At 36.2% G+C, this 72,089-nt stretch overlaps 1 long non-coding RNA gene across 1 annotated transcript; it reads right to left on the reverse strand.

The window, feature by feature from the left end:
* Nucleotides 1-13,724: 13,724 nt before the first annotated feature.
* On the reverse strand, nt 13,725-57,323 carry LOC145684273 (uncharacterized). Its single transcript, XR_014131267.1, has 2 exons — nt 56,907-57,323; nt 13,725-14,159 (listed from the first exon to the last, which is right to left on the reverse strand). It is a non-coding gene; the product is annotated as an uncharacterized LOC145684273 (long non-coding RNA).
* Between the last annotated feature and the right edge of the window lie 14,766 nt (nt 57,324-72,089).

Consider the following 72,089-nt stretch of genomic DNA (forward strand, 5'->3'; position numbering starts at 1 on the left):
TTCCGGTGTTTTGCCCTAAGCTAGTAGCTACGAGGAAGATTTATCTGTAAACCTCAGATTAATTACTAACTATTAGCTACGAAGAAGATTTCTCTTTAAGCCTGAAACTAGTTTCCACTATATTATTTATAACTGTTACCGACGAGGAAAATTTATATCTAAATCTGATACTAGTTTTAGCTAATTTCATTACTAACTATTAGCCACGAGGAAGATTTACCCCTAAACTTGAGGCTAATTGCTACTATTAGCGACGAGGAAGATTTACCTCTAAACCTTTCAAGGCGTAAAAAAATATTATCTGAGACAACTTTTCATTTCAGTCTCATAGGAAAATGTAACCGCGCAAGACAAGCTTACTTCTTATTTCTCAAATGGAAAAATCTCTTCTAAGCGTGTTGATTGAATTCATATCTACATAAGTAACCTAGGCAAAGATATCTAGCGATGAATTTGCAATGAATATGTAACCATAGCTGCTATGACATCACTTCGACTGACAGATTGTTTGCAAGCTTCCGTTGACAGACAATGATAAGAGTGCCAGCTGTTTGTCTAAAAGCAGAACAGTCAGCTTCACAACAAATTGCTATTGCAGCGTCAAGCACAATAATAGCTCGTATCAGTATTTTTTGTTTGTTTCTTTGTTAATTTGATAATATTTGTTTGTCTATCCACGACCTATTGATAACCTAGATAACCCTAATTAATCCAAAACAAGATCAAGAACACTAAAATTAAAATTATATAAAATTCTATGGTATATTGTGATCAGAATATGTGGCAGACCTTGAACCGCATAGTAAGTAGAGTAATAACATCGAAATGTCACTGTTTCTTAAAATAATAATAATAATAATAATAATAATAATAATAATAATAATAATAATAATAATAATAATAATAATAATAATAATAATAATAATAATAATAATAATAATAATAAACCATGGCACAGTTGTGAGGCGCAAACTTGTAGAAGTGAGCCACTAAAATATGATCGCTTTGCCGAAAAAATAACCGCGAAAAGGTAAAATGAGGCACAAGATGAGTGACAATATTATTATTATTATTTTCAAATTGTAGAGTATATATTTTCTAAGTCTCTTTTGAAAGATGCCTTAAAGGCTTTTAAAAGAGGCACTCGAACCAGCGGCGCCGATTTCTATATAATTTTAGAATGGGGGAGCTATGCAAGGGCGCCGATCCTGGGGGCCGGGGGGTCGGGCCCCCCAAATCTCATGTGGGCCCCCCTATTGTATTTATGAATATACTATATTTGATATAATTTGATGCAATTTGTCTTAAAATCCTCATATATATACCTTCTTCATCTGAATGCCCCCCCCAAATTTACGGAGAAATAGGCGCCCTTAGAGCTATGTATGTTTTGTTGTGAAATACCCAAGCAAAGATACCCAGGTCCTGGAAGTGCAAACATATTTATGGGGATGGGGACATACAAAAGTAACAAATCAGAGAACTTAAATCACTAGAACTTCAAGATAAGATGTACTTTGTAATGCACAGTGCAGGCTCTATCCAGTAGAGTTGATCTTCTTAGCAATCTCCCTCATCAATCGGGAATGGATTACAACTTCCTAATTGTAGAGCAGAAAAATAAAACGTTGTCATTAGATTCTGTCCTGTGTTACGTCAATCGCATCAGAACTAAGCACTTTCCTAAGATCTTCCACTGATACATTATTATCCTCTCACTAGCTGCTTAGTCTATTCAAGGGTTTTCGCGGCTGGTAGCGTGGATCTATTATGTAGCCGTTTTGGAGGAGAGATAGTGTGGTATGTAACGACCTCTAGTGTGAGGGTTGATCTTACATGATTATCTGTATATCAACCAACTGACCCAGTCTTCGGTCAGTTGGCGCTTGTTTGGCTTTTGGCTTTCTACGCTTCACCTTTCAACATGTGTTTTCACACAATCTGCCTTTTGTTATACTTGCAAGCGATACTTTAGATCCTTCGCAGAGCATCATAGCATCATTGTCTATTGACTTGTCGCCAGCGTAAAACGCTTGCGTCAAGCTTAAATGAAACACTAAATGCAAATTTGTCCGCATGTAACTTCGTTACTGGAATCCAGCTTGCGGCATGCTTGTACGCTTTCCAATCAAGCCAAATACAAGCTTGCCGACTTCCAATGCAAGCTTACAGCAAGCGATTTGCAAGTTGTCTCTGCTGCTGGGGAAGTTTCTATCCTTTATATCCTCGGCGAACGTTATATAAACTACCGTGCAGGAGTGCTCTAAGGTGGGTTTAAGGGTGTAGCTTGCGCCAATGACCTTTTTTGGGGGAAGACTAATTTTTCATAGAAAATGGCACAATCAATCTTTACTTATACCATGATGATGTTTCCAAGAACAGCAAAAAGTTTCGAAATTGAATAAAATTTATTGTACAAAGCAAGTTATCTGGTTTTTGTCACAAATAATCTTGTCTCATCTAGGGAGAATTGTAAATGTGGAGGGTTGTGTCCAAGCACTTGGAGAGGATAAGCACCGCTGCTACCGTGTATTAGTTAGATGATAGCCACACAACGTCGTTAACGTCTGTAACATTTGCAGGGACCCTTATTAAAATAGTATAAGTTAGGAGTTGGCAGGCATGTGGCTTTGTGTATTACAATACCACTTGAACTTAGGGGGTCTAATGAAAAAAAAAAGTAACTTTTGGGGAGGGCGGACACCTTCGCCACTGGTCAAAACTTTTAATTTCGAACACTCCCAGTCATTGTTATCTACAAAGATCCTACTTATAGAGGGAAAAAGGCCTGTTTGTAACACTATTATACAAACTGCAAAACATATAAGAGTTAAGAGTTGCATAAACACCTAGGCGAAAATGTTTAGACATTCTAATCCTTATTGTAAAAACAAGACGCCTCATTATCAGTCACGTTAAATCATAGTAGTTTACCATCAGGCTTATAGTAGTTGCTGTCTGCGCTGCCTTCTACCTAACATCAAGAGATGTCGCTTGCGTGTTGGCAACTTGCAAACGAGACGAAGCCTTGGGGGAGCCATTAGTTATTATATGCAGGGTTACCATATGACCTGGCTAGTCCCAGTGTGAACGCTCTTATCTTGGTTTTCCGCCGGTTTTCAGTCGTCATAGCCGTCACCCCTTTTCAGTGTGCCCTATACTAATTGTAATAATCTAAAACACTACTTTCGGTATTTTATATTTTTGCCATAATGGTTACATTTGTAATCATAATTTATAGTACACCACGTCATGACAGAATTAATTTATAATCTTTGGATCTAAGATACGTGTTACTTTTCTAATCATTATCATTGACTAATATGTCTGACATGAATTAGATAAAAGTACGCAGTTTTCGGGCTGATTAGGTGCTTTCTGTTCATAGATATAGTAAAAATAATCTCTAACTAAAATGTCCTAATTGGAAGATCTACCTCCTACTAAAGTTTCTCGGTTTTGAATAGCAGAGATACTGTAGGCTAATCAATATTGGAAGTGGGAAAAAAGCAGAGGCGGTATGTTTTATTACGATTTTGACTCGACATACTGGCTATCTAAATGTTGAAATACAGTGAGGGTATGTTGCCTTTAAAAGATTGCATTTCTATTTACAAAATGTCTGAAAACCAATGGAGAGCTTCTCTTTAGGCACGGGAGGGGGAATGGAGAGACTTTGATCCATCGCCAACAACTTTCTGAAAAAAAAAATCCCCTTACGTTGTATTATAAAGAATTATACATGAAAATGTTCAAAAAAACGAGTTTTTATAGTAACGATTTCTGCGGGAAAGCTCCTGGACCCCCACTCGAATGAGGGGTATTTCAAACCCCGTAAGATCATCTTCCACAGCAGATAATACCTAAATCCGCCCATGCTCAAAACATACATTTATATTAATTAAGACAAGGAGACACTCACATGCACATAAACTAGATGAACTTATTTGAAGACACCTCATTTTAAAAACAAAAGGTAGAAAAAAGATAAAAATGCCGGTATTGTCAACTTGGAAGTTATTTCTACATAAGAAATAAAATACTTTTACGTGCAAAGCTATTCGAGAATTACTGTAACAAAAATGGATTTATTAAAGGTATTTAGCATCTATCTTCCGTAACGGTATATCTTGATCACTGAAAAACTAGAGGTGGTATACTAGGCTATACCACCGCATACCGTCTCACTTCGACCACTGAAGCTAATCCTAATTATAAGGCCAGATGAAAAATGATGTTAGCACCTGTTTAAAATTATACATTTCATTTGAGCTAGAAGTGATAATGATATCACACGACTACCGCGTCAAAAAGTTTAACAAAATATGCTAATTATATTTTAAATGATTAAAATATCTCTCGTACCGTAGCAATAATTTAACTTGTGACTTTAATGTTAGTTGCATTGCGTACTAAGGACAGATACACAACCTTAGATAAGCACACAAATACATTATAGCTAGAAGACATGAAATGCAAGATAAGCCAGTTCTTTATGTATTTTAAGGTCTTTTTGTCATTTCTTGCACAAATAAATTTGCTATTTTTGCCATAAACTTGCAAGCACACTGGAGAAATTTTAATGAAGCCCTCGCAACGTTTCTCCGTAGAAACAGGAGAACAAAGTAGTCTCAAGACGATCTTATTATTCGTTGGCACGTTCGCCACTTTTCTCTTCACGCCTTTATCTGCTCAGTTATGATTTTTTATTATGCTGTGAGAGCGTGGCAGAAAGTGTTACAAGGCCCACACACGGTCCAAGGTTTGCGCAAACAAGGCTGTTTGTGCAAACAGTTTGACCGTGTGTGGCGATGTATGAACTGTTTGTGCAAACGTTTGTGCAAACATTTTCCACATCGAACTCGTTCGAAAATTGTTTACACGAACATGATGTTTGCGCAAACACGTGGACCGTGTATGGGCATGTTTGTGCAAACACGAGCTTTATTTCCGAGTAGGAATCCTAGTGTACAGACGATTATTTCTTGCGCTATGGCGTCAATGAATAGGAATCAAGAATTCTGGCGAGAATTTATTGACCTTTATAGAAATTTACCTGAACTGTGGAAGGTAAAGAGTGAAGATTATAAAAACAGGAATTTGAAAAATGCGGCATATGAGAAGTTAGTGAATAAAATGAAGGAAATAGATCAAACGGCGGACAGAGAGTCAGTGAGGAATAAAATCAATTCACTTCGTTCTGTATACCGAAGAGAACTAAAGAAGATAAATGCAAGTACAAGATCTGGAAGTGGAACAGATGACGTGTATGTACCCTCGTTGTGGTATTTTTCCCATATGGACTTTCTGAGAGACCAGGAAATGCAATTATCCGGTATTTCGACCTTGGATGAAATAATTGATGTGGAAGAAACACTTTCATTTAATATAAGTAGTGGTAAATTTGTGCATATGTTATGATAGATATTTTCATTTGTGACCTTGTTCTCAACCAAAAAAAAAAAAGACATAGTCTTCATTCTTCACACCGCACCATTTTAAACGTGCATGTTGGTGACAACAGTCGTTGTGCTGCTAACTTCAATAGTTTCTGGAGCTCGCGCCTTCGCGGCCGTCGGTGGGGCCGAAGGGGGGGTGGGATCAACACCGAAGCGCGGGAGTTCCAGCAATGACATGATTGATAATCTGCATGACATCACGTAACAGGTATTTTTCAGCGCCCAACGCCAGCGATCATACCTCCACTGAGCATAGCAGCACGCGGAGTTTTGTTGCATTCGTACAAAAGATTTTGTGTTCTAGTTGATAAGATTAAAAAAAAAAAATCCTTGACTGAATGACTGCAGACCCATTTTGCAAGCAGCTTGTTACAAACAGTCGCTTTGTCATTTCATCAAGCAATGAGCTCACCCAACACCAAGCGACAAATTTCGTTTACTCTAGTACCCAATAACATCTGCCAGGGTGAAAAACTTGGTCAGACAAAGGTCATAAGCTGACATTGCCAGACTAAAGTCTAAATTAGAGCAATCTTACGAACAGGAAAAAAAAAACTGTAGGGTAGGCAGTGGCGGAGCTACTGCCTCTGCAACGGCAGGGAGGCCCAAGACGTAAGGAGGCCCTGATTATATGTGTTTTATTTTAGTCAGACATGAAATCGCAATCAAGAAAAATAATTTTTGTTACTTCCGTTGAAAACTATACGCAATATTTTACCCTAAGATTATTGGTTTTGAGCGGGTATAACACCTGATTTTGTCATTCCTGATGTGATCAAAGTTGGGGAAAAAGATATATTTATTTTTCTGAGTAAGTTTAGAACTACTTTCGGAACAGTTACAGTCCGTTTGGCTACAAGTCTGAGGTAAATTTAATATATTACAAAATTTATTTGAAATCAAATTAGATTTCACAACAGTATATGCGTATGTAACTCGTAATCAAAAGATCATTAGGAAAATAAGCAACATAATATTTTTCCAGAACTGTCACTGTCAATCAGCCGTGTACACATACATATCCTCGTTGAATTATAACAGTGTAACAATCATGAAAACTCCATTCACATATATTATATTCAGTTTTAAACAATTAGTAATTAGTCCTAATTCAAAGTAGCGGTAATATTCTGATTATTACATGTAGTTACTCGTGTTTACATGGTGTCATTCATTGCCTGACTTTGAATGTCTGTGCTGGAAAGAAACATGAAATGCTTAAATTGTTTTATAGGTCCTAATAAGTCCTGGCAAGATTTTTCTGTATCTGTGTGTGGGGGGGAGGGCTGATTTTGAAGTTCCGCCACTGAGAGTAGGTGTTATTTATATAGCCTACTATACATTAACGTTAAACAAGCTGCTTCAGTGGACATGCTTACGCGATTAAACTCAAAATTGAACTGAAGTTTGTGCAAACAGTTGTATCGTGTGTGGCCGAGTGTTTGCGCAAACACGATGTTTGCACAAACATGATGTTTGCGCAAACCGTGGACCGTGAGTGGGCCCTGTTACATAATATTCTTACAAAACGTGTTGTTCATAAATACCAACTGAGCCGTGTGATGCCAAGGTCATGTTAAGATAGACTGAAAAAAAAAAAAAGAGGAAAAAGTTGTGTTACAGCAACTCCTCCTGCCTAGTCTGTGGTAACTTGCACACGAAGTCATTGACCAGAGCAGTTTTTATGGGGCTGGAACAAGATTTTGCGGGTGGAACCATTGTGATAAAAACTAAACTGAAATCATGAACCACGACGCACAGAGCGTTTCTCATTTTCGTTTTTCTACTGTTTTACATATTTTGTTTTCCGTGCATGTATATACAGTACAATTATTTACAGCGGTTATCCAATTTCTATCCTTCTAAAGGAAGCAGTATTATGACTGCTTTTACAGAACAATACGAAGAAGCCGCGATATCGAATCGAAAGGCTGTGAACTGTCTTCAAAAAGCGTGAAACTTTTTTCCAGTTACCTCAGAATTCATTACACGTAGCGATAAAACACTTGTCAGAGTTCGTTTCACAGAATGAGTTAACGCTTCGTGCCTAATGCAATCCTCATCATTTTTTTGTCATGAAAAAGAACCAGCGTTACATGTATTCAACCTAAATGCAGGTAAAAGTACTTAGATACCGGTACATGATGTTTCGTGATTTCAAGACTGTATATGCATATTGCATTTCTCGTGACAGATGCGAAAGACAACGCAGAGATTGCATTATCGGAGTAGAATGAACTTTTGAATAACCTCTAGATAGATCTATAGACAGTGGTGATTTCAGGATAGTTTCCCCGGAGGGACTTTCAACACACAAGGAGGGGAGATGAAAATAGCACTGCAAAAATACTCTAACACACATTGAGCTTGAGTGGAGATATCGCTCAGGTTGGTATAAGTAGCTACGGGGGAATTTTTCTCCCTGGCCACTTTCTGAAATCGTTATTGGGTTCTTTAGTAATAAAATTATATCCCAAAGGATATCTAAGCGCATCAACCAGTTACATAAAAATACATAACAAGTATGAATTGTGCAACATTATATAGTCAACAGGTTTGATTGTCAGTGTCGAAGCAGAATTACCGGTGTTCGTTCAGAGCAACGTAAGACAAACAGTTAGAAAGCTATTTGAATTAAGATTCGAGTCAACAAATATCGATCTAGGAATAAGACTGATGGAACTGGTGTTCTAATTGAACAACACACAACATTAAAAAAAAAAAAAAAAAAAAAAAGGATAACCAGAGGTCTTTGTGGATTGCAATGATATTGAGTTGAGTTGATTTTCAGTTTAACGTCCCTTTCAGCAGTGAGGCTATATAAGATGGGACCTACTGAATAACGTGAAATCTGAATGACATGAGCTCCCGCTGGGAATCGAACCCGACTTAGCCACGAAGGGGCTGTGCAATGATATTGAGTTCGTTTCACAAAAGCTCTACTTGCAAGTGGTCAAATACTTACAAGGGAGGGCCACGAAGTGGCTCCGCTGAGATTAGAACGAAACAATTGTGTTTGCATTTGATATACTATAACTAGACGAATTCCAAAGTTATACGTGCCACCGGGCGTAATGTCGTGAGTTACAACTTATTTTGTAATGTTAAAGCTACAAAGGTGGCAGAATAGTTTGAACCGGGTCATTTGTTGGGAAACGGTTGGGTAAATGGAAAGCTCGGTGAACACATATCCCATCATTTTCAAGGACACACTTCTTGGGATAAAAAAAAAAAGTTTGCCCCTGTGTCCCCCGCAGGGTCCCAGACGGGGTCTAACTCAAAATGTTCAAATGGCAAGGGGTTAAGTAGCACATCGTTTGAAAGCTGTTGTAAAATGAAAGAAAATGGAGCAAGTCTCGACTCTCTGCGAAACCCTGTTCAAAATGGTGGCGGATCAAAATGTAAACAAAAACAATTGAAAAGTTCATGATCATTCCTATAAGAAGGAAACGGTGAGACAAATATGAAAACAGGAAAGGAAATGTGGCATTATTTTTAAAGTACAACGATTTAAGTTAAAACGTCTTGTCCCAGGGTCATCACAGGATCCCAGATGGGGTCCAACTAAAAAGTTTCAAATGGCAAGAGGGGTTAAGTAGCATATCGTTTGAAGCTGTTGTTAAATAAAATAAGATGGAGCAAGTCTCGACTTTATACGACAATCCTGTGCAAAATGGCGACGGGTCAAAATATAAACAAGAGCTTAATTGAAAATCTATGGCCTAATGCACGTTTGTCACGGTTCTCTCGATATCATTTACGTGAATATAACGAAAATGCGATGTACACACAACTCTGACTTCCTATTCATACTGCTAAACAAAAGTTGAATATCTTCAGGTATTTTTCTAATTTTGTCATACGTAGTTAATACATAAAGAACTTGCTGCACCAATCAGGTTGGGGGCTCTATTGTAACGTACTCGTGATGGTTATATTTGTATGTTATTCGTTGGTTTGATCGCAATAATTCAAGCAATACCAAATATACAAAAAACATTCATTTACAAGATTGGCGAGCAGTAGCAAATCACGTGTAAATCATTTCAGTACACCGAGCTACGTAAACTTTGTTGGTTTGTCACAATATTCCAAGAAATAGCATATTTATATTCAAACTCATTTTTCACGCTGTCAGCCATATTGGATTACAGATATATTGGTACTCTTTGATATTTTTTCGATATCTGCTATTAACCATAAACGTAAATACCACATTTCTCTTCTGCAGTGGTTTGAGCTGGACATGCGTTCAATACATAGTGCGGCATTTTGAATTCAAGGTGTCGCGTTTTTGAACATTTTGCATCTTTTCGTCACCTACTGATCAACATTCATGCCAAATTTGGTTTTCCTAGCTTCAGCAGTTTGGTATGTCTATCCTTTCGATATAGATTTTAAGCGGCCATCTTGGATTCAAAGTGGCCATAAATGTTCAATTAAGCTTTTATTTACATTTTGGCTCGCCGCCATTTTGCACAGAGTTGTCGTAGAGAGTCGAGACTTGCCTCATTTTCTTTCATTTTACAACAGTTTTTAAACGATGTGCTACCTAAACCCCTTGCCATTTGAAAACTTTGAGTTGGACCCCGTATGGGACCCTGCGGGGACCCTGGGGCAATTTTTTTTATCCCCAAAACTGTGTCACTGTAAATGATGGGATACGTGTTCGCCGAGTTTTCCATTTACCCAACCGTTTCCCAACAAATGACTCGATTCAAACTATTCTGCCAGGCAATTTTTTGTAGCTTTTACATTACAAAATTTATTGTAACTCACGACATTCCGCCCGGTGGCACGTATAACTTTGGGATTCGTCTATTATAACATATCAAATTAAAACACAATTGTCTCGTTCAATCTCAGCGGAGTAACTTCTTGACTCTCCCTTGTTAGAACTGAAATTTAATATTAGGGATGGGCACAAGCGAGTTTTCTTTGAAACTCGACTCGACTCGAAACAAACATCTTTGAGCTTGACTCGAGAACTAGGCTTGAAAAATTTCCTCCAATTCGACTCGAATTCGGGTCGAGTCGAACCAAAACGAGCCAAATCCTGTGAGTAGTTTCAAGTACTCTCTTCAAGCATCCTACATAGACAATATAATGATTATCAATGATACTACTACTACAACTTTTTTTTTATTATTATTATTATTATTATTATTATTAATAATAATAATAATAATAATAATAATAATAATAATAATAATAATAATAATAATAATAATAATAATAATAATAATAATATAACAACACTGATTAGTGACCCCAACCCAAACGGCTTGAGCTGTTCGCTCGTTCAACCGAGCCGGTTGACATCACTATCCGGGTTGGTCTTCTGCTTGGGCTAAAAAATTCGACAGTGCAGGTCTCAGTCTTGATGGTAAGAACTACAGTATATACTTATAGTGGTGCTCATGACATTTGAGACTATCTCGTTATATAAAAAAATATATTGTCGATAAGGGACAAACACTAAAAGTATTCTACATTACCGCTTATACTTCTCATGACTTCCGCTTTCCAGTCTGATCAAGTCATGATACCAAAACGAGTTAAAACCACCAGTTATGAAGCTCGACTCGACTCGAAGCTCGACCTCAAAAACAGTGACTCGGCTCAGAACTCGACTCGAGAAAATTACCTTTGACTCCACTCGAAACTTGATTCGAATTCGAGTCGAGTCGAGTTTTAGCTTGACACGTGCCCATCCCTATTTAATATGAGTTCCAATGAACGTAAATATTCGAATTAAGCGGCATTGTGTGTAATTATTTAATTCTATATAAAATACTTTTCTTATTCTTTAATATTCTACTCTACTTCTACTCTTTAATATTCACTAAAAACTGTAGAGCAAGTCAGTCCATTATTATTATTATTATTATTATTATTATTATTATTATTATTATTATTATTATTATTATTATTATTATTATTATTATTATTATTATCCTTGTATACTCACGAGATCATTACTATTGAAAATAAAATTATATCTAAATAAAATTGTAGTAATGAGGATTAAGTAATGTGGTAGCACCAAAGTTCATTGAACCAACAGTTTATAATGTTTGGTGTGGTTTATGCTGTGGGTGGTTTCTACCATTATATTTTGATAATGAAATTATCATAACCAGTGCCCGAAGTGGAGAAAGAACAGAGGCGGTATGTTTTATTACGATTTTGACTAGACATACTGGCTATCTAAATGTTGAAATACAATAAGGGTATCTCGTCTAAAAAATTGCATTTCTATTTACATAATGACTCAAAACCATTGAAGAGCTTCTCTGTAGTAAAGGGGGGGGGACATGGCAATATCTTGATCCCTAGGGATGCGCATGAGACAAGATTTGAGACTGTCTCGTCTCGAAAATGTGCTGTAAAACTGATGTTTCGACTCGAAAAATATACATTTTTTCTATTGGAAGAGCTGTGTCTCCACTCGAATTTTGTCTGGAAAATTCTGTCTCGACTCGACTCGAGCGCATCCCTATTGATCCCCCTAACAACTATCAGAATAAAAAATAAAAAAAAATATATCCCCTTAAGTTGTATTATAGAGAATTATACACTAAAATGCTCAAAAGCCGAGTTTTTATATTAACAATTTGCTGCGGGAAAACTGCCAGACTCGACTGAGGGGTATTCCAAATCCCTGGAAGATCCGACCCCCCACAGCAGACAACCCGTAAATTCGCTCATGCTCAAAACACGACATCTATATGCATTGAAGCAGGATGACACACACATACATAAGGAAGAATTCAATATGGCACCTGAAAAATATAAACTAGATGAACTTCTTTGAAGACAGTTCATTTTAAAAACAAAAGATAGGAAAGAGATAACAGACATCTCGCTGTTGCCATTTAGAAATTATTTCTACATAAGAAATAAAATCTTTTTATTACGTGCAAAGCTATTCGTCAATTATTGTATATACAAATAGATTTATTAAAGATATCCAGAGACAGTATCTTGATCACTGCAAAACCAGAGGTGGTATGCCTTCATAACTGAAAAACCAGAGGCGGTATGGCATACCACCGCATACCGTCTCACTTCGAACGCTGATCATAACCTCAAATTGATTCCCTTGATTGCTTATTAGTAGTATGTGAAAATATTTCCTATGCAGACATTTCGTTCCCAATTAAGGGCTATCTAAATTGATGTTTAGGCTTAGTCAAGTTTCGCTACTGAACTCTTATTGAGCTTCTCATTATGATGATACCAAGATGACAGTACAGGGTGATCCGGAAGTGGGTGTACCCCTAATTGGTGTTTTCTGACGGCAATGTTGATGGACATTCTTACCTGGAGATGCTTAATGAGTGGTTGGTGCTTCAACTGGAAGAAAATGGTATCAAAGACACTGCTGTGATACAGCAGGATGGAACACCAGTGCACTTCGCGATTCACGTACGCAATTACCTGAATCAGACGTTTCCTGGCCGTTGGATTGGAAGAAGTTGTTCATCTTCACCAGCTCCCTTTGCCTGGCCTCCAAGAAATCCCGATCTGAAGACACCAGACAATGTTCTCTTGGGTTTCATAAAGCAACAAGTAAGAAACACTCGATATCACACAACGCAGGGATTACGAGCGGCGGTGGAACACGCCTTCACCCTCGTGACTCCGGAGTATCTCCGCAAAACATCTGTGAGAACTTGGCGCAGAATTCAGCTCTATCAGGACATGGATGGTGATCACACCGATGTTTATGGCTCTTAAGACTCTTAAGACTTCAAGGTAAGTGTGTACAGACATTCTACCATAACTAACACTATACTGTTGAAACTAAAGGGGGGTACGCCCACTTCCGGGCCACCCTGTACAGAATAGTTATGAGATATAATCTAAAAATATTAATTTTTAAACTCTAATTTTGTGTTTAACGGAATAATTGTCCAAACATAAGACACACTTTACATCAGTTGATAGATCACATCATGCTGAACAAAATAACATAGTTCAAGGTACTTTTCATGTGTAGTTTTCGAGAAAATCGATAAAAATGCGAACTTTCGCAGTGCTAAAATATATGTTGTTCCTTACCAATAATATTTTATTATTGTTATTATTTTGCTGAAGGAAATCGTCATTTCTTCATGTATTCTGTATGTTGCAAGATACTGTGTTTACTAACAAATTCATGTTTGTCTTTTCCTGACGGTGACACACATACTCTCTACGCATATACTACTTGTAAATAATCATTAATACAGGGTTATTCAAAAAAGAACGGTGCAAAACTAAACGTATTTCTTTTGTATTGAAACGACAGGAAAAAAGACAAGGTTGGTCGAAACAAAAAAAGAAGGTTGTAGGATTTTGTGGACATTACAAATGTTGGATATGATCACCCTAGGTAACACACCAGAAGTCCAGCCGATAATCCATTCTTTCCAGACGTGTCCGAACGTACACTCAGTTATCTTCTCCACTGCACTAGAGATACATTGCCAGTGTGAATTTTTATACGAATATTTCTCTGCGCTGTTACAACAGAACTCTGTTCGCGTTAATTTCATCACACAATATGCACGCTCTAAAGTCGGAGCGGCCAAATCATCCTCAGGTGGCTTCAAAGGGAGCGGAACACCATTTAAGTAACTCACATGTTTCTTTGTTAACATAAGAGAGGTATTTCAACAAGTCCTTCTAGTTCAGGGTAGTCTTCCGATTGACCTGGTGGAAGAAAAGCGATGTTGCAGTTTTATTTATCTTCTTGTACAGAAAGTGATATACAAACTTAGTCAAAACGTTATTTAATTATTATAGCTCTATATTTAATATATTGAGTGTTTTCTTTTTATATTAGTGGTACTATTATTATTATTATTGATACATACCCAAAATGTATCCATTTTTATCATAAGTTTAACGATGGCAGCAACGCGCCATGTCGACCCCATACTCATGCCGTTTATTGCTTGTTTGAAGTAGTTATTTTTGAATGCAGTTAGAGTAAATTTTCTCCTTTAGTACAAAGGAACCTGATTGGGAATGATTGGAACATGGCAAGTATACCTTCGTGGTGGCCATTTGCATCGTTAACTGTTTACACAACAACTAGCGCCTCTAGCGGCTTTGACGTAAACTACAAACATGTACTACAAAAGATACATATTTTCCTTTTTCTTGCTCATCAATTTTGCAATTATGGGTTGTTTTAGTAGAAAATAAATATGTTGTATTTTTGAACCATTCTTTTTGAATAACCCTGTATTTATTTATCCATACAACAAAAATATATGTAACGAACCGGTTAACGTTATTTTAAAAAAAATCACAATAAAGTAAGCGATTAAACGATTGATTTGAAATGTTGTAAATGCAGTGTGTAGTCATAACACAGAGTTACTAAAAATCAATTAAGAATCAGTTTCTTTTTCTGCAATGGAAAAACTGACTAGTAAAAAAAAAAAAGCCCGTAAAACATCAATAAAGCAACTATTGGCTCATTGTGAGGAAATTTTCAATGGAAGACTATGACTTATTCCATCACAATCTACTGTTTCTTTCGAGCGATTGTTTCCTGTCAAGTATCTCGTTTGCAATAAAGACACACGAAGAAATTAAAAAAAAAAAAAAAAAAATCAAGTCCAATTAAACTGTTTTTCGCCATTGAAGTGTACCCAGCTTGTTTGTTGTACCTAGGTAAAATAAATACTTCAAACAAGAAATTTTCTGTTTATTTTATTTTATTTTTCATTTTTCTAAAAAAAAAATCAACAAGAGACAACACTAATTATTTTCTATCTTATATAATTAATGATTTTTCTTTTTCTTTATTTCCATGAGTTGAATGAACGAATACAATATTCACTGCGAAGATTTCCCGCCCTCGCAACTACGAAGAGGGAAGGGTTTGAAGGTGTCAATTAGAAAAGTCCGGAAGCAAATTCATTTCTAGAGAGGAAATGAACAATAATATTAGAAGTAAGATCAGCTTGTTATGTCATTGGGGCAATAAAAGCAATGAAAGAAATGAAATAACTATTATTGACAATAAGTAGATCTATTGTTTGTACCTCAGTACTTTAGAACACACACTAAAGAATATTCAGGGCGTTTTTGAAGCTTATAATTTCTTTATACTAGGGAACTCATAAGAAATACTCGATAATATACTTATTAGAACCACTCTAGTAGACCTTATAAGATTGTAATGTTATTCTGATCACGTTGATGGATCTTATAAGATAGTAATGTTATTAGAATCATGCTGGTGGACCTTATAAGATAGTAATGTTATTAGGATCATGCTAGTGTGCCTTATAAGATAGTAATGTTATTAGAATCATGCTAGTGTGCCTTATAAGATTGTAATGTTATTAGAATCATGCTAGTGTGCCTTATAAGATTGTAATGTTATTAGGGTCACGCTAGTTGGCCTTATAAGATTGTAATGTTATTAGGATCATGCTAGTGGACCTTGTAAGATTGTAATGTTATTCTGATCACGCTGATGGATCTTATAAGATAGTAATGTTATTAGGATCATGCTGGTGGACCTTATAAGATAGTAATGTTATTAGGATCATGCTAGTGGACCTTGTAAGATTGTAATGTTATTCTGATCACGCTGATGGATCTTATAAGATAGTAATGTTATTAGGATCATGCTAGTGGGCCTTATAAGATTGTAATGTTATTAGAATCATGCTAGTGTGCCTTATAAGATTGTAATGTTATTAGGGTCACGCTAGTTGGCCTTATAAGATTGTCATGTTATTAGGATCATGCTAGTGGACCTTGTAAGATTGTAATGTTATTCTGATCACGCTGATGGATCTTATAAGATAGTAATGTTATTAGGATCATGCTGGTGGACCTTATAAGATAGTAATGTTATTAGGATCATGCTAGTGGACCTTGTAAGATTGTAATGTTATTCTGATCACGCTGATGGATCTTATAAGATAGTAATGTTATTAGGATCATGCTAGTGGGCCTTATAAGATTGTAATGTTATTAGAATCATGCTAGTGTGCCTTATAAGATTGTAATGTTATTAGGGTCACGCTAGTTGGCCTTATAAGATTGTAATGTTATTAGGATCATGCTAGTGGACCTTGTAAGATTGTAATGTTATTCTGATCACGCTGATGGATCTTATAAGATAGTAATGTTATTAGGATCATGCTGGTGGACCTTATAAGATAGTAATGTTATTAGGATCATGCTAGTGGGCCTTATAAGATTGTAATGTTATTAGAATCATGCTAGTGTGCCTTATAAGATTGTAATGTTATTAGGGTCACGCTAGTTGGCCTTATAAGATTGTAAATTTATTGGGATCATGCTAGTGGTCTTTGTAACATAGTAATGTTACTGGGCTCACGGTATGGACCTTATAAGATTTTAAATTTATTAAGATCATGCTAGTGGGCCTTATAAGATTGTAATGTTATTAGAATCATGCTAGTGTGCCTTATAAGAATGTAATATTATTAGGATCATGCTAGTGGACCTTATAAGATTGTAATGTTATTAGGATCATGCTAGTGGACCTTATAAGATTGTAATGTTATTAGAATCATGCTAGTGGACCTTATAAGATTGTAATGTTATTAGGGTCACGCTAGTTGGCCTTATAAGATTGTAAATTTATTGGGATCATGCTAGTGGTCTGTGTAACATTGTAATGTTACTGGGCTCACGGTATGGATCTTATAAGATTTTAAATTTATTAAGATCATGCTAGTGGGCCTTATAAGATTGTAATGTTATTAGAATCATGCTAGTGTGCCTTATAAGATTATAATGTTATTAGGGTCACGCTAGTTGGCCTTATAAGATTGTAAATTTATTGGGATCATGCTAGTGGTCTTTGTAACATAGTAATGTTACTGGGCTCACGGTATGGACCTTATAAGATTTTAAATTTATTAAGATCATGCTAGTGGGCCTTATAAGATTGTAATGTTATTAGAATCATGCTAGTGTGCCTTATAAGAATGTAATGTTATTAGGATCATGCTAGTGGACCTTATAAGATTGTAATGTTATTAGAATCATGCTAGTGGACCTTATAAGATTGTAATGTTATTAGAATCATGCTAGTGGACCTTATAAGATTGTAATGTTATTAGGGTCACGCTAGTTGGCCTTATAAGATTGTAAATTTATTGGGATCATGCTAGTGGTCTTTGTAACATTGTAATGTTACTGGGCTCACGGTATGGACCTTATAAGATTTTAAACTTATTAAGATCATGCTAGTGGGCCTTATAAGATTGTAATGTTATTAGAATCATGCTAGTGTGCCTTATAAGAATGTAATGTTATTAGGATCATGCTAGTGGACCTTATAAGATTGTAATGTTATTAGGGTCACGCTAGTTGGCCTTATAAGATTGTAATGTTATTAGAATCATGCTAGTGGACCTTATAAGATTGTAATGTTATTAGGGTCACGCTAGTTGACCTTATAAGATTGTAAATTTATTGGGATCATGCTAGTGGTCTGTGTAACATTGTAATGTTACTGGGCTCACGGTATGGGCCTTATAAGATTGTAAATTCATTAAGATCATGCTAGTGGACCTTATAAGATTTAATGTTATTAGAATTGCTATTGAACCTTATAAGATTGTAATGTTGTTAGGATAAAGCTAGTGGGCTTAATAAGATTTTAAATTTATTAGGATCATGCTAGTGGGCCTTATAAGATTGTAATGTTATTAGAATCACGCTATTGGACCTTATATTATTGTAATGTTATTAGAATCACGCTAGTGGACCTTATATCATTGTAATGTTATTAGAATCACGCTAGTGGACCTTATATTATTGTAATGTTATTAGGATCACGCTAGTGGACCTTATATTATTGTAATGTTATTAGAATTATGCTAATGGGGACCCTATAAGATTGAAATGTTATTAGGACCACGCTAATGAGGGCTCTATAAGATTGCAATGTTATTAGGAACACACTAGTGCAGGGCGCAAAATTTCCGATCGCCTGGTCGCCATTGACGACTAGAAATTTAGAGCTGGCGACCAGTGTTCAGTAGGAATAGTTTCTACCTAAACTCACAGGGCTGTCAGTTTCTGTTTCACACGAAAATAATTATCATTGAGTAGCAGAAAACACGGAATGTAAAGTTTTCACAACGAACATGGATAGTGAAGTCTTCACAACGTTGTAATTCGTCCTTCCTTTTCCACCCTCAGTCAAAAACTTCATTACGAGATTCCCAAACTTGGTTCCAATTACAACATTTTCTGCAGTTTTACCTGTGAGTTTTGCTGACAATTTCCGTCAATGGTCCTTCACTTAAGGAGTTTGATCCTAAAACTGCAATCGACAACTGGTACTTCTGTGCAGAGAGAAAGCGTTACACAAATGTGAAGTCTTAGAATAAGATATTTTTTAACATGTACATGAATTGTCCAAATTGAAAATTGATTATCCTGAATTAGATTGTCTGGTTTTGAAATTTTATGCTGGGATGCAATCTCTTTCTTTGTCAAACCAAAGGCCGAGGTAGGGGTCTCTTATAATTTGTACGTGAGAGATACTGGCTACTATCATTTTTGGATTGACGAGTGCGTCTGACTTTGAAATTTTGCGCCCTGCACTAGTGGACCTTATAAGATTGCAATGTTATTAAAATCACACTAATGGCGGCCTTGCAAGATTGTAATGTTATTAGGTTTACGCTAGTGGACCTTATATTATTGTAATGTTATTAGGATCACGCTAGCGAAAAGATTGTAATGTTATTAAGATCAGGGAAGTGGGGCTTATTAGATTGTAATGTTAATATGTACGTACCTTACTCGACAAGAACACTGTTCAAAGAAAGCGAATTTTGGATTTTTCTTTTCTTTTTTTCTTTTTTCTTTTTCTTTTTCTTTTCTTTTCTTTTCTTTCTTTTTTTCTTTTTTTTTGCAATAGATAGCCAGAGCAATTATCCCTGTCAAGTTCAGTAATGGAGTCAATCAGTTAACATTTTCACGGATAACTGTGGCTTTAATGGTATATGTCCATATTCCACGCTTGGAAGTATGTGCTGAGATTAGAGTTCCTATTTTTAGGTTTAATTCTAACATATTTTTTGAGGTTAAAAGTTTTTTTTTAGTTATGATACATTGTATAATACTAACAACTTCAGCTACCAGCATAGGTTCATTTATAAATGTAAGCTTCGCGTATTCCTATTTACTGTCTTTGCCAAGATTTATTTGATTCTTAGAACGTCTGACTAAATATTCTATGTCCTAAGAAACTCTTGAGCCCTAGTAAGATACTTGGTAGGCCCTACGTCCGTTAATGGTTGGCATATGGTTGAAAGTTGATACTTGGAAAAGTATAGCTGAAGAATACGTTGGCCTAACGTAGTATGAAGTGTATGTTGGCCAACCGTCAATTTTCCGTCATTTATCCAACAGTTTATATTGGCTAACCAACAATTTGCCCTCGTTTCCAAAACAGTTTCGACCTTCCAATAGCAATCATGATCTTACTTCATTCTTAGGACTAACGATGATAATAGGATTGGTTTGCAAATTGCTCAATTACAACGTTAGGCTAACGTGTTATTGCTGTGTTATAATTGTTGGGTGACTACTGCTGAGCGTTGAGTCACCCTAGGTGCCTGCCGAGTTTCGTATATGACTTCTTCCGGTGTACTACAAAATGTAGACATAGAATAGCACCTAAAATAATGTTATTTCAAGGAGGTTTTGGGGAATAGACATCGAAGTAAAGAACAATATCTGTTGAAGACAGGAGTTCCGGTCTTACTGTCTGTTTAGAATCTCTCTCTCTCTCTCTCTCTCTCTCTCTCTCTCTCTCTCTCTCTCTATATATATATATATATATATATATATATATATATATATATATATATATATATATATATATATATATATATATATTGTGTGTGTGTGTGTAGGTGTATGTATTTAAGCGAACACTGCAAGTTGTTTTCGGAAGTCTTGTTTCTCTACTTGTTTACTTCAGAGATTTTCTAATTAAGAAAGAAAAGATCCTAAATATTCTGATTGCACAAACAACAGAACATGGAAAACAAAATCATTAGCTCCAGATACGAGTAGCATTTCATGCGTCACTCACCGGAAGAAGAATTTTCAGGTTTAAACTACTTGGAACTTTTTTTTCTTCTTTGTTTTCACTTAATAGTCCTCGGAGCTCTAGATAAACTCTATGATAAACTAACTCTGTGACTAAGGCTGTAGATAGCTCATTGCCGCAGAAGTCAAACCTCGTCATTTAGATCTTACTCTGTGCCATACCAAAGCAATCAAGATAATTATGACTTGTTTTCCTATTATTCAAAACGCTATTATCCTATCACATTTCTCGGCTTTGTCAAAGGCCTTTTTCTGCAGAGTTTTTCAATTAACAATTAAAAGGGACCAAGATGACTGGATCCAAGTCACATGTCAAGCTGTCATGGTGCTCAGTGCGAGGGGTGCCTGATTCGATGTGAGGGTTGGGGGCCGCGGTGACTCAGTGGTAGAGCGTTCACCTCTGGTGTATGGGGTCCCGGGTTCGATCCCAGCCCCCGCCAAGTGAACCTTGTGGTGGACAAACACCGTGTGCGTGAGTTTCCTCGGGGTTCTCCCGTTTCCTCCCACTTTCTTCTTTCCACCATTCCATTCATTTCTCATCATCACCGTCTTCTTTAGCCTCACCGACGTAGAACTTAAATATTTCATTTCATTTCATTTCTATGTGAAGGTTATCTGGTTCGATTCCAGGATATATGATTTTCTAGTGGATAACATCCTGTCATGGACTTTCTTGGGATTCTATCGTTTCTTCCCACATTCTCATTCCACCAACTCTTTTATAATCACACATTCCGTTAATAATTCATCTCTTTTACCCTAAAGGACATAACCTTAGGATATTAAATTAAAACATAAAAATTCTGTTGTGTCCCTTTCAGCACCGAGGTTATGACACATGGGTCTACAGCTTTTCGTGGGATCTGAACCACATGAGCTGTCGGCTCAACTCGGGAGCTCGATTCTATAATTGCATGGCATATGATCTGCCAGGAATGGAAGAATACTTATGATGTAGATTGTAAGCTTCCTCTAAAAACGTACTTGGATACGTTGTGAATATAAATATCAAAACAGCTCACCAGATAAAGCAATTATCTTTACTTTTTCTTCTTTCTTTCTTTCTTCCTTTTATTTATTTTTAAGAAATCCTCTTATGCGTATTTACTTCACACAAATTTAACTAAATATCGTATCTTAATTAAAAAGAAATACGAAATACACAAAATGGAACAGATGTCTTTTGTGAACATAGAGATTTTTCGTAATCTACTTTTCCTTCTCCTTCTCTTTCTTCCTCGGCCAGTTTAATCCTACGTTCCATTTCGTTCGTTTTTTTTTCTCTACGAGGAAGGAAATTGGAAAAAGAGTACATTTTTAAAAAATCTAAGTATCATGTGCTCTTTCCTTTCCGTTTGCAGGACATAATCTCCGATTACATTTAAATCTCTCTGGAATTATTGATTTACAACCCCGAAATGTATTGAGAAAATTTGCAGAAGAGAGATTCGCAGAAAAACGGCAGGAGTGCGGCTTAAAATAATTATTAAAATGCACTTAGGCTATTTATTGATTCAGTAAGGAGAAAATAGAAAATAAAATAAAAGCATTCAGAATAATTCTAGAAGAGAAGTAAAACCTAATTACGGAATTCAAAGCGATTTTGAACAACAAACCAGCTAGATCTTTCTCCCTTTCCTAAGGAGACGGACGAATTTGTAGCCTATAATCTGTTTTGCTGTTGTTTGTTGAATTTTACAGCCTTATTTCAGCACCGAGACTATATGAAACGTGGACTTACAGTTTAAGGTTGAATCCGAAACCACCGTAATATGTTCAAATGATAATGGTCTCCCGCCATGATCGAACCCAGTACCTCATGTATCAAAGGCGCACACGCTAGCCGCTAGACCAGCGGGGAGACCTTGTAGTCTCTGATTATTCACGTTGATTGACAAAAGCTGATATATTCCTACCTTATACAGGGTGTTTCAAAACAACACCGACAACGTTTGGAAGGTGATTCCTGACACCAAGCTAAGACAAAAAGTATGGACCATCGTGGGTGCACAAGTGCTTCCTTTCGGAGTTGTAGACTGTCGAAAACTTGAAAAAATGAACTCTAAAGATCCATAGTTTATAGAGGGAGTTGGTGAGTACTTCAAATTATATGCCCGTAGCCAAACTCCCTCTATAAAAATTGTTGCGTGAATACCTTAGGATTCTGAAATATGAATTTTTGGATAGGGCATATTAGTTCCTAACTGAAATCTTGACTCGACTACGGTAAGTCCCATAGTTTTGGAACTGTGGATCTTTAAAGTTCATTATTTTTCATATTTTCGGCAGCCTATAACTCCGATAGGAAGCATTTGTGCACCCACGATGGTCCATACTTTTTGTCTTATCTTGGTGTCCGGCGTCACTTTCCAAACGTTGTTGGTATTGTTTTGAAACACTCTATACATATATAGTCGCTAAAGCTTTAATATTAGACAGAAAATTTGAATTCTAAATAATAGTTGAAATTACCACTAATGGCACATATTCAGGTAATTATGAAATTGCAATTCTTATAAATAATTAATTTCCTTAGCGGTATCCTTCTACGTCACTGCATAAACATAATACTAAGACCCTGTTGGTAACAAAGGAGATAGCTATTGCAAGTTTCACTTCTGATAGCAATCGCAGTTTCGTACACTCTTAAAAATTTCCTTGCTCAGAAATGAGAAAAATGCATGTTCAAAACAAAATAAGTAATGTATACTCATATTTGAGGGAAAATGTCTCATTATTTCCAAACGTGTTTTCATTTGTGAGCTGAAGGCAAATTTTCAGGTTCCCATTTATGAGATTTTCTCATTTCTTAAAAATGAGAATGGAATAGTGCGTGATTTGCAATATCATAGATGATTAAAAAATAACGGTAACAATCTTACCGAAATAATATTACTATGTTTTACTAGGGAGTAATATTGCTAGGGCTTAATTAGTATTCAGAAGACGAGATAAAGGATTTCAGCTGTAGCAGAGTGCGAATGGATATGAGTACGCAGTAGGTGATGCAGCTGAGGTGGCGTATGGATACATGTCATTTGACAGCGGCGAGGAGCAGCATACATATCAACTTTCGAACGTAAGTTTGGGTGAATTGTAGACATATTATCATAGACTAAAAGTTACTGTAGTACATTCATTAGGGTGCAGAACGCTGACCCCCCCCCCCTCATACAGGTTATATAGGCTATAGCAGTCACTTTGGCTCCTTTATGTATCAGAGCTCAGTACTCAATTCACATAATAACGAGTGCAGCAATAACAAGTGAAGGCGGGTTAGAGCTCCGTAGGGCACGTTGTTTTCTATATTACAATAGTACGGGGAGACATGTCAATGTTTTACACCCTTCGCCATTCGTTATAATATGCGAAATAGCTTATGTACGGAAACAAAGAATACATAAGTCATCTATGTAGTTAGAAACAGCGTTACAAAACAATGTGCGATTTATTTTTATAGAATTGTAATACAAAGGTACTTTGTACTGATCACCGAGCATAGATTGGCGCCTCCTTTTTTCCACCACCAGTAATCATTTTAATGACACACGTTTGCAGGTTATTTGTGGCATAGTACGCATTGGCTCTTAATTTAACGTAGAGGCAGCGATAGCTCAGTGGAAGAGCGTTCACCTCTGGTGCGATGAAGCCCTTGCTTTGATCCCAGGATTTCCAGCTCGCGGCAAGTGGGCTTTCTGGTGGATGAACACAGTGTGCATGGGTTTTCTCGGGGTTCTCCCATTTCTTCCCACTTTCTTCATTTCACTATCTTTTTCATTCCCATCATCATAATCTCCTTTAGCCTACCCAACACAACTGTGGGAAGTAAAACTCAAAGATTTCATTTATTTTTTAATCCAACGTCCCATGATTGTGCTCCAAGACTAAGAGAGACAGTGATAGAGATGGATAATAATGGTGTAATGAAAATGTGGACGTACGTTTCTTGGCAGTTTTTACATGGGTTTGTGACCTTGTTTCCAATCTGAATTGAATCCTTGGCAGTGGAGTTTCAGCACATTTATGAGGGGCAGAAATTATCGCATGTCGCTGCCGTAATGAAGAAGGTGGAAGGTAGGGGTGAGTCCTGGAACTCCGGACCTTCCCCGAAATCGCTACTTTTATGTAAATTTTATCTAATTTTAGGGGCAATTTTACATATTTTAATACAATTTGCGTCCTTGTATTGAACATGGAGCCCCTCCAAAATACATTCCTGCGTACTTTTCTTCTAGGAGGAAACTGGAGAATCCTTGAAAAGCCCAAAACACGGTGTTTTATCATGTAGGCAACTTTTTTATGGTAGAGAAGTTGGCATATTGTACTGAGATGACTCAGTGGTAGAACTAGCCTCCGATGCATGGGGTCCATAGTTTGATTCCACCTCCGTCAAGTGGACAGTGTGAGTAAACATCTTATGTGTGTTTTCTCGGGATTCCCTCACTTTCTTCATTATAGCATTTTCGCTCATTATCATCATAACGTCTTCCTGAGCTTCATAGCATAAGTGTAGGAAGTTACACTCCAGCAGAAAAGTGTTGCCGTAATTCTGAAGTAGACGGATAATTCTTGAATCTGAATTATCAAGAAGTTAGTATAATATTGGAGGAAACGGGAGAATCTTAAATAAACCACGTCGATGAAAAAGAAAAGTCTTGAGAAAGTGGACAGTGATAAAAAGGAAAATGTCCAACTGTCTGATGTAGTAAAAATAAGTAACGCACCTAAAATACAAGTCATCGTGGTATTCGTGGAATTTTCTTGAGTTGAAGTGAAGATTTAAATGTGTTATGTTTTAAACAATATCTATAACAGTAGGTGTTTATTTAATATAAATTCTGGGTGTACTAATAGTTTGAATTTTTTAGCATGTTTATATCTTGTTTATATCCTTTTCCATCTTCTCGTACTTGAGAACCCCGTTTCTGTGCACCGTTTCTCGCTTTTGAGGAAGATATTTCTCAAATCTTTTTGAGAAATGTGTTTCTCAAAATTGGGGTTATACGTCTCATTTCCTCAAATGTTACTTTCTCAATTTTAAGAAAAAATATTTTTTTTCTTAAATTTGAGAAAGCATTTGCACCCTCAGAAATGAGCCATAATTCCTCGCATTTGAGTCATTATTTCTCAAAATGATTTGAGAAAATCGAAATCTCACTTTTAAGAATGTATTACTCGGTGCACAGGTAAGAAACGGATGTTCTCAAATACGAGAATTTTTTTCTCGAATTTAAGAAACCATTTTTAACAGTGTAGTCATTCTGAGTGAGGTTTTCCTGGATTTTCCCCATTTGTACCAGACAAATGTTAGGATGGTTTCTAAAAATATAAGTTCCAGCAGGGGCGGATCCAGGACCGACTTCTGGGGGGCGGGGGCGGTGGGTTGTCATACTGCTACTTTTAAGGGCTCCAAACTTTGGGATGAGTTTTATTTATATATATAAAATAAGAAAGTTTCCTGTTATGGAAGGGGCGATCGCCTCCCCCTGGATCCGCCTTCCTTCCCTAATCCTTTCTTTCTTCCTTTTCCTTGGATAGTGTGATCTCCGAGGGACGTCGTCCCTCATACGTGACGGGCTAACATAGCTATATATGCTGAAAGTCAAGATATCTAATTCCTGTTCCTAATCCTAGCAAAATACCTGAAAAATGGGGAAGTACATAGTTGTTGCTTTCGGAGTAGTGCTTAAACTTATCGTAAAAATCAAGAAAACATACAACATAACTTAAACTATGTTATTGCCTGATTGTAGAGAGAATGTGGAAGTAATTCTGCGTTCAGAAACTGCTAATAAAATATTAACAGAAGTCTCTCTGCTGACACAATGAGTCGCCGAACGCCGACATCATTTTCGACTTCATATTGTCGGTAACCTAATCTTCGTTGACATAAATTAAAACATCAAAGAGGGAAATACTCAAATACGTTGATGAAGAAGAAAGACTTGTATTGTCAAAGGATTCCTCCAAGGATTAACTGATTGTGTTCAGTTAAGCGGGCGTATATATCACATTGAAGGTATGAGTACAAAAATTTGCTTTAATAGTAATAGAAATCTTCTACACTAGATGTTCATTTACATGGAGCTTAAATCTATTGCACTTATTTGCCAAATCGGTTTTAATTAATGTTCGTAAGTTATTAGTGAATGCACGATTCCATTTCCGCTTACTACTACTACTACTACTACTACTACTACTACTACTACTACTACTAATAATAATAATAATAATAATAATAATAATAATAATAATAATAAAATAATAATAATAATAATAATAATAATAATAATAATAATAATAATAATAATAATAATAATAATAATAATAATAATAATAATAATAATAGATCTAATAAGTTGATTACAATATGCATTTATATTGATTATTATTATTATTAAGCTTTCTGCCTTTTGGCAGGTCCTGGGACTAATGAGGTTTCTTTCTTCTTCTTCTTCGTAATTTTTAGTTTCGTCCTGGAAAGTTTCTTCCATGTTTCTCGATTATCAGCTTCCTCTTTTAACTTCCAATATTTTCTTCTATTTTTCAAATCATCGATCACTTGCGTTCTTCTTCTTCCTACTCCTCACTTTCTTTCTATGATAGTATGAAGAAAACAATTTCTTCGCAAGATGTGTCCAATCCAATTGGACTTTCTACGAAGGATGGTGGCTAGAAGCGTCCTCTTCTCTCCTATCCGTTTTTAAAACATCTTCGTTTGTTACTCTCTCTGTCCATTTTTTCTTCTCCATTTTCCTCCAATACAACATTTCGAGCCTCTCTAAATATTTCTTCACTAATTTGCGTAACGTCCAAGTTTTTGTACCACACAGCTCCATGCATAGGATTTGACCAATTTCTTCCTTAGTCCAATATTAAGCCTGCTGTAAAGGTAACCAAGAAATTACTGTCGCTTTTTCACCCACAACCTGCGAACATCGATATGTCACCTAAGACGTACCTAGAAGATCAAAAATAGTCCCCATCAGCATCGACGACCTTCTGCCAACGTTCAGGAAGGCCATTGATTCCATCGCGAAAGAGCTTGGTGGAGCATGAAGCGAAGAAGGTATCAAGTGCATTGCATTTTGCACCTCTACTAGGTATTTGAACTGTCGTCCTCTAAGGTGATTGACCAAGGAATGGAACAGGTGATAATCGGACGGCGCAATGTTCGGAAGTATGGCGGATGCAATAGTGTTTCCCATCCAAGACGTAGAATGGGTTCTCGGGTCATCCTAGCCACATGGAGCTTAGCGTTGTCCTGTAACAGGAGGACCCCTTTACGATTCAGAAGTTCTCCTTCCAGAGTTTTGAGATTTTCTTGAACACGGCTCAACTGGTGACAGTACACGGTTGCATTGATGTTCTGACCAGCTGGTAGCAGGTCCCGGTGTATGGTACCGCTAGCAGTCTACCAAACACACGGGAGGACCTTCTTCTGGTGCAATGCTGGATTCGGCTGTTTGGAACCTGTTCATGGGATGCTAACCAATGATGACGGCGCCATGGAGCTTCGTACAGGACTCACTTCTCATCGCATGTCAAACCCTGTTCAGAAATGGCTCCTTTTTGAGACGAGGCAGCAAAGAAACACAGGTGTCTGCTCGCGTTGCCTTCTGGCCAGGAGTTAAATCATGTGTAACCCATCGACCCAACTTGTAGTGCTTCCTAAGTTGATGGAGGTGCTGCCGAATATTTTCTCTACTCACACTGAATTGTAGTTCCAGTTTCTCAGTTTCTCACATGTCTGGCCACTGTTCGTCTCAATCCTGCCTGAATTATTGGTAAAGATTTTTCAATCCTGCCTGAAGATCTTCATTTTGTACATACATTGATCTTCCGGCACACGGTGCGCCTTCGAGTGTTTCGTCATCGTCCTTAAACTTGTTAAACCGCCGTTGCACTGTCTGCGTAGTCACGACACCCTCACCTAAGGCCTGACATATCTTCCGCCCCACTGAAGCGGAGTTTGACCCCGGTTTGAACTCATAGAGCATACACGCCCTTATGACGCTCTGTGGAAGTCCCATGTTCACTCTGTCCTTACGCAAGTTCACGGTGTAACTGAACTGCCACAACCAGGTATTATGATGGATATACTTACACCCAGGCGTGGATCCAAGGAAGGGCTATAGGAGCTATAGCCCCCCGCCTTGATGCTCAGGTATGCACTGGATAAAATGGGCTTCAATCCTGCTTTACACTGAATAAAGCTGCAAACTATGGTTTCGCCCCTCGTTTGATCACATCCTGGATCCACCACTTCGCCTTATCTCTATTCGCATTCAACTAACGGTGTGAGGGCCAATGAAACACAGATTTCGACAAAAAGCGACAGAACTTTATAGTTAAGAGTGACCTCATCTTGTTGAATGCTTCTTTGGCTACAGCAATTCTCGACCTGATTTTTTTTTTTTTTTTTTTTTTGTGCAGTGCACGTCTTTCGTCAAAATACTTGCCAGATATTTGAAATGATCGAACTCTTGAAGTACTCTCTTTATTCTACTCTGACCTGTAAGGGCGCATTTGCACGGGATATGCTCTTTACTTTCGATTTTTCGATGTTGATTTCCATTCCATATAGTTTTCCAGTGTTAATTATTTTGTCAGATACCTCCTATAGTATTTCTTAGGTTCTAGCTATAATAACCGTCTCATCTGCATACCTGACTTTGTTAATGATCTACCCTCCAATCTTGAAATCCCCAATTCCTATTAATGCTTCCTTCATTAAATACTCACTGTATTAACAGTCAAGTATAATGCGTTTTAAAGAGGAATAACTTTTTAGCGTGCCATGTTGAGTCATGGATAATTTATGGTGCGCCGCAAGTAGAAAAAGGTTGCGGAATCTGTTGTACAGCAGAGTTTTGTTCCTACGGGAAAACCAAATTCCCGGTGGGAGCTTATGTGGTTCAGATTTCAAGTTAATCTATAGAATTAACCAGTGGCGTATTTAAGATTTTGTTTCGGAGGGCTTTGCTAACTTTCGGGGGGGGGGGCTTTGCCTGAAAATGTGAACATTCTGCAAGATATTTCATATACTTTACTATAGTAAGTAAGATTTCGGGGGGGCCTTAAGCCCGGAAGCCCCCCTAAATACGCCACTGGTATTAACCCATTTCATATAATCTTGATCTCTATTAGAGATACCACGTGAAAAAGAAGAAAATAATATTATGACTTTATTAGTTAATTATTCATTTGGAATGTCAACCAATATTTGTCCAATAGAAAGTACTCTGTTTCCTTATAGTGTATCAAGAAGAGGAATGATTATATGAAAGAGGATTGAATGAGGAAAGAGGTTCTTGAAAGAAGTTCTTGAAAGAGGATTAGGAATGATTTGTGCACAGTAAATGCATAATAGGGCTTCATTAGACACATATTTACTTGCACATGTATTCCTCTGACTAATATAAGGCTCTTTGACTTCTTATCATATTAAGAGGCCAAATTCTTTTGAGTCCACACATTTGATTACAAAGTGTATGTGACATTTTCAACGTATGATTTTCATTATCGAAAGTGGTTTACTTTTCGAAATTATATAGGTTTAAGTTAATTGAATATTCACTACTTTCAAAGTATTTAAGTAAATACAATATATAAAAATGGTACTTAATTGCATATTTGTTTATGCATTACAGCACTCATATTTATGTTACGACAACAGTAGTATCAAAACAAATTCTTGGATGACATTTGTAATGATAACGAGAGGGAAAGAAGGAATCTATGTTGGTGACAAACTTTACAATTGTTGTTGGGTTACGTAATCAAGCATGAATTGTACTTTCTCCGCTACATAAACAACAATTTGTTTTTAGCTTAGAGGTAATATAATTGTCTATGTCAAAAAAAGTGAACGTTGTTAGACTTAAATTGTTTCTTTGTCAGAAAGCTAACTACAAGAAGAGAAAAACATTAAATTTCAGCTTCAAATGTTTGGGCAACAGAATGAATTATTCATATATATAAAACTTAGGGTAAAACATTGCAGTCAACTGTAGTTATTTGTTCAGAATTTTATTTTCTGAATAAGAATTCACATAAAGCTAACAAGATGAATTTTCTAACAAAATGAATAGAATTATGTAGAACCGTAGCACTGGTAGCAGAATCAGGTCCTCTTAAGCAATGAAGAATTCTTGATACAAGGTTGACATAAAGGATTGCCGCAAAATATTTCGGTAACTTAACTGAAATAGTACTTAGTCTATGTTGTTTTCGACCTCAATTGTATTATTTACTGACCCCATGCTCGTTTTCTTAAAATAATGTACTTACTTCACGCTTTTGTGAATTTAAAATATGCAGATGGTTTCAAAATAATAAAAATACCAGCGCAAAAAAGTGCAACATACCAGATTAATATGGCAGCCCTCAAAATAGCTTTGATGTGACGTAGAGTGGAGTCTAGAGGTCGTGAAGGGTAGCAAGTGGAATATTACACAATTCCGCTGCAGTACATCACTCAGTTTCTTAAGAAAGGATGAAGGAGGAAATGTGGTCCAGATAAGTGTCTCAAAATCAAATCTGGAGATTGAGCGGCCAGTGTAGATGTTGAACTTTATCCTAATGTTCCTCAAACCAAATTGCAACAGATTCAGCTATGTAAATGGGTAGGGATGCGCACGAAACAAGATTTGAGGGTGTCTCGTCTCGAAAATGTGCTGTAAAAGTGATGTCTCGACTCGAAAAATGTGTATTTCTCTATTGGAAGAGCCATGTCTCGACTCGAATTTTGTCAGGAAAATCCTGTCTCGACTCGTCTCTCGCGCATCCCTATAAATGGGCGCATTATTATCCTAAAATGTGGCGTGATTGTCTGGAAACAACGTCTAGACACCATAAAGTACATGTGGCAAGGGTAAAAGTGGATCTGAAAAGGTACGGGTACGCATAACGTCACGCCGTCTCCCGTGTCTATCTATGCCCATTGCAAATTTTATAGGAGTTGGAGCAGGGCCGGATTACGGGGGGCTTAGGGGAGGCTATAGCCCCGGACCTCCAGTTTGACAGGAGCCTCCGCTCTGATCAAAATCTGAACTGGCTATCTAAGAACAATCACGAATATACAATCATCACCATACAATAAGATATGAAACATATTCCCTTAACTTCCCTACTGTGCTTTCACAGAAATGTATTAGATAAAGTCCGCAGGGGCCTCACATTTTTCTCTAGCCCCGGGCTTCCAGATGGGTTAATCCAGCCCTAAGTTGGGGGACGCCATAGAATTTTTTGGAAGTGCGGGGACGACGTCCCTCCCGTTACCCCTGGCATATGGTATCCTAAAATAGTGACATAATCATGGGCAGTGATGCGACTGGTAAATGAAAAGACAGGACCCACTGAAAACAGGATATTGCGGTGGCATTGATAATTTCAGAAATTTCCCCAAGGGGCGGATTTCATTGTACTGGAGACGAAAAGTACTGCAAAAACACTGGTAATCTACATTGGTACTATCGGAGATATGACTCCGGATTTTGATTTAATTTGAGTTCAGTGTCCCTTTCAGAAGCAAGGTTATATGAGACGTGGATCTACAGCTTAAGTGGGATCCAAACCACAGCCGGGAATCGAACCCGGATCTTTCGCGCCAAAATCGCATATGCTATCTACATAGACACGAGGGTTTCTCACGTATGGCTCCGGAGAGAGGAAGGAATTAGCTGGAACACTCATAAAATCGTCTTGGATTGCCCACGAGACGAGATGAGATAGCCAGACATCTCGCCTTGTAAGCAATAGTTATAGACTGAAATAGTGTGACGTCACATCCTTCTCGTTGCCATGGTGATCGCCATTTTATTTTCTAAACAACAAGTAGCCTAAATATCTAAAGAACCTATGTGCAAAACGAAAACAGTGATGAAATATTTCGGAACTGCAAACATTAGAGTGGAACAAATACTTATGTTTCTTTTTAAATATTTATATTATTAAAACTGAAAAAAAAAATGTTAGAAAAGGTAATTAGAAGAGAAATATGTTAAATGATGTTACGTGCATGACAATCATTGACACTGAAATTAGCGATTTCACATGTCTTGTGAATTTTCCCCTCTGATGTATATTTTGAGAATTTCTATATTCTCAGATTAAATTAAACCTTAAAGTGTACTCACCCTGTTCATAATCAGATATTAACTTTAAATAATTCCGGAAAGTTCTTGATTCAGTAATATGAGTATGATATACTATTGCAAATTTGAAGAGGATCATTGTTTAACAGTTGTTTCAAATATATACTGAACCATTCATAATTGGATGTCTGATTATTGTACGTTTTCTAAATGCTTAAAAAAAAAAAAAAAAAAAAAAGTTGATAGAGAATATAAGAAAAGATGTTACCTATATCCACTGATGGTCTGGATTAAATATTTCTAAAGGCTAGTCTTTTCTTTCTTTTGTAATGTATACTTAGAAATAATATTGTGCACTCCCATTATAAACAGTAGATATAAGAGGTGTAAATGTCCCAATAGAATTAACATTATTCTAAAAGACTTCTTTCTTTTTTAAAAATCATATATTTTTACAGCTTTCTCTGTGCCGACAGTTTGTCAATTTACACGTTAGGGAGTTTATATTGCGTATAATTGCTTCTTATGGTGGATTGCATGATAATTGTGCTTATATTAACTATTCGATTTCTACCTTATTACTTAGGGATGTGAAGTTTTAGAAATAACTCTTTAGCTCCATTAGATTCACGCATTTGTATAGAAAAAAAAAAAACATGACGATCCCCATGGCAACGGGAAGGAAATGACGACATCACTATTCCAGTCTATAGATAGCAAACTCATTTTCGCACTTACAAGAAACAATCATGAAAATATGTATATGAATCACCCTGTAAAGTTACAAGAAATATGCATACCGGATAATCGCGAAAAGACTAACAAATTCCAGTCATGAAGAATACAATTATACATTCTAGTTATGATCTGGTTGTTTCAAAACAAATATATACTTGAGCTTTCAATACAGGGTTTGATTAGAATTTTTTTTCTTTTATATGTGTGTAAACACAGATGTTCCTGTCACCTTTAGCGATACAAACACGCGTTCCACGTACGGTAGTTCCAATCACAAGGACAGCAGTTAACTAGGAGCTATTAAAAAGTTCAATGGCTTCCTACGTTTATGGTCGCGTAGCCATTACACTACGGAAAACAGCTTCTCATGACCAATTGTGTTTCTGCTGCTTGGCCGTAAACGTAAACATTCATTCTGCATCAAAGGATACCTGACAAAGGACGATGAAGAGTAAAGGGGGACAAGTACTGTGCATGTAATATTTACAAACTACTTTCATTATGTTGTATATATTATATGGAAATCACTCACACAATATCCTGTGTGAGGATGTCACATGGATGATAAGTATACCGTAATTTCGCTAACTAAATTACAAAAGACACAAAGACCTTGAATTTAATCAGCGAAGAGAGGAGAATGTGTTGTTCTTTTCCTGCACAGATGATTGACGTGGGGACAATACAATATTGTAGTTTTCTTAAGTGCTTGTACTTCATCGTCACTCAATATTTTTCAAACTTATAATTGTGCTTGAGCTCTTCCTTACACCTGTAGAATAGTAGAATTCTGAGTAGTTAACTAGGATCAATTTGATTTTTCTTTTTTTCTTTTCTTGCTTTTTTTAACTTTAACGTTATGATTATGCACCGAAGATGGATAAAGAAAATGAGACAACCTCAAGGAAATACACGCACACAGTGTTTGTCCACGATAAAGCCCGCTCGGCGTGGGATGGGATCGAACCAAGGACCTCACGCACCAGAGATGACCGCTCCACCACTGAGCTACAATGGCTCCAGAAACGGACCCTATGCCGTAAACGTCGGTGGACCACCGATGAATAACTAGCGATATCTCAGCAAAAATTAGCGGCCCCGCAACGACGATCCGCGGTGACCCCACTTCCGTTCTGAAAATTATACCACCAGTGGCAGAAATGCGACGAAACGCCAATGAACCACAAAATTACTCCCACAAAATAAGTTAAATTGCCTATATGCATGATTTGTATAAATTAAGGTGAACCTAAAAGACACTGTAGAAAAAGTACCCCGGGGTGGGCGCGAACCAGCAAACTTATGATTGCTAGGCGCATGTTCTTCCGACTTCGCCATCGCCACGGAGGCGTTGAAGAAAACCTCCCTTGTAGAGCGATAAATCGTTGAGGTCTTTTTTTTAATTTGGCCAATCAGAGTGTTCCTTTAACCGTGAATATTCGATGATAACCGTTTGAGATCAGATAAAATGCAGTTCGCCATGTAATTTTATTACAAAATGACGCGTCCTCCCATATTCATTTTCTAATAATCGGTGACAGTTGTCATCTACATTCATACAATTATACATACTCATCTCAAGATGTTTCACTTCATGATGTAGAGGCAGGCTTGATCCTTTGATGTGACCGGAGTTCACTTTAGGAACAATTCGTCAAGAAAGAAAATATATATATATATATATATATATATATATATATATATATATATATATATATATATATATATATATATATATATATATATATATATATAATAACCGCATGCACATGACTGGCGATAGTTGGCCCCTTCGCGATTCTCCTAGACGAATCGAAGGAGCGCGAACCAAAATAAAGTCCTCGCTGTTACGCGGTGGTAACTTCAACACCACGACTCTAGATATCTGCTTCGACTCAACCTTGCCGCCAGTGGCACACTAGTGGCAATCCTTAGACGCGTAGCTATATCGACGATCGACATTTACCTGCAAGTGGGCCATTAGGTGTTGGCGACGCTTACGGCAAGGGGGAATGAATTTAAACGTTTAGTTTAACTCCATAGAAATTACCGGTAATAAGCGACTTAACGATAAATATGCGGGTCTGCCTGCAAAAGTAAATTTTAGGCACACTAGAAATATAATAAAAACTTACAGGAAATAAACGAGTTAAAATTATTGTGGCATATTGCCGTAGACGAAAATGTAAGTTAATCCTATATTATATTATCTGCGACTATTCAGTTATTTAGAAGATAATATACGTCTATGACTATTATAAAATTAAATCTGCGTATTATAGTTTTATGTATCTGCACTAATATTTTAGTTTTGCGTAATAGACAATCCTACTGCTTATCAAGTTGTTTCCTGTTCTGATAACTGATACATATAGCAACAATGGGGAAAAGAAAGCAGCATGCACGCAAAGAACCTATACAAGGTGTACGAAAAGTCCGGGGCCATAGCCCAACTCCGTTATAAGCAAAGATAGGAAATAATAGAAAAAGAGGAAAGTTGTTGGAAAAAGGTTTTCAATCTTTTTTTTTTTTTCATTCGCATCAGTCGTTTCGGTTCCTCTGGTAAGGCGCTCTATGTTAAATGAAAGAGTATTGTTGCCAGTTCAGTAGGCTGTTCTCTCTGGCCCTCACTATACCAACAATACAGCATTGTTGGGAAACGGTTTCGAGGTGTTTCAGGTTTCCGTATAACATGCTGATCGATCATTCTATTACACGATAATGCTCGCCCTCATGTCGTCCACAAAATGAAGGACTTGTTAGCACTATTCAAGTGGGAAGTGTTGAACATATTGTCTAGAAAAAATCACGTTACCAATCCTCCCAATAATAATAATAATAATAATAATAATAATAATAATAATAATAATAATAATAATAATAATAATAATAATAATAATAATAATAATAATAATAATAATAATAATAAAGATTTGATGCTTTACACTGATAATGAAATAAAGACCGTTGCAATGTAATAGTTCAAAATACAAATCCCTGGAATTCTTCGTTGAGGAAATTCAGCGCTTAGTCGCACAATAGCACACTGAGAAATATCCGTTATCCAGACAGCGGTATATTGCACAAATATAAGGTATCCGTATGTTTACTACAGAAATCAGTACGGAGCATACGTTATCCATATATTACATATTGCCCTCTTTCCCGCTTATATGTTACACCATGCCGTTGCAGGATGTCTGTCATCTAACAGTCTTTCGTATATTACATATGTATACGTATGTTATATATGTCAGCTATTTGTTACATACGTCTATCTGTATGTGAGATCCTGATAGCTTACATACAGTTCTTTAATTCGTACGGAAAGTACGTTTATTCGGAACACCTGCACGGAAAGTACGTTTATTCGGAACACCTGCACGGAAAGTACGTATAAAACACACTTCTTCAGTTATACGTTTGCACTACGTTAAGTCCCAAAACTAGGATTTACACATGTAACCTACATTTTTACGTGCACCACTACGATTTTTTCTCAGTGCACATGTATTTCAATACTCAGAGAGAAAGATTTTGTGAGGAACAAATCTCGCCAAGTTGAAATTAGTCAACCTAGATGGCTGAATGTATGTAAAAACTTAATATTGTTCTTGTTAAGTTTAACATGCCTATTCAGGTCCAAGGCTATATGGGACGTGGACCTACAGCTTAAGGTGTAATCCGCACTAACGTAATGCGTTCAATGCTGTCTGGGACCACGTACACCAAAGGCTTCTGTGCTTAGCCATTATACGAGTCATTAGGGCTTTGAAGTTAATGTTTGTAAATACAGTCATTAGTTCTACAGATGCTACAACAAGTTTAAACACTCCTCGTACTGTTTTTTTTTTTTTTTTTTTAATAGACACTACACCACTCTGGTGGTCAGAGGATCTATTCATGGATTAAATGGTTAACATCCTACGGAATCACAGACACGAAGGCATCTTACAGGGGCTAAGTAAACATTTTTAATAGATAAGCATAAAATTAGCAATTTTGGTGTTAGAAAGTGAAGTGGTGAGAATATTTGATTACTCTTTACCGTAGTTTTACACAGTAACGATACCGGCTTTAATTTCTTGGGGGAGCAAGCGGAGGATTGGGAAATTTTAGGGGGAGGTTTTTTTGTGCATACCGAAAATAGTTTTATATTACTTGAACTGATTAACAATACCGCACGTCTGGAGGAAAGTGAGGATATAGGGGGGCGCCTCTCCCCTTGTTCCTAACGTCGTCACTGGTTTTACATAACGCAAGTTTTAAGGTCACTAGGCGCCAGATAACGCAGTTTTCACAGATTAATTTTTTAAAAAATAATATTGGTTTTAATAATACTTACCAGGAAATACTAAATAGTATGGGTTTTAATACGTAATACGTTATCTTAAGCCTATCGTAAAATACGCAGCTGGCGTGAAGTGTGTGTGGGAAAGGTACACATAAGTGGCAGAGTAGTTAGTTATACAGTCTGTTGCAATTTATTTACCTTTTGTAATAAAAACTGAAGAGCAAATTATATGAACTCTCAATATAGAGATTATCTATTAAGTTAACAAGTCATAGTAGGTAAGTAACTAATATTTTCATTTAAAAAAATTCTATGTTCAGTCGTATTTGATATCAAATTAAGTGTATTTTTTCCTATGAATTTCTTTAGTATGTGTGTGTGTTTTATGGCCTTGTTCAAGACCTATTTTAAGGAAGACAGACCTAAAATTAATGTGAATTCCAAACAACAACTAGGGTTTGAATACGGTGCAGTTGGCGAATGCCCCGACCGTCATAAAAGATTAACTCTGACAGTATAGGGCGTTTCTCATAACTTTATCTCGCCTCCAAGAAACCTATGAAATTTGGAAGTAGCCTGAAGTAGTGATTCTACATACTCATCTCTCTTTGCCGGTGAGAAAGTGTCCTACCTTTCCTCCAAGAGTGGTTTCGTGTCTAATCTTGGTTCAATCTCGATAAGATCGGATAGAATTCCGAGTAGTGGGTGGGTCCGGTTTCTTATATTCCCGGTGCTGAAAAGAGAATTTTCAGCCTAAACTGATCGAAGAATACAATTAATTCACTCCTCATTAGTGTTGCCACGAGACGAGACATTTCTCGTGTCTCGTCTCGTCTCGTCTCATAAACGAGACGAGACATGAGACGGGATAGAACCCTCTTAGACGAGACACGAGACGAGACAGACTACTTGTCCCGTCTCGAAAACGAGACGAGACACGAGACGAGACGGGACGTCTCGTGAAATGTCTCGTCTTGTCTCGTGTCTCGAAAATGAAAACGCTGGCGGGAATGGCCAAGATTGAAATTGCCAGTGGTCATATAGATTGCAAAAGGAAAATCCCCTTTGTGAGAAAACATGTTGAAAAGCCTTCATAGAAAAGTGTCCTCTGTCTATTGAATGAAACAATCGTGATACATGAGCTTCCAGAAATATCATCCTTAATGTCTTGTCCCCAATTCCCCTTGCTGTAAACTGAGGAATTCTCATTTTTTATTTTTTTTTATTTCTGGCTGGAATGATGACAAACAAAATCAAAGACAGGGAAGATTTTTACAAGGTCAAGAAACCGAACTACCACGACCATCTATTCAATTTGAAAACTGGGTAAGGTCTACACTTGTCTTTATTCTCTGGTGGCGGTATTCTTTTGCTATATGAACCGAAAACGGCAATTGAAGTATGTCATCTTCCAACTAAAATTTTGTCTTCTCTCTCTCTCTCTCTTCCTCTCTCTCTCTCTCACACACACACACACATACACACACACATACATAAAAACACACTTTTACCATTTTACCAATCGCTCGCTTATTATACAGCAGTCATGTTGTAAAATTCACCTCTTCGTTTGGAAGGCGGGCGGACGACAAAGGAAGCAAAGATATTATCGACGAACCCTTCAAATTGTTTGCTTTCAGCAAATTTATGATACTAATAATAACACTTTAGGTAAAGAAGTTTTACAGGGAGACCTTCGTTTTGTTACGCGGAAATGTTTGAACTGATCAGAGTGCGAAATTGCCCTCTGCTTCCATGTTCAGAGGAGGGGAATACTTCCCTTTCCTAGTGAATAATATTCATTAGGACCTGAATTATCTTCAGAAATTGTTTCTTACAGGCGCATGAAACCTCTCGAACTTGATAAGTGTAAAGAACATTTGGTATAATATTCATGGAACTCCGTTGAAAGCAGAAAATATCATGAGAATGATCAAAATTCGAACATTGAAGAACATAATTAACAGAAATGAAATAGGATACCCAAACCATATTTTTAAACCTGCTATAAAATGTACATCCTATATTTTTACTAATTCCTTACTCCCATGAAAGGGCCTTCAAGCCGATGGTCTATCGCCCCAGACCGCTAGGCTTGGTATGAAGATGCACGTTTTTTTAGACATTAGCTAATCTGGGTGTACTGTCATGAGTTTGTTACACAAACGGGGCAAGCACCACATAGTAGCACACACCCCGCGGTTATGGGAACAGATTTGAACCATAGAGGTGAAGACTGGCCCCAAGCATTCTTTCGTCCGATGTGTCGTTCAGCTTCCATTACTATGGCACTTTAAGTAGAGCTTATTGTGCAGTAACATATAAAATTTCAATCAAATACTTTCCATTACTCAATAAAATTATTTGGTTCCGAGCTTTTTTTTTAAAAAAAAAAAAATTGCAACAAATCTAAATATGCTAAAATGGAAAGTAGTTTTTGGATTGTTATGGGTTAACACTGTGAAACCTAAAGGCTGGAATATATGAAATCAAAGTGTACACACACATATGTATCTCTCTATTTATCTATATATCTTTCCATCTCTCTCTCTGTATATATATATATATATATATATATATATATATATATATATATATATATATATATATATATATATATATATATATATATATATATATATATATATAGACACTATAAAGCAAGTGGGCTGATAGTATACGATAGTGTCGGGGATGATGACACCTTTACATCGAACTTTGCTTGTCGTGTAAACATTATTTAACATTAGTGTCTTCATCTTCGACGTACCTATGAGCAATTTACTGTATATTCGTGTATTGAAACTGGTGAAACAAATTTCAATGTTTTAGAATGTAATAAAAAGAAGCCAGGGTCGAGAAGCCTCAGACAACTAACAGCAGAGATATATTATCTTGCAAACTATTTATCCTTGCCTTGTGAGCTTATTTGAATTTATTTTTAAGACCTTTAGGTAACTTTGGCCGAATGGATGATAATGGGAAAATTAGTGGAATGAAGAAAGTGGTAAGATACTAGACAACTTCGAGAAAACACACACATTCGAAAAATGAAATGAAATGAAATGGAATCTTTGAGTTTTACGTCCCACGATTATGCCGGTTATGCTAAAGGAGACAGTGATGATGTGTAATGAATTAAATGGTGGAATGAAGAAAGTGGGAGGAAACGGGAGAACCCCGAGAAAACCCACGCACACGGTGTTTGTCCACCACGAAGTTCACTTGGCGGGGCTGGGATCGAACCCGAGACCCGAAGCACCAGCGGTGAACGCTCTACCACTGAGCCACCGCGGTCCCCACACACATTCAATGTTTGTCCACCACAAATCTCACATGGCACTAACTGAGATCGAACCGACTACCACATACACCAGAGGTGAAGGCTTCACGGTGTAGCTACCGTGAAATTTCTTGTCTTGTGTGTTCTGGGTAATACTTGTAACCTACAAGGGAAGAGAGGGAGATTATATATCGAAGTGGAAGATGATTTATATACGAATCGAAAGCACTAATGACGCCTATTACAAAACTGTAATAAAAATTTTCCGAATGCATATACTATGCGAGTTATATGGATATATAGAGTGTCCAGATAATCCATTACCACCCCTTGAAATCGCAAACGATAAGACAGATGCCAAAACTGGAAAACATGTGTTTGATCATTTCAAAAGTACAACGTATCAAAGCAAAAATTCTTGTCACAAGGCCACCCGCAGTGTACTGGGCGGGGTCCAACTCAAAAATTACAAAAGGTAAGGGGGTCAAGTAGTATATCGTTCGAAACTTCTTGGGAAATGAAAGAAGACGGAACAAGTCTCAATACTCTAAAATTACCTTGTGCAAAATGGCGGCCGGTCAAACTGTCAGCAAAAACGTAATTGTAAAGTCTATGGCCACCCCCAAAAAAATCCTGAAACGGTGAGGCAGATGTCAAAAGAGGAAAACATGTGTGTCATCATTTCAAAAGTACAATGATTGGAAGTAAAAATATTTGTCTCAGGGTCCTCCATAATCTCCCAGGGGGGTCATGTTCAAATTGTTCAAATGGCAAGGGAGGTCAAGTAGCACATCGTTTAAAGCTGTTATTAAATGAAAGCAGAAAGAACAAGTATGGACGCTCTACGATAATACTGTGCAAACATCTTGCATTTTAGTTATTCTTTCTGTAACCGGGTTTTAGTTTATTTTCACTTTAATTCTTGTATTCAACGGAAAGAAAGGAAATGCCCCTACTGTGAGATTCTGCTCTTTGAGCCCAATAATATCTAAATAAAGAAAAAAAATAATAAAATAAAAGCAAATTAAGACATAAAGAAAAGAAACGACATTTGACATCTTTAAGTATAGAACTGACTAGTTAACATATAATGTACTTCCACAAACATAAATAAGTAGAGGTTGGAGCCATCAGAAGTAAAGACTCTTACCTCTACTTATTTATGTTTATGACTGCACAACAGTGGTACTTATGCTCGTTATCTGGCTTATCAATTATAAAATGATTCAAACGAAAGAATTCCTTGCACCAGGAAGAGTAAATACGTACAAATGTCTCAGAATGAATACAAGTGGCGATTGCAAAATGGAAAGTGAACGTGCTCAGAAAATCGAAATGAAGATGTACATTTTGACCGGCCGCCATTTTACGCAGGGTAATTTTAGAGGATCGAGACTTGTTCCGTGTTCTTTTATTTCTCAACAGCTTTATTTGACCATATTTGCCATTTGAAAATTTTGAGTAGGACCCCGTCTGGAACCTTGTGGAGGACCCTGGGACAAACATTTTTACTTTCAATCATTGTACTTTTGAAAAGATGACACACATCTTTTCCTTTTTTGACATCTGTCTTACCGTTTCAGTTTTTTTCTTTCTTTGGAGGGTGGCCATAGACTCTACAATGACGTTTTTGCTGACAGTTTGACCGGCCGCCATTTTGCACAGGGTAATTTTAGAGAGTTGGGACTTGTTCGTCTTCTTTCATTTCCCAAGAAGTTTCGAACGATATACTACTTGACCCCCTTATCTTTTGTAATTTTTGAGTTGGATCCCGCCTGGGACTCTGCGGGTGGCCCTGGGACAACAATGTTTGCTTTGATACATTGCACTTTTATAATGATCAAAAACTTGTTTTCCAGTTTTGGCATCTGTCTCATCGTTTGCGATTTCAAGGGGTGGAAATGGATTTTCTGGACACCCTGTATATTCATATAACTCGCACAGTATATGCATTTGGAAAATTTTTATTACAGTTTTGTAATAGGCGTCATTAGTGCTTTCGATTGGTATATAAACCATCTTCCACTTCGATATATAATCTCCCTCTCTTCCCTTGTTAGTTGTATCTTGATTAGCATGGTGCAGCCTGCTACATTTTACTTTCGTCCCATGATATGCTGCTATATTTTTACGAGACAAAACGAGACAAACGAGATGAGACGAGACGAGACGGGACAGAACTTCTCGAGACGAGACACGAGACGGGACGAGCCCATTTTTTCGAGACGAGACACGAGACGAGACATGCTTTGCACGAGACGAGACGAGACAGTCTGAAGTCTCGTCTCGTGGCAACACTACTACTCATCATCTGCATTACAATTTGGTTTTGTACTTAGGCTTAGATTGGAATGTGTAATTTTTTTTATGGAGTTTGGTTTACGAAAAACCCTTGTATATAATTACTCTATCTGTCCGTCTGTCCGCCCGGAAGGCACAAAATCTCAAGAGCTACAAGATGATAACCATTAATTTTGACCAACACGTAGGGGGTCAAAACTTAGGTATAGACTTAGTTGGTACAGGTGATCGATCCAATTAATCCCAAGATATGAACAACCAAAAATCGGTTCCTCATGTGTTCCTAAGGAAGTATTTAAGGGTATACTAGTAATTCGTGATTGATAGAATTATATGGTTTTGTAGTATTATTAGTATTAATAAAAGTGTTTGTTGTATGACTTTATTACCTAACTTATGGCTTGCCCTTCTGAGGTTGGGAGTTTGTTGAAGGAGTAAATATAAAAGAGATTTTTGTTATTTTTTCTTCACCTTCCAGGTTTCTTTAATCATACATTGCAGGGCGTAACCAAAACATATTCATGCATCGTATCATTGAAGCGTTTTGTGTTTTGTATATTAAATTGTTCAAAAATATTTAACATATTCGCATTTGTTCATGTGGTCTCAGGTTCAATTCTCGGTGGGAACATACATGAGACAATTGAAAGCTAAAACAACATGAAAATAGTATTTAAAAGGCAGGAAATTGATATTAAAACTTAAGCTATTTGTTGGGACTGTAAGGCTGTAGTTAAATTAAACCCACACGTTTCATGAAGATTCATCCTCAGAGGTCATTTTACACTGTAGTAATCAACAGATGAAAACAACATTGGAAAAGGAATGGAAGGAAAATCTCTAGAGCCTTAGATTAAGGTACTAACCTAGCATTTGTCCAGTATAACTGAGCAACAACCCTGGAAAATCCTCAGTCAGGATGGCTGGTCTCCGAATTCGAACCCGGTATTACCCAATTGCGAAGCAAGAATCCTAACAAGTAGCCTGAGCTCTCTCCGTATTATTATTATTATTTAGCTAATAATTAAGGTAATGTTCTAAAATTAGTGCAAATTAAACCCTACTTTCTTTATTGCTGATGTTATAGTTAAGAAGCCTACATGAGACATCAGCCCCCCACTAAATAGGCCTCGCTCAAAAAAGAATACTAGAACTGGAATTCAGGAAGCGGGGGTGAAGAGATTAATGAGGATGAGGAAACTATGTACGATGCAAAAACTGAGTAATTATGACTTCATTACAGAATAGGGAAAACGAGGGGAAAATGATAAAACGCCCTTCAACTTTGAAAGAAAAAGCTAAAAATAACTAAACTTAGAGCTACGCGAGACGAATTTTATTGAAAAAATTGTTTTTCCTTAGTGATTAGTTGTGCTAACTATGAACATGAATTAAAAAGAAAACAACTGAAAACAACTCTGAGTTTCGCAAACCAGTTGAGAAGAAAATATTGGATAAAATTTAATAATAAAGAAGACATTTATGATACTTAAAACAAACTAAACTCTTGGCACGACAGTCCTTCTGTTCCTACAAGCGGGGTTACGTTCAAAGTGGGGATGTGTAGTCAACGCATCGACACCCGAAGTCCCTAATGCCGGCTTTCTAGACTGGAGTCCGCTACCTCTTACTTCAGATAACTCCCCAATTGTCCTCACGATGCTGGGTCAACACCGAAATTATTGAGTGCCTCTCCGGAAATTAAACCACGGGCACCGATGGCACGCGCTAACCACTGTTTTTTTTTTAAGATATAAAAAGGTAACAGCTTTTTATCAAATTATTTAACCTGCTGAACGCTTTGCACGGATTACACTGTAACCATTACACCACAGAAATATAGAAGTAAACGAGGACAGTTAAAAACACCTATGCCCGAAGCGGGATTTGAATCCAAGACATTCACAGCAAATGATTCACAGCCTAATGCCGCAGACCACTCGACTATGGCTGTCGGGTTTTCTCGGCTAAGCGGTAGCACATTTAAGGTAACTGATTATTTTAAAAGTTGCTCCTAAATACTGACAATCTAAGTCTTATGTATCAAATACCATACACTCTGCGATAATAATACCATACACTCTCCGTTTTCCATAGACGAAAAGCTATAGTTACCCACATTATCTAGTACAGAAATAAGTTCTGATTCTCTAATAGCTGCTGATGGTGATAGTCAAGGTTCACCGAAGCATGATCCCCAAACCCAAACTGAGATATTGATGTTACTGGAACGCCTGAAAAGTCATCGTCGGTAAGTGAATTGCCCACTTGTCAGGATGAAGGGCGATGGTGATGTGAAATGCTGCGATGACAGAGGTACTACTTATAATAATTGGATTTATAACTTTCTATGGTGGTGTAAACCCTCTTCAAGAAGATAACTTTTAATCTTAGCTTTGCAAATGTTACATAAGGAGTTTTATTGCTATCATTAGTTTGCATATAAATCTCTTCATTCCGGAATTATCGGATTTATTTTAACGCTTTCACACCTCTTCTGATTTACGAATATTTAAATCCCGATTATCCCCTTAAGGTCAATTAGTGATATTTTAACTCATTCCGAACCAACTATATATATATATATATATATATATATATATATATATATATATATATATGGTTAGTCTTGTAATATGGGAATAATTGAGACTAGAAACAGTCTACAGGCTAAGTCCAAGAGAATCTTGGTCGATCTCCTGATAAACCACGTCTTTCAGCAAGGTAAATTGTGGCAATCCGATACCCACATGAGGAAATCTTCCTGTTCAATGTGAAAGCTTCCATAAGAACCAGCACTCTAATGAGTAGAATGTGCTTTGCTAATTTTTCCTCAATGTGAAAGTACCTAACTTTATTGTTAAAAATGAAAAGGCCTTTATTTCAAACAAGTCTCCATTACAGTTTTCGTATTTGAACACAACACTCATGAAAAGTCATGTTAAATCGGGACTTACCCCTGAAAAAGAATACTTATCTTTCTTTTTTTTTTTTTTAGTTTTTTTTTAAAGTTTTTCGTGTTCCCCAAAGTAATGCGGAATCAGTGCAAGTGCCTTCCGCTCGCATTCAATGGCTACGATCTTGGTACTAGCACATGTTTCGGTTCCCATATCTCAAATATTTATTTTTCAGTCTGATTCTATGTATGAATCTGAAATTTCAAATCTAGATAAGGGGCACCAAAATGCATAGTTTATCCTCGGTGGTCATATTGTGATTTACTAAATAATTATTAAATATAATTGTAAGGTATACATTTGATATTTTGAGCAGACTAAGCAAGATAAATATACGTAAAAACTAGTCAATACTTGTCTTAACTGTTTATATTTTCTTAACTCTCAATGAAATAGGTCTCTTGAGGAATTTTAAATATTCGAGTTTTGTCCGGTTTCAAATGTATACTAGTTACAGATATACCAAATCCCAGGTGTGTATCTCGGTCCTGGAACCGGGCGGACCTAGATTCGACATTCGAACTCTCATCCGGATCATATCAGTTTTTTTTTTTTTTTTTTTAATAAGGTAAGCATTTGATTTTTAAAGTAGAACGAAGGAGGCAAATAGACTTGTCAATATTCGTCTTAATTTTCTGTTTTCTTCTTCACTGTCAGGACTTCGTGAAATTACTTTCGTCGAATGTTAGATATTCAAGTTTATCACAATGTGGGTGGGATGTGGGTTTGGATAACAATCAAGATTTGAAATCCGGATTTCGGATCCAGATCCGAATTTCGGACTCAGATCCGAGATTAAAATTTTGGTTCCAGATCCGAAATCCGAGATCCAGATCAAGATTCGAGATCCGAGATCCGGACCCAGATTCGAGATCCGAGATCCAGACTCAGATCCGAGATCCGGATCCAAACGATCCGGACCAAATCAGATCCGGATCTTTGGATCCGGCCAGATTCGGATCCGGCCATCCCTAGTCTGATTGGCTATTTTCGTTTCCGCCATGATTGTTGGCTCGAAACATCGCGATCTTAGTGGCGCGGAGTGAGCAGAGTAGGTGTAGCGAAGCTGTGACGTTTGGCTTCACGATTTTCTTGTATGGGCAGATCCTCTATTTTATAACATCCGTGTTCCTGTCAACCTAAACTTTATTTGAAGGTTTAACTTGGCGAATAAGGAAAAATAAGAAAGAGAAAAAGAGACACAGAGGTAGTATTCAATTATTTTCTAATATCTAATGCAGGCTTTCACAACCTGTTTTACTGTATATAACGATTCTCCTTTTATCGCATCCTCTTGTCAGCGACTCCCATAAGTAATTTCCAGTTTGTAGTAAGTTTATTATTATTATTATTATTATTATTATTATTATTATTATTATTATTATTATTATTATTATTATTATTATTATTATTATTATTATTATTGCGTCTCCCTTGCCAGATCTTCATGTCCTCGCATCTTGCAAACCATCTCTCTACGAAAACCGGAAGTAGTACTACCATTTCCGGTTTCAATATTGATCTCCAGAGTGCAAAAATGGTGATATAGCAAGAAATGATTTTTGATATGGATTCTACACTCCAAGAATAGAATCTATTTTCACTCTCTATCTTATCTATTCAAACTGGACCTGGTACACAACTATGATTTCCAACTTCAACACTGATCAGCATAAAGTAAACACAATAAAAGACAGCTAAAATTTGTTTTTTGATATGGATTCGGTGCGGTAAGAATAGGGTCCATCTACGTCCTTATAATTCTAGAAAACTGGAAGCTGTTGATATCTGCTACAACTTCCGGTTTCAATTCCGATCTGCTTAGAGCAAGTAAGGTAACAGATAGTGATAAACTGTTTTAACTTATGGATTTAGTGTCTCAAGAACAGATCTAATTTTATGCTCCTTTTGGAACTGGAAGTAATAGTTTTACTATTTCCGATTACAATAACGTGTTCTCATAATTTGAAACTCTACCGTGGCTTCACAATGTAAAAAGTAATTCCAATTTCAGCAGCACTATACTATATATATATATGATGTTAAAATGCTACGTTCATTTGTTTGTGTCCAATTTTTTCGTGAATATCTCAGAAAATACAAGGTGTAGAAACGTCCGTTTTCGCTAGTGAATTCCAAAATTTGTGTAGATTTGTCAGCTCTCATTGAAATTTTCAAAAAAGAAAAAGAAAGAAAGAATTTGTGCTGTTATTAGGCTCACGCAGTGAGATTTATAATATTGTGTGGTTAGTCTATGCATCCATCCGTCCATTACTCCAGACAATAACTCTTGAACAGAGGTGAATTTTACAATTCTGTTCTTACAATACATACCTAGAGGGATTATCTCGTTAATGGAGCAAATCCGTTAACGGATTAATGGATAACGGCGACTTTAACGGTGGCTATACAAAGCCCATAGTCCATACATATAAGAACATTTTTGGGTTCCCGTTTTTGCAACAAATACCTAGAGTGATTATTTCCTACAAGTTCGTTAACGGAATCAATTCGTTAACATATTAACGGATAACGGCGACTTTAACGGTGACTATCTATAATACATACTCCATACGTGTAAGCGATTTTTTAACATTCTGATTTTTGGCAATAGCTAAAGCGATTGTTTCGGCCGAGTTCGTTAACGAAGTCAATCTGTTAACATATTAACGGCAATTATAACGGCGGCTATCTATAGCCGATATCCCATACATGTATGAAATTTTTGAATTCTGTTTTCGGCAATATATAGCTTGAGCGATTATCTCCTCCGAGTCCGTTAATGGAATCGATCTGTTAATATCTTAACGGATAACGGTGACTAACGGTGTCTATCCATATCCGTTACATGGAAATATTTCGCGTGATCCTCTCTAATGTCTTGACCAGACTTAGGGTCGTTTTGACCTCATGAGATTTATCATGGTCTCTTTGGCATTGTTAAGGCTATCCTTGTGGTAGACAACCAGTAGAAGAGTTATGTATAGCGGGTTGACGAACATTGAAGGCGCTTTGCTTTGATCTGAGTTGCGGAACCTATTGCACAGTGGCACCTGCAAAAGCTTGTTGGGATACTGGTACAGCTATGGAGTTATACATTAAAAAAAAAAAAAAAAAAAAAATGCGCTATATAGGTAGTGCGAGTTCAGCTAGTTTAAATTAACGTACTTGCACGGATATATTTGTTGTTTTCTTTTGAATCTGATGCATAATTCTAGATTGCGCGGGAGGAACATTATGTCAAAACAGGTTTTCATGATACTTTTTTATTATTATTATTTTACCAAGCATACATATGGCACGATACCAAGCATACAGTACCAGGGCACGATTATTCAACTTACGTTTAGAATTTACTTATATCAAGTTAACCGGAGGTAGAGATCTCCAATTTTGATTATTTTGATAAATTAACTAACTGATTATGGCCAATTTCTGACTTATTCTGTTTCTCCCGCGCAGTCTAGAATTATTTTCTATCTGCGATTTTGTATTGCATATACGAGTAAATAATTTATATTAAAAAAAAAAAAAGAATAGTTATTGTAAGCCCTATGAAAGATAAGACTGAAATTTGAAAGGGAATGGGAGAAAAAATAGGACTGTTGTTTAAACGTTAAAAGCAAATGCACTATATATTAAATCTATGAGAACGAATGTTACGTAACTAGACTTCCTCTTTTTTTTTTTTTTTTTTTCCTTTCTTGTGATATTGCTTCTTCCGTTCTACCTTTATTGTCTAGAAGTGCCATTTACCGTTTTCTCCTTCTTCTCGGAATTCTCTTTATGCTGGCGGAAACTATAACAAGGTACGTAATTACTGGGTATCAACGCATGAACGCGTCATTTTCTTGCTTTCGAAAGTGCGAACAAAATATAGTATAACCAATTAAAGAAAAAGCAAAGAAATAATATTCTAGTTATATCTTTAAAATTTATTGCATCCACTTGAACAAATAAATAAATTTGAGAAAATACTACTTTCTTTTATTTTTTAAAAAATCTTTTTTGCTAATTTGACTTCAACGTACTGAGTTTTTAGGGTAATTTTGTCCCTTCTAAACAAGAGGCATCATAAATCAAGTAACTTATTTATCTATTGCTTTTCCTTATTTTTGTTTCGCCATAACCTGTTTTCCAGAAGAGTGCATACATACGAGTATCTTCACTTTCATTTTTTTTTTCAAACCTCCTAAAGGGCTTTATTCTGTCAGTTTTTCTTTCTTAAAAGAGCAAACATTATTGTAATTAATAAGTTATTACAGCTAATCAAAACTAACGTAATTCGGCTTTAACGATAAATAATTCCCGATTCACTGTGCACGGTTTAACTGTGATAAACAGCTGGTTGGTTGGTTTAGAGACGATCGTCTCTTTCAGCAGCGAGACTATGTGAGACATGAATCTACAGCTTAACGTCGGACCGAACCACATGAGTTCGCACAAAGAATCGAACCCGGGATTCCGATTCGGGTACACTAACTACATAGACATGAGGAAACTCTATTATAAACAGTAGATGCGTGATCTAGGATAGGGTTATCAGTTACCGAACTTTTGCTATCGGCAACTCGCGCTAAGACCAGGCAAACGCGGCTCGTAAGGGAAGTCACATTGGTAAAAATTAAGATTTTATCGCTTGAAACTAATGGAATAAAGTCTATCTAAATATTAAATGTTATATACAACAATTAGTTCATTAAGACAGTTTTCTTTTCGTTTCAAGCGAGAAGAAAAACTTTAAACTTTACAGCTATGATTTCGCTCACGAGCCGCCTCTGATCAAAACTTTTTTTTTTCTATCTTCAATTTGGTCTATTTTCAACATAGTAACATTCACGTAAAACCCATATACATATAAATATGATATCACACTATTGCAATAAATGAAAATTTGTTTTATTCGTCAATGAAACAAGCCCTTAAATGTAACTTCACAATGCTCAGTTGTCGTGGATACCACAATCTTACTTTCTTTACTATATAAAAAATTCAAACTTCTGACCCTCGCAGGCCAAAGGCTGTTACCGGGCTTTAATTAGATATTTCTGCTGTAGGATCAGTGGCTACTGGTTCAGGGCCAGGGTGGTGGACAGTTTTCCCCTTCATTATTATTTTGAATAGCCTCTTTATCTTTTCTTATACGGAAAAATATAGTCAAGTATACTAAAGTAGGTGTCAACAGATGAGATTCAAGAAATAACAAAACGTATTGAATTTTTTTTTCTTTTTCATGCTCATTTTGTTATTTTAGATTCATGTATCCGGGATAGGTACTAAGATAAGGATTCAGAATTGTTATTGTTAATCCAGCCTTTTCAGTATTGAAACTATATGAAACGTAGATCTACAGTTTAATGGGACTCGAACCACGTGAGCTCCCATCGAGAATCGAACCCGCTTCCTCGGCAAGGACGCGTATGCCAACCATATAACCAGAAGGATTTATATATATATATATATATATATATATATATATATATATATATATATATATATATATATATATATATATATATGCTAAACAAGCATTCAATAGGAAAAGAGAACTGCTAACATCAAGAAATCTGTCCTCGGACGTTCATAAACGATTTATTAAGACACTGGTATGGAGCGTGGCGCTTTACGGATTAGAGACATGGACATTGAGCAAAGCTGAAATATCCAAGCTGGAAGCATTTGAAATGTGGTGTTGGCGTAGAATACTGCACATATCGTACACCGAAAGGAAAAGCAATGAAGACGTACTAAAGGAAGCTAATGAAGGACGAGAGATCATGAAGATAATAGGAAAAAGAAGAAACAGCATGCTTGGTCATTTTATTCGGCACTCCAATTGCATCACCGTGTTGATAGAGGGGAAGGCAGAAGGAAAACCAGGAAAAGCAAGACCAAGGATAGAATCTAGATGCAGTTACGAAGAAGAGACCTTATCAAAGCATAAAACAGCTCCCCAACGGAGAGGAAAAGTTTTCAAATTTCTATGTTGCCCACTAACCTATGGTTGAGGTGAACAAGCAGATATATATATAGTAAATGCGATCCAGAAAGTCAGAAATAACAATGATAGGGCCGATATATCGACCATTTATTATTTACCTAACCAAATCATTTATGGGCAGTGGTACCTTGCACGATTATAGAAATAGGCTATGATATATCCATTAACATAATGTAACCGGAAGATTTTTGTGATAAATTCAGGCAAAAATTTTAATTAGTTGATACAGTCATTACCATAGAACAAATCGTTCAGAAAACTCGCAAGTAGCCCAATAGTCAGGCCGAAGTTTTCTGTAGTCCCGGTTGTCATTCACGGGTGTTGGTTTCCAGGTTAGATTCTGGGTTCACGTTTCATATAGCCTCAGCGCTAAGAATACGAACGTTAAATTCTGATCGCCAAAACATTTTATTGCTTTAGCACGACTAATACAAATATTTTCCTATCTATCCACGCACTCACAAGTTATTTTATGTAACGGAATAATAATAATACCAAGATCTTTTAATCTTTTTATTTATATTACTGAATAATCTTAGTAAAACTTTCCAAGTTTTTTTTTTTTTTTTTTAATATCAGCTGACGAATTTTAACGAATTGTAGGTGGCTTTTAACATTTGCATAACCACATCCGTTTCCTGCTTTCTGTACGTAGACAAATTAGAATTTCATCGGGAGAAAAATATATCATTTACATAAATTGGTTAGTTACATTATGACGTATAGGCCTACAGGCTAAATCACAAAAACAAATTGAATAAACAAGTTTGTTCACTTTGCATGGAACAAGACTCTCAGAAATTCCGAATCACATTCGTTTGCAAAGTTTGTTTACGCAAATGGGAATTTCCATGTGATTATTATACAGGCTATATTGCATTGTTTTTAAAAGTAAACCCAGTTACACGTTCTTCTTTCATAGTAACAGTCATGAATGTTTGGCCTTTTCCATACGCTGATAAGAGGCTTGTCTACTTGTTTTGTTATCAAGCCCACACATGTCATAAACACAGACAGAGAATTGGGGGAGAGGGAAAGGGAAATGACTGAAATTACGTCAAAGAATTTTGTCGAGAACGAATTTGAATTATGCGTCTCCTATGGAAGCTAAAGTATGATTCACTAAACAATTGCACAAGGGGCATAAGCAAATATGGTGATCCTATTTACTAAGTGAATTATTTAATTTGATGTTCGACGATTAGACCCTGTAGGCTAAAGAAGGCGAATCATGGATGCAAGTGAATGATGATGGAAGAATTAGTGAAATGATGACCGAAAAAACAAAACAAATACAATATCGTCAATTACAATCTTACATGGCTGAGATCGAACCAGACACCCTATTACACTAGAAATAAGCACTCGTGTCACTGAAACACTGTGCTTCGTTGCTGTTCGTTGGTTAGTAGATTAATAAAAAAGAAAAGAAAAGTTTCAGCTTTACATTCCATACTTAGATCGCGTAAGCTAAAGGAGACGGTGAGGATGAGAAATGAATGAAATGGTGGAATGAAGAAAGTAGGAGGAAACGGGAGAACTCCAAGAAAATCTACGCACACGGTGTTCGTCCATCACGAGGCTCACTTGACGTGAGCTGGGATCGAATCAAGGACCCCATGCACCAGACGTGAGCGCTCTACCACTGAGCCACCGCGGCTCCTAGCTAGGACTGAACTAGTAGATTTGAAGTTCAGTGTCCCGTTCAGCACCGAAGCTGCATAAGACGTGGACTTACAACCTAACGTGGGATCCGAACCACATGAACTCCACTGGGAATCGAACTCGAAGGGGCGTATGCTATGAAGCCGCAAGAAATTTGTCCTTTTCGCATTAACATACATTATCTGTATCATTCCTGTAACTCCATATAGGCCTAAATACTGTTTGAAAGAATGCACAATAAATATGACTAGTGCATTTTTTTTCTAAATTAGCTATTACTAGTAGAATGCTCGTTCTTCGTACGGGTAGAAAACGTTTCATATTAGAAAAAAAAAAAACTATGAATTCAATACTAATATCGGTCATTTTCAATTATTTTTACATGTCTCCATCCCCCCTTAGGAGTACCAGCGGGGGCTGAAATTGGATTTAAACGGCATCATGAGTGTAACTGTTCATCTCAGCGATCCCGAAAACTATGGATTCGGCACTAATATCGGTCATTTTCGATCATTTATAAATGTCTCTCCTCCTCCTCCTCCTTTCCCTAAGCTGCACCGTCGAAGTGAAATGATATAAACCACCCCAGGTCTGAACCTCATCTATGTTGAAAATTTGATCGAGATTGGTCGCGTGGTTCAAGGGTTATTAAGTTATAAACATAGTCACTTTCATTTTTATGTATGTAGATGGATAGATTGTTCTAATCTACTGAGTAGATGTAGTTATTGAGCTTTACGCCCACGATTATATCTTCCAATCCAAAGACTTTAGGATGTAATAAGAGATGAAACGTGATTTGAAATGAAGGCAAACCCTAGAAAGGTTTCGAACCTACGAACTAGCAATAAATTGTGAGTATAAACAAACTATATTTCCAAATAAGTAACGAGCGGGCACAGTTTCACATATTGGTGTTTATCCTTTCTAAAACTACAATGAATACACGTTTCCCATATCACACGTGATCATGTAGAATATTCTCTCATAACGGCGTTTCTCTATAGATGCAATAACGCATGAACATTTCTGAGAAAAAGCTATTCGTAGTTGTACTGACTCGTAAATAATGTAAATTAACCATCATATTTGTATGAGAACAATTAAGCTGATTAAGTGATTTAAAATATGAAAGAAAAGCAATATAGAAAAAATTAACATTAATCCTGAATACTGATTTAGAAAAGACGGAATTACAAAATTATCCTTAATCTTGTTTAAGATCTTTAGGAAATCTTACATGATAATAACTCAGACAATAATTTGAAATGAAAAAAATATGAATGGAAAAGTACATCATTCAAATAAATAAATGATTATTATGTAAAAGAAATGCATTAAATTAATACACCTGGCAACATCATTCAAAACAGCGGACTCGAATGCATTATTATTATTATTATTATTTTACATGATTCGTTTATCAAAAACTATTAATGGTTTTGATATTTTAAAAATTGCAACTTTTTTTCTCTCTCTTCAGTAAAAATCTTTATTTTCAAATGGATATAATAGCACATATTAATCCGAGTCATGATTTGTTAACGCCTAATGTGATTGGAAAAAAATGTCCATAAAGAATTTTTGAAGATTAACAAATTATGTTGATATCTTTAATTATCTTTTCTATAATGTAAACAATTACGGTCACATTTACTAATCGATTACCGTCAATTCTGACTGCCAACCTATTATCTTAAAATTTATGGTATTAGTGTTAAAGTTATGGTAATAGGGCACTGATATTGCCTTTTATGGCCTATAACCATAAATTTTACAGTAATACCGTAAACTTTAAGGTAATCTGTTGGAGCCAGAATTAACAATAATCGGTCAGCAAAGTGACCGTAAAAGTTTTTACCGTGTGATTCTAAAGAGTTGAGTTGAATTGATTTTGAGTTTAACGTCCCTTTCAGCAGTTAGGCTATGTGAGACAGGACCTACTGATTAACGTGGGATCCGAACCACATGACCTCCCGCCGGGAATCGAACCCTTGTCTCCCACGCCAAAGACGCGTACGCTAACCGCTTAGCCACGAATGAGGTCTGTAACTCTAAAGAGTTCTCATATATGTAGCAGTACCAGAACAATATAAACATACAAAGTTACGTGTCAATAAAAATATCGTATATTTTAGGCATATGCAAAATAACTACTCGTTTTTTAAAAGTTTCCGATACTTTATGTAGATAAAAAAGTTAAAAATAATTATGTATTTTCCGTAATACCTACAGATATTTTAACTATAAGAAGTTTATCTTTAAAACATGTGATTTTAATCAGAGATGTAATTTTGTTCAAATACTTCTTTTTATTGTATTTTATGTATCAATGTAACGAAGAGAAGAGCCGTTGTACACATCCTTTTTCCTGGCATCAATTTGAAATAAGTAGATTATTAACATTAATAGCATGTCCTCTTTTGATTATTATCAGTCATTTTTATTTGCATTTTTTTTTACGTTTAAGTTTTTTTCTTCTTTCTTTTTGCTTTTAGACTTGAGTAAACGCATACGTTTAGGTCTTCATTCGTTGACACACTTCTGCTACAGCCAGTACATCACACATTAAAGTATGGTATTATTAGAATTATTAGCACATGTCGGTTTTTTTATTATTTTAATTTTCTCCCTTAATAAATTTCACTCGCGTAAAAACTAGAAAGTAGGGGGGGGGTAATATAGAAAGTCACTAAATGTTTTCGCCGCTAATATCTTATTTTCATTTCGGTATACATTATGAAGTGAAAAGATACGAGTAATGGCATTTCTAAAATACTTCGGGAATAAAACAACCATCAAACTATCTAGTAAGAGGACGGGGACACACACACAGAACAAAATCGGCGCTACAATAATACTAGTCTATGGCATCTAAAGACGATAATGCCCATTCCGAGGTCGGGGTAACTATACTATTATCTAAAGGGATCACGACACATATATATGTTTTTTGAGATATATATATTTTTCTTGATTTGACTCACCATCTCGCTGCGTGTATCCCCAATCGTGATGGCTCATGGTGTCGAATCAAAATTTTCGTTGTATCGCCTGAAATAACAACCTCGAGTACTCCTGTTCGAGTATCGGTAGAATAAGGAGGCAATCGTAAGTCCCGTGTGTTCAGGACAGAGATTATAACGAGAATAAAACTTAACTATACGAAACGAGAAGGCGTTCCCTCCTTAAAGTCACATGATTCATGCCATGTGACGTTACGAGAAAAAAAAACAATTGCCCCGCCTTCCCCCCTCGTGCAACTACGATTAGGTATAGGCAGGCATATTACGCGAAAGACTCAGCACGAAAAATTCTTTGAATGAAAGTGGTCTGGCTGCTCTGTTTCCCTCTCTCTGCTCTCTCGGATGAGCGAGAGCGTGATCTGTTCCCATCCTGAGCGCTCGCAGTCTCCGTCCGGACCCTCAAACGACAAAACCCTCGCCACTTGCTTGCTTTGGCTGCGTGCGCTCGCGCCCGCCAGCTCGCTCAGCTGGGATCAAAAACGGAGTCGTAATCGAAATCACAGGAACGGTTGTTAATTGATCACCTCGTCACAGAGTCCAGGAAATCGCGCCTATCATTTCCTCATTATGATGATATACCTTGTAGTTCCACACTGTTCTTTCCATCCACGTGTATTTCTTCCGGGGAAGGACAGCAGCAAATAAAATGGATAACCACTAATACTGTCCCGTCACAAACATTTATTTCCTTTTGAAAAGGGAAAACCGAATAGAAACAATAATTCAGCATACAGGGTGTTCATGTAGACATTGCAAAGTACAAATAGATCTAGTTGATTATTATTGAATTTGCAGGAGGAGATTATTTATTTATTTATTAAAAAAAAAAAAAAAAACTTCCAGATAAAGTATAATTTTGTCATTTTACACAGGGAAGCGTTAACAAAGAGGAAAAAACACACACACACACACAAAATAGAAATAGAGTATCAGCAATAATAACAACAGCAGTGTTAACAAAGAGCGCAACAATATTATTTGGCCAACACGCATCTAATTACTCTGTCAAACACCAGGTGGCTCTAAAAATGTCCACATCAGTTGTTAGATGATTATAATAGTTCGGTATTCTGCGAAAAAGAGACCTCCCTATAATTGCCAACCTAGGGTGGGCAAGATGGAATAAGTGGGTATTCCGGGTTTTGCGGGTTTTGCGGGAAGGGACACGTAAGGATAGATCTCGAAGTAGGTTTTCCGATCGTAAGTTCCCATTAACTATGTTACAAAGAAATTTCAGGCCAGACTTATTTCTGCGTACCCCGCGGGATCTGGATAATAAGATATCGCAAGACTTCCACCTTAGTTATTAAAGGTATAAGGCTCCAACTACATGGTAGAGGTCTGTACGGGGCAGAATTTTTAACCCGGGCCCGGCCCGGCCCAGCCCGTGAATTTATAATGAGACCCGACCCGAGTCCGAAATATGTTTTAGCATTTTGGCCGCGCCCGTGTGACAATTAAATGAGTCTGAAATAAATTCAAATTACAGAAACTTAACACAAAATACAAAATTGTATTTTTATTAGTATTTTAATTTTGCAATTTGCAGTTCCCTTTTGCAACCTCTATTTTCCACTAATACATATTCTTGTTTTTGTAACTTTGTAATATATTTTCGACATCTATTGTGTTGCTATCCAGTATTGGCAATATTTAATTCCTCTTTTGACAAGTAAAAATAGGAATGCTATATATATATATATATATATATACAGACTGTTCCATAATTCGTGTTATTTTCTACAGTATTGGGAGAAGATGAAGATTTCACACTGTTAACGTGAAATTTGGCACTCTTATTGAGAAATATCTGAATTTTTCCAATTTCTAAAGAAAATAAGAGAAAATTGCTGTTTAGCCCCTTTTTTAGGGGTGTAAACACGAAAGTTCATTTTCCTTATGGGAGATTCAATGTTAAATTTTGGAAGCAGTTTTCCCCAATAATTATTCGAGAAGATTTTGGGGCAAATGAGTTGTATTTGTTACAAAATGCAAAAACACTCATTCACAAAGCTAGTAAAGCCGTCTCAAACATTATTTTGGGAAGGCCCCCCTTCTGGGGGGCAAGGGGCGTAAAAAGGTGGTAGATGATGTGTTGCCAAAATCCCAAAATTTATTTTCGGAATGCCAGTAAGAGTCGGATTAATCCCAAATGTCACAGAATTAATGCTCCAATGTTCCTTACATGTAAGAGTGACTGATAATGGGGCTACAGCCCCCTTTTAAAAATAAAAAAAAAATCACCATAAATATCCTTACAGACATACGAGAAGAAGGTATTTTTTGTGAATTAATGTGAAATTTCGCGTCATTGTAGCAAAAGAATATGCGTTTTTCAAATTTTGAATGTTATTTTGGTAACGCACCGCCTAAAGGGGGACAAAGGGGGCGTAGCATTAGATGATGGATCTTTATAAAAATTCAAAATTTTGTTCCGGAAATGTTAGTTAGCGTTATATTTTCACGACTGTCACAGAATTAATATTCTAGTGCTCCTTGAATGTGCTAGTGACTTATATGGGGCTATAGCCCCCTGTCAAAAATAAAAAATCACCATAAATATCCTTACAGACATACGAAAAGTAGGTATTTTTTGTTAATTAATGTGAAATTTGGCGTCATTGTAGCAAAAGAATGTGCGTTTTTCAAATCTGAAATGCTATTTTGGTAACGCACTGCGTTAGGGGGCCACAAGGGGCGAAGCATTAGATTATGGATCTTTGAAAAAATTCAAAATTATGTTCCGGAAATGCCAGTGAGGGTCAGATTTTTCACAACTGTCACAGAATTAGTATTCTAATGCTCCTTGCATGTTGCAGTGACATATGGGGCTACAGCCCCTTTCAAAAACAAAAAAAAAATCACCATAAATATCCTTAGTAGGGACATATGAGAAAACGGTATTTTTTGTTAATTAATGTGAAATTTGGCGTCATTGTAGCAAAAGAATTTGCGTTTTTCAAATCTGGAATGTTATTTTGGTAACCATCGTCTTAGGGGGCACAGGGGGCGAAGCATCAGATGATGGATCTTTATAAAAATTCCTTTTTTTTTTTTTTTTTTTTTTTTTTGGAAATGCCGGTGTGTGTCAGATTATTCACAAATATCACAGAATTAACATTACAATGCTCCTTGCATGGTCAGTGACTTATATGGGGCTACAACTCCCTTCCCCCCAAAAAAATCACCATAAATATCCTTATATTAGGGACATACGAGAAGAAGGTACAGAGAGCACAGGGGTCGAAGCATAATATAATGGATCTTTATAAAAATTTCAAATTTTATTTTGGAATTCTAGGGAGCGTTAGAATTATCACAAATGATACAAAATTAATATTCCGATTCTCCTTGCATGTGCCAGTGATTCATATTGGGCTACAGCCACCCTTCCAAAATTCATATAATTTACGATAAATATCCTTAGCAGGGACGTACGGAAAGAAAGTAAATATGCTTTACAATTAATGTGGAATTTGTCATTATTGTAGAAGAATGTTTTGATTTTTTTAAAGTCTCGAATCTAGTGTAAATGAATATCGTCTGTCAGTGTACCAGATTGAGGATATAGCTTCGTTGTTTTGGCATCACTGGAATATAATAAAAGAATTTTGCGTTTTTAAAAACCAAATTGAACTCTTCTTATGGCATAAAATCACAGATACAAGTCACTTATATATTTTCTGCACACTTAAGCAAACCACCTCGAAATAGAACACAAAATGAGAATGGAAAATGCCACGGGTACCACAAACGAAAAAATCTTAATGAGAAGTAATATTTTAAAAATTAAAAGTCTAATAGGTGACCTTTAAGTTTTAATATTGTTTTCTTCATTCATAAAAAGACGCAACTTTTCCCTACTTCTTACACAATAACTGTATGATCCCACTTTCCACGCAGTAGCTTACTCGTATACTGCACATGTAAGCACGTCAGGAAATCGTATACGGTACTATGGACAAATGGTTGTAGTAAAAACAAATGTGGAATAAGGATCAAGTTGAGTAAAGCTATACCATAAACCCAAGAAAACATATTATTCCTTCTTAAAAACACCTTTATTTTTGGCACAGTTGTCATTAACTAAATTGTTTAAAGATTTCATTAATATAAGTGTAAGACAGATAAAATGAACTTACTTTTATTCAGCACGCCCTCGTGAACGAGCAAGACATGAATTAATGCAATTTACTAAAGCCACTGTGAATATATCTGGAGTGATTATCTCTATGCTCTGGACAATTCTTTGTTTTAAGTCATCTATCTACATTGTTACATGATTTTTGGTATAACTTTTTTCTTTTAATAATCTCCACAACAAAAAAAAAAAAAAAAAAAAAAAATCATGGAGGAAGATCTGGACTACTTCGTGACCATTCGACACTTCACCCCATAGAAATAAGTCATTCCCCAAACTTCTCTTTTAAAAGATTTATAGTCGTATAAAAAGATGGTGTGGATATTTATCGTGGTTTTCAAAGTGATTTTGGGACCGGGAAGGGGAAGTTCTAGCCCCACAATGACCACCGGCACAAGCAAGTTGCTTCTGAGCGTAAATTCTGTGATATTAGTGATTATTTTTACGCTCACGCCAATAACACTAATAACGAAAAGTTTGAATGTTTATTGTCGCTACTGTTGCCCAATATAAAAAGGAATGACCATAATAAAATTCCAGACGCACGCACCATCATAGGTACAAGCGAAAGAGTGTTATTGTATTTTCTAACTAAAAATGGAAATTTACCGGAAAATTCTTACAAATAATTAGAGAAAACTGCTTTCAACATTTCACATTGACACTTTCATTAGACAAAAGAAATTCTGAGTCCACGCCTCTAAAAGAAATCTACATATGGGTATTATCTTATTATCACTTAGAAATTCTTTCTAAACAAACATTTTTTTTAATAATGCCAAATTCTACATTAATTATTAAAAAAAATGCTTCTGTCAGTAGGTCTTTGGGTTGAACGATCATATTGAATTTATGATGCTTTTCAAAGAGAACTGTAGTCCCATATTAGTCACTGGTACATAAAAGTAGTATGGAGCATTAATTCTGTGCATCTTGTAATTCATTTGACACTCATGAGCACTCTCAAAATAAAATTTGGAATTTCTATCAGTCCTCCCCCTATGACCCTCACAGGTACCAAATTACCCACCGTGCCCTGTGCCTCCTGTTACCAAAATAATATTCCAGATTTTTACTATTATAACGCCAAATTTCACATTACTTGACAAAATATAGCTTCTTCCGTATGTCCCTGCTAAGAATATTTATTGTGAATTTTTAATGTGATATTTGGAATTCGGGTTGCAGCTCAATATCAATCTCTGGTACATGCAAGGAATATCGGAATATTAATTTTGTATTATTTGTAATCAATCTGACACACACTGGATTTTCTAAAAATAAAATTTGAAATTTTTATAAAGGTCCACCAACTTCTGCTTCACCCTCTGTGCCCCTCTAAGGCGGTACATTGCAAAAATAATATTCCAGATGTAAAAAAAACACATACCTTTTTGCTACAACGAAGCCAAATTTCACATTAATTAACAAAAAATACCTTCTTCTCGCATGTCCCTACCAAGGTTATTTATGGTGATTTTTTATTTTTGAAAGGGGGCTATAGCCCCATATAAGTCACTAGCACATTCAAGGAGCATTAGAATATTAATTCTGTGACAGTTGTGAAAAATCTGACGCTAACTGGCATTTCCGGAACATAATTTTGGATTTTTATAAAGATCCATAATCTAATGCTTCGCCCCCTGTGCCCCCCTAAGACGATGGTTACCAAAATAACATTCCAGATTTGATAAACGCATACTCTTTTGCTACAATGACGCCAAATTTTACATTAATTAACAAAAAATACCTTCTTCTTGTATGTCTGTAAAGATATTTATGGCGATTTTTTTATCTTTGAAAGGGGGCTATAGCCCCATATAAGTCACTAGCACATTCAAGGAGCACTAGAATATTAATTCTGTGACAGTCGTGAAAATATAACGCTAACTGACATTTCCGGAACAAAATTTTGAATTTTTATAAAGATTCATCATCTAATACTACGCCCCCTGTGCCCCCTTAAGGCGGTGCGTTACCAAAATAACATTCAAAATTTGAAAAACGCATATTCTTTTGCTACAATGACGCGAAATTTCAGATTAATTCACAAAAAATACTTTCTTCTCGTATGTCTGTAAGGATATTTATGGTGATTTTTTTTATTTTTGAAAGGGGGCTGTAGCCCCATTATCAGTCACTCTTACATGTAAGGAGCATTGGAACATTAATTATGTGACATTTTGGATTAATCTGACTCTTACTGGCATTCCGAAAATAAATTTTGGGATGTTGGTAACACATCATCCACCATCTTTTTACGCCCTTGCCCCCCAGAAGGGGGGCCTTCCCAAAATAATGTTTGAGACGGCTTTACTAGCTTTGTGAATGAGTGTTTTTGCATTTTGTAACAAATACAACTCATTTGCCGCAAAATCTTCTCGAATAATTATTGGGGAAAACTGCTTCCAAAATTTAACATTGAATCTCCCATAAGGAAAATGAACTTTCGTGTTTACACCCCTAAAAAAGGGGCTAAACAGCAATTTTCTCTTATTTTCTTTAGAAATTGGAAAAATTCAGATATTTCTCAATAAGAGTGCCAAATTTCACGTTAATAGTGTGAAATCTTCATCTTCTCCCAATGCTGTAGAAAATAACACGAATTATGGAACAGTCTGTATATATATATATATATATATATATATATATATATATATATATATATATATTGTGGAGAATTTGTGAAAGAAATGCTTCTGATATCAGCAAAAGAAAGAAATAATAATAATAATAAAACTAAAATATAAACTAACATTGTGTTGAAGAAGAAGAAAAAAGAAACAACTTGTTTTGGATGCCTTAGTTCCTTTAATTCAGTATAAGAAACAGTACTTTCACTCACAGATAAGCTAAGCATGTTTATTTCTGTTACTTTTAGTTTTTTCTCTCCACTACACAGTTAACTTTATAGTGGACAAGTTAACTGCATAATGATAATCAGACTTTTAGTATGGGCATCTCAAGTTACAAATTCAGATGTAGTTTTAAAATTCTCCAAAAAGAATGATCTGATAAATATCGTTGTACAGTATATTTACAAAGTTAGGCCCGAAAAGGTAAGAGAAATATGTTTGTATATTTAAAAATTTATGGCCCGAGTCCGAGGTGACCTGTGATTTGTAGATCCTAACCCGTGCATACCTTTATGGTTGCTTTGGTCTTTGTAATGGATGCTCAGAGGCACATACGCAGAATTTATTTCGGGCAATCCAAATTCAACCTGAGGATAAATTATATTAAAATTTATAAAATTATCCCTAAAATTAGACAAAATTTTCAGAAAAGTCGGGCTTTCGGGGAGTGGGGGGCAAGTACCGGACTTCCAGGACCTATGTACGTCTCTGGGGGCCCAGTACCCACTGTATTCCTGCGTTGTAATTAATTTCAAAATTACACTTTCATGTCGTAAAATAAAATTAGGTTATATAATGTGAGCTTTATCCAGTGGCGGCCGGTGGGTTGTGGTTTCGGGTGTTGCAGTAAGAACGATAAGAGATAGAAGATATAAAATGGACTCATTGACTAATCAGCATAACTTTAGATGCAAATGCTATGTAACATGTAAAATTAAATAAAATTCTGTTTTTTTAAAATAAAAAATGCAGAACATTTAATCCGATTAATCACCTTATTTAATTAGTAAGTTCATTCTTCTCTCTTTGATTGGAGCAAATCTGAATAATACATGCTGGTTGAACTCTAGTATTTTTATTGTCAAGTCTTTTTCGATGGAAAGCATAAGCAATCGTGATAATTTTTCTTGGGACATTCAATTTCTTGAAAGTGTCAATTCTTTTTGATGTTAAAAAAAAACAAAAAAAAACCTTTTCTTCTTTTACTGACGCCATAGGTACAGTTAATATTAATTTCAGAAGCTTTGTAGATTCACTAAATATTTTTTCTGCATTATTGTGAACAATTCATTCTAGCTAACTCAGTCCCTGACAGTGATCCGAATTCCTGCTCAGTGTAGACTGAAGAGAGTTCGTAGCAGAGATTAATGTTATAAAAAAATGCACATTGAACACGCTTTATTCACAATTTATCTAGGAAAATTTAAAATAAATTGTGGAAATGTATCTAGTGCATACAACATTACTGCCATAAGATGTCCTGTGAATTTAAACCGTTCTTTTTTTTCGAACACTCTCCTGAATTGCACTTTGCTTGTTTTGTCTAAGCCTTAATTGTAAGTTGTTCCTCGGTTGAAAGCTGGGCAATTTTTTTTGTTAGTTATTTACATAAGTCATGGTATGCAATTCTTTCAGAATTTGTAGGTTATGTACAGAATTAAACCACACACAATAAAATTAAATCTAATAACTAATAACCAAAACAGCTGATACAAAAGAGATACTGGTATATGAATTGCGAATGTTACATATTCATACATAGGGCTGTCAACTGGCCGGCTTTTCATTGGCCTGGCCGGAAAAATTGCTGTTATTTTGATTAAAGCCGATGACGGGTACAAACTTCTCACCAGCCCCTTTGTAACAGTTTTTTTTTTTTTTCAAATTTGTATCTAGTTCGAAGTATAGATATTGAAAAGTAGCTGTCATTCTGTAAACTCAAAACTGTTACCTTTCACCATCTATCAACGATTAATAAATTTTGTTCACCTGTTTAGAAAATTTTAGAGAGATGACAGGGACTGTATCAGGAAAAATTTGAAATTTACTTTCAAGGAATTTTATACATTTATTAAGAGTGGAAAAGGACTTCTTAAAGCAATTTCCCATAGTTGCAGTAGACTATATGTTTAAAAAGTGAATTTCATTTTCCAAATCCAAAATTGTCACGTAAAGATTATTATACTTTTGTTCATCTGTTTCGATAATTTTAAAGAAATGGTAGTTACTGGTAAATACAATAAATTGATGAATGCCAATTGATCAATTTCAGTTTCTCATTTATAGCACAATGTATCTATTAAGTTTATTAGTGAATGTTCTAAGGACATACAGAATATATGTGTTAATGCACTTTTGTTCACGATAGTACATTTCCGTTCCATGGATAGGTCCGAACAGAGATACTTCACGCTGAGACCTATATCATAGAGAATTTTGAGGAAGTGCCGGTTTTTTATTTTACAGAGTTGGCAACTCTATTCATATATCAACACACACACACACACACACACACATGTGCGTAAAAGAAAAAAAAACTATATTCCAAATCATCCGTCTTGGTTGTTACGCAATGCACGATGAACACAATATACTTCCACATGAGGCGAAACAATGTTTATCAACGTTCTGAAAAGCAATCTTGAAACATGTTAGCTGGGAGGGGTCCAAAGTATTTAAGGAAGGTCCAATAGTCTACGTAATAACAAACTTATCTTATACTGTACCCGAAAAGATAAGTAATTCTTAATTACTGTCACCTATATTTTTAGAAAACATGATAGAACGATTATTTCTATAAGAAAAGAAAGAGTACATGACGAGGCGTAAAATAAAATATTTAGCGTACATCAATCATTTCTCTGTTAAACAAGTATAGTTCGTTAGGAAAGTCTACAAATGTTAGTCAAGTTTCGAAATTTTGAGGAGGTCCGGACCCGGTGCCCCCCCCCCTCGTGGCTATGCCTTTGAGCATTGCTAACTAGTCCCAAATTCAATGTGGCATTCCCCACCATAAAGTTTTATCAAGAGTATAAAATATACTTATTTTATAAAATAAATATGTATATACTAAAATACTATCCACAGAGGGGGGGGGGAGATTCTACATATTGCCTTATTAATATTTGGTTCACAAATTACTGTAGAAGAAACCTTCATTATCTATATAAGCTAAGAATTAACTTGTAAATGCGGATCTACTTTCATTTGATTTCTGCTCTACTACATATTTTCTTTCTTATTTTGTAATTCTTCTATCACTTGTTTTTTTAATTGTCATTATATTGATTTGCTTTAGTATAAGTACCGTAATTTAAAAATATGAATGCATAAAAACAAATTCCATTTGTTAATTGCTAGTGAAATAAAATTCAGAAAGCTTATTTAGCGCGAAAAATCTTCTCATTCACTGGAAACCGTGCTGTGTTGCAGAAGCACTGCAACGACCAGTCCCTTTAACTTCTGAGATAGGGGAAAGGAGACTTAACATTTGCTCCAATTCCCGCGCTGAAGGAATCTGGTCGTTGTATACTCGCTGCAACACAATATAAATTAGAGACACTGTGACGGATTATTTTTCGCTTTTTAAAACGGATTAACGAAATGGACAGTTACAGAAGTAAAAATATATGTTATTTAACCCTTTCACAGAGGAAGTCGACTTTTGTCGACAGAACCAAATTTCCTTAACATGCGGATGTCGACTATAGTCGGCGTGTTGAAATTTGTTTGTCCGTATCTTGGCTTTGTCGAGAGTAGTCGCCAAAGTTGTACCGTTCATTTTTGTTTGTGTTCTATTGTTTTCGATAAACAATAGAAATCACACAGAAAACCTTTGGCGACTACAATCGACAAACCCAAGATACAGACAAATTTTAACACGTCGACTATAATCGACATTCGCAGGTTAGGGAATTTTTTTTCCGTCGCCTTCCACAGTGAAAGGGTTATAGTATATATGGGAGTATTAGAAAGTATTTTTTCTGTTCTTTATTACTATTGCTAATAATATTTTTTTCTAGAAACACTTTAGTCGTTGCGCAACGCTGCAACAATAACATTAGTCGCCACTGGCTTTATCAGTGAATATAATCTGTTGTATGACACAATACAATCTTTAAACTGTGATGAATAATCGATAGAGCAAGTTCTTTTTGAGCTTTATGTGCTATTATCATTTTTATTGCTAAACACACTTGAAATGGAAAAACACAATTTCAATGATTAGTTTGCATACTATTCAACACAACATTTAGACAATCGTCGTATATATGCATTGATGTGTACAACTAATGGACGAGATAGATAAAGCAATTTAAAATATTGCGTAGTCGGTAGAATGGGTGAAAACCCTGCAGAATGTTGGCGGAGGTCGCCTACACATACACACGTACCAATACATTCCCCAATCAATGAGGTCACGGAGGCCCTGGACAAAAGCAAAAAATGCGTGGGAATGTTACTAGATTCGTCCAAAGCTTTTGACTCTGTACCTGGTAACATTCTTATTCATAAACTTAACAGTTACGTTTAAGAGGAGTTGTTAACTCGTGAGTTAAATCTTATTTGTAAAATCGTGCTCAAGCTATCGAACTATCATTTATGCCGAACACAGCTCAATCAGCAACTCATAAATCTAAATTTAAAAGCATTCTATCAGTGTTCTTCAGGGATCGATACTAAGACCCATAATATTTCTGTTATATATAAATGATTTGCCAAATGACATAACATTACTCAAACTCAACTAAATTTCTGGGACTGGCTAAACACAATCTTTCGTTGGAAACACATATTTTCCCTGGCACAAAAGCTCAATAAGATGCTCTATGTATTAAAATCAATCAAACATGTTTTGAAACTAGATACGATTTGTAACTTATATTTCGGACTCTTTCAATCTTTATTTTCATATGGTATAGTCTTCTAGGGAAATTCCCCCAAAAAAGTAATATGTTGTTCGTGATTCAAAAAAAGGGTTGTAAGAATTATAACAGGGACCAAAATAAACGACTCGTGCAGGCCAATATTCAAGGAATTTAAAATACTGCTTTTACCCTCTCTTTACATATTTTGCACGTTGCTCTTTGTTAAAACCAACATTGACGTATTTAACGCACCATCAACCCATAAATACGACACAAAGCGTAAGGATAAAACTCCCAGTAAACAGCACTGCACAAAGTTATACGAAAGAAATCCAACGTACATGGGTACCATAGCTACCATACTATATAATTAAACTTCCTCAATATCTTCGAAAGACAGAACAAAGAGAAGAATTCAAGAGATTACTGAAAAACCTACCTATTACAGCACTGCTTTTATTCCGTGAATGAATTCCTAGATGTGTAGATGAATTTTGATTACTGATAATACTTAAAAATGTCTATTTTTTATATGGTAGACGTAGCTTAGTACTTTAATTTAATCAACATGTATACGTTAGAATTATGTATGTTTATATATTTTCTACCCTGACGAGTCTTATTCATACTGACGAATTCGTGCAATATGTATGATTATAAAGACAAAATAAAATGAATGAATGAATAGGCATATTTCCTAAACAAAAAAGTCACTTAGGTTTCATTAAAATTATATTTTGTATGCGATAAGTTATTGCAGAACAGGCTAACCGACAGCTACATAAGTGCATATTCTATTTACTGGTAGAAGCTCATACATGCTTGTTCAATATTTTTATGTGTTCTAAAGAAAACTATTAAAGGGATAATATTAAGGAACAAACTATGGTTTATTATGTCGGGTAGTCGACTGATTAGCGCGTGTGACTTTAATAGTATTAGGTTCGATTCACAATAGAACAGTTAATTTTCGGGGTTAAAAAACCGAAATTTTAAAAAAAATTGATCTAAAGGCGCACGAAAATTATTTAAACGATATCAGGGTGTCGCTATTCGTCTCAGCGACCCAAAAACCTATGGACTTTACACTAATATCAGTCGCTTTCGATCATTTTCTGTTACCCCTTTCCACTCTCCCTAGTTAAAAATTATGGAACAAGACGCGGCATTTGACATAGTAAATTAATATTACAGTACTTAGGCATGTATATTCTTGTCTTGTGTCAGCTGCGGTGAAAATTGGTAGCTTGATTTCTCGTAAATGAGGATGAAGTGCACTTAACCATGATTTTTTCTTCTATAATTGAAAAGTTAGAGCTCCTCAAAAATAAAATTCTCAAACCGGATTCTCTTCTTGTGAGTTATTTTCTTGAAAAATAAAAGAGCGCTGTTACGAACTAGCTCGTTTCTTTGTTTTGAATCAAAATATTGTAAATGTAAAATAGTGTACTTTTTATTTTCTGTTTGAGAGCCGGTGGATGTAGCCGAACCATCTGAGGCGTTAGGCTGATGATCGTGAGGTGAAGCCCATTGGGGGTTCGAGTCCTTCTGAAGAGCAAGGATGGAATTTTAACTGTCCTCGATGTTTCTCTGTTCGTGTCCCTGTCGTGTCTAGTAGTCCTGAGAAGTGTTTAAAATAGGAAAAATAATCAGGAAGTTTTTTTTTTTAAGTGGTAGAGCATTCACCTCTGGTGCATGGGATCCCGAGTTTAAGCCCTGCTCCCGCCACGTGAACTTTGTGGTGGACAAACACCGTGTGCGTGGGTTTCCTCGGGGTTCTCCCGTTTCCTCCCACTTTCTTCATTCCACCATTTCATTCATTGCTCACCATCACCGTCTCCTTTAGCCTTGCCGGCACAATCGTGCGACGTAAAACTTAAAAAATTCATTTAATTTTCATTTTCGTTTTGAAATCCGTGAAACAGATTCTTTTGTGTCAACCGAGCGCATCACAAAGGTGGTAACAATTTGGATGTGTAAGATTCAGGTGTTCACCTTTTCTTATTTTTGCTAAATAATCCCCATAGGCACTATACTACGGGTATCGGTTTAAAATATAGAGAGGAAATTGGAAATCTTTACCAGACCGATCGATTATTATCCAGTGGGCAATGGATAATAATCTACTGTATAATTCCCTCGTGTCTGCAAGTAATGTGAATCACTTTAAACTAACTATATGTTTCTCTGTGAAATTTGAGAAGTTATGACAACCTCTGTGGACTTTCAAGTTGTGTAAGATACTTTTCGATCTATCAAGTAGTTTATACAAAGTGATTCCTTAAATTTGGAGGAAAATTCTATAACTGGTTTTCATGCTACAGTTGGAGCGCCTGGTCCTGGTTTGATTTCTGGTATGGCCAAGTGGTTCGAAATACACATTAACTATAGGTACTGTCTTTATATATTCTCAGCGCAAAGAAAACGTAATTTAAAAAATCCAATCATTCCAAAGTTTGGACAGTCGATTCGAAATGTTTTGAGAGTTCCATATGACAAGTACCATGTTCGTGATTGTATTCCAACTTAATTTTCATAGTCACAATTCTATCGTCAACAACAATAGTATGTCTATCTTACTTTAGCGTAAAATATTAAAACGTTTGGCATCGTGTATCAAGCACTGCAAAAATTATAAATTAAAAAGATGTTCCTTCTATGGATTCGATCCATTGGTCTTTGGATTGTTAGTCTAGTGCCTTAATCATTAGACTATGATCACTTCATCCTGAAGGTTTTGTCATTGATGCCTCTACAGGCAGTTCCAATCTATACCACAACTTCTACGACGTTTCTCATTTTTTTATTTTTTATTTCATGTTGTCACTTTTATCTACTATGCATAATAACTTTGTCTCTCTTAAGCCTATACGCTTTAAGACTTTCATTGCCTCCCGGTATCACACTATAGATTTGACTGATTTAACTCTCGTATTCTTCACACCAGTCAGTCCAGTGAAGCTAGATTCACAAACAGGTGTACACTTATTTGTTTGACAGATAAGTCTTAGTACACCTCATACAATTTTAATTAAGTTCATTTAGCTTACCCTTTTGGAAAAAAAAAAACATACATATTCAAGAAGTTACACGACTGGAAGCATGTGCGAAGGCTGCAGTGTCTGTCGAACGTTCATAGGCAAAGTCCATTCGTAAGCTGTCACAGGAATTGGGTGTTCCATACTCGATATTACAAAATCAAATGAAGAAGGATTTGTATTTAAAGTCATTTAAACCTTCGTCTGTAAACGAACTGAGTGATAGTGACCTGCAAAAATGTCAGCAGGCTTTTGGGCGAATGTTTTATGTTATTACAACTCTTACTTCAAGAGGGGAAAGCGTTTTTCTCGAACGAGTATGCAATATATCGCAGCGCAAAAGTCAGAAACATTTATTTCTGGAGTAAGAAAACTTACATTTTTATGAAGAAGTTGAACACAACCAACCATATCATGATCTGGGCTGCAGCGTCTGCAACCCACTTAGTAGGTCCATATTT

The sequence above is a fragment of the Thermobia domestica genome, chromosome 1 (assembly GCF_964235325.1).
Source record: "Thermobia domestica chromosome 1, izTheDome1.hap1.1, whole genome shotgun sequence".
NCBI lineage: Eukaryota > Metazoa > Arthropoda > Insecta > Zygentoma > Lepismatidae > Thermobia > Thermobia domestica.